A 72,089-nucleotide genomic window follows, 5' to 3' on the forward strand; every position below is an offset into this window, starting at 1 on the left:
GATTTATTTTCGCATTTAAAACTTAACTAGTAATGGCATGTATCATCTTGAATCAAAATTTCATCTTACATGTTGCCAAAAATTTGAATTCTCATAGTGTATAGATACGAAAGATTTTTGTTTTTCTTATTTTGCACTCAAAGCATGATTTAATTGTTACTTGGTACTTCGTTCTTGTTGATGTTGCATTGTGTTGCATTAATCTAGATGTTTTGCTTTAGAAATCACCCTAAGTTTTGACATGTAGGTTATTTATACCGAATTATTTGATTTCCATATACTTCCTTCTGTATCAGTTATGTATAAAGATCCACATGTTATTTGAAGATGTTAGGCATGGCCTTAAAAATTTAAAATTGGTGTTTTAAAGTCTTGATTCAATTGTGTAATAAGAGTTCGATTTTGTTGATATTGCTATGTATTACCCTAAATCAAGGACCTCACCATAAAATTTTGCCCAACATTTTTTTTATACCATGGTGTATAAGATTAAGTTTAAAATTTTGTAATTGAAATGTAGTTTCATTGTTTCGTAGTGTTGCAATGTTTGTTAATAATGTGTTATTTTGCTTACATATGGATCAATGCTTTGTTTACATTTTTGGGTCGTATAGTTTTGATGAGTAAAGACGTGTAGATAAACATGGTTGTGAGTGAGAGGATGTGAAATGGGTGTGAGTTGGCGAACTTATATGAGGGTAGTTGGGCAAATGCTAATAATTTATGATGAGTAGCGTTGTATTGAGAGTTATGAATGGGAAACACGTGTTTTATTGAGATTGAGGTAAATTTGATTAATTGATGGGGATTGGTGCCGAGTGGAGAGGTACATGTATAATATCATGGGTAGTAAGTCATGGGATAAATGAGGATACTATTGGTTGAAACCTTGAATAATGTGCTAGAAATTAAATTGGGTTTGGTTAAACAGTGGTATAAGTATTGTGAGTAGGGGAATAGTGAATGAAAATGAGTTGTTTATCAGTATATGTTAATAATGCAGAGTATAAAACTGAGAGATATGAGAATGTGACGTGGTTATTGGCTTTTGAGGAAGGAACCTTTCATGCTAAGGAATGATATTATACAACTAAAGAAGTATTAGTTCGGTGATCCAAAGTTATTGGTGTGTTTAGTGGATCAAAAAGAAAAGTTGGGGTGTGACTTGTGTATAATTTATGGTTGGAACTTAGAAGTACAAGAAAGTGACTTTAACTTGCGTAAGGTGTCTTGAATTGAGTAAGAGGATTGCATGAGGTAATTTGTGGATAATGAGTGACGTGTGATTTAGGTCGAACGTTTGTTGAGTGATTGAACTTATGGATAGTGAGAGAGGTTTGGGTTGCATATTGAGGAATATTGTTGTTGAACATGACTTAAAAATTTTGGTTGATAAATAAATGAGATTTGAATGGTGGAATAGTGAGAAACCAATTAAGGTGCCTAAGGATAGAATAAGGTGATAATTTGGGTTATTCATAGTTGTGGTAATATGTAGATTGATTCAAGGATTAAAGTCAATTGAAAGATAGTAACAAGAATCTATGAAAAAGGAATATAAGAGGGTATTAGATGGAATTCGAGGTGATCAATGAGATTTGAGGGTGCAATATGTCTAGTAAAAGTTGTAGCAAGAAATGAATGGCGAAACTATTTGAAAGTTAGTGTACACGTGTGATATGGTAATTGATGGTTATATTATTATACCGACGTCCGTTTTTCGGGGAGTATTATTTTTTGAAACAAAAGACGAGGTTGTTCACTGAGAGTTGGTTTTTCGGGGAATGTTATTTTGCGAGATAGAGTTGTAGATGTAGCACTACCAAATTGGTCCCCATGGTTATGAACCTTAGAGTACGATATGTGATGCATGTGGGCCAATTGTGTGGTTAGAGTATTTTGATTACTTGCGTTATATGGTATGACCGTTTAATTTGAGTAGGTGTGTATAAGTGTGAGAATGGGTATGTGAGACTTTTACCCTATGAGTGGTAGTATAGATGTGTTTGTAAAGTTGCCTCCCAATCGTCAGATAAAGTGTCTGTGGTATATGCCGTGATCTTGTTGTACTATCCATTTTAGGGGTGATATTGTTATTATTCCTCGAGATTAATGAGTGGTTAGGCCGTGTCCATGTAATAGTATGCCATGTTGCCATGTTGGTAGTATGCTCGGATAGTGCATCTTAATGGCGTAGTAATGATGGCTATAAGGCCAAGAGTTTGTGTTTAAATTTGGTTATTTGATGTTGTATTAGTTACCATCGGAGTCTATTAGTGTTGTATGATGAAATAGGGAAGTTTGGAACCTAGTGGAGAATAAAAACATTCTACCCAGGTGACACTCGACCGAGTGCACCGAGCACTCGACCGAGTGGTCGCCTACTCGGCCGAGTGGCCTCCTACACTCGACCGAGTGGCATGCCTTGACCCTTGTTTTGTTGATATTCGAACAAATATTGAGCGTGTACCCTTATTTCGCGGTTTATATTAGTTGACTTGTGTTTGAATGAGCATGTCGACCTTACATGGGTGGTATTTTGTGAATTGTTTACGTTTGATTATATGTAATGGTATTTTGCAAGTAAATGAAAATCGTTGATTCGATATGAGTGGATTGATGACAAAAATGATGTGATAATCCTGTTTGATGTGTGTGAATCGACGTGATTTTTATTTTGTTGTGTAAAAGTAAGATGAAAAATGCAAATTTGTGTCACATAATGGTCATTTGTATGATTATGATTATGGTCTTCGTTTGAGCGGAAGTTTTGATGATATATGGGAACGGACATGGAAACACATGTGTGATCATGTGGTGGATCTGACATGGTACATGCGTGGCATAGTGTGTGGAAATGAAAGTGTTTATCATGGTTGAGTCACATTACGAGTAATTTTGGCATTGTTTAATTGTTTCCTGGAGTCCAAATACTTGTGATTGATGTGCATACATGTGAAAGTGTAAAATTTGACGTGATATAGATATGTAATAATAATCGAGTTATACCCGTGATAGATACGTATACATATAACCAACATGAATTGGGAGTGGTTTATGGGATTATAGATTGGAACCGTTGGTTTGACCTGACACTTGACCTTTGGGAGGCTTGTAGATGGGGATTAGATCATTGAAATTATAACTACATGAGTTTTGATTACGGATTTGCTATGAGTAAGAGAGAGTGTTGAACCTAGAACATAGTCATTTGTGGAATTTAGTAATGAACGTATGAGAACACACTATGAGGTTTGATAGTTGAACTTCGGGACGAAGTTCTCCTTTAGGGGAAGTGAATGTAACAATTGGGAATTAAAAGCAAGAAAACGAGCGTAATATGCACATGAATATCATATGAGTAAAGAGAGGATATGCGATAAAGGAAAACATGTGAGCTTGTGTGAGCCTGGTGAGAGAGGTGAGAATAATATTGGCACAATGAGAGTGATCATGACAGTAAGAACCTCAAGAGAGTACTTGAGAATCAGTGATTAGACTTGAGGAGACTTAGGAAAGCAGAGTGTAGGGCGAACTTCGGGGACGAAGTTCATTTTAAGGAGGGAGGGGGAGACTGTAATACCCCGTATTTTATAATTATATATATTATATCATATTGTATTTATAAGAGTTATGAATGAGAAGTAATAATGAAATGATGATAATAATAATGATAATAATAATAGTAGTAATAGTAGTAGTAGTAATAGTAGTAGTAGTAATAGTAGTAGTACTAATAGTAATAGTAATAATAATAACAATAGTAATAATAATAATAGTAATAATAATAATAACAATAATAATAATAATAATGATAATACGATACATGTATACATATACGTATACTACCTTATAATCTACCATACCCTTATCCACCCTTATTCTAACACAATCTCAACACAATCTCCACCCACACCACTAATCCTTATCTCATTTTATTTTTCCTCCACAAAACTTTAGAGAGAAAGAAGAGAGAAAAGAGAGAAGGAGAGATTAGAGAAAATGGAGATTTTGTCCCTCCACCTCGAGATCGTAAAGTAAAACCGTCTTAAACTTGTTTATATACTCCCTCCAACTTTTATTATATGACGTTTAACCAAATTTCACACTTATTAAGAAAACCCTTTACTACTCATCATTATACCTTGGAAATAGTATTCTATAACTACATATTGATACTGGATAATACTCTTGCAAAAAAAATGAAATAGTATGCCTTGGAAATAGTATTCTATAATACTACATATTGATAATGGATACTCCGTAGTACTTTGCTTTGGAATTGAAAACGGCATCTGAAGAATTTGCTTTGGAATTGAAAATTGAAGAGGTAGATAAAGCAAATTAATTAGGAAGTACAAAACGTCATATAATAGAAAAATTTTATGAAAGGCTCAAACGTCATATAATAAAAGTTGGAGGGAGTATTATTTAATTTATACCATTGACCCGTCTTGACCCCGACTCACCTCTGACCGTCATTGACCACTCGCTTGACCACCGTTGATCACCAAAAATCGAGTTTGACGGACTTGTTATATGGTTATTTGTTGTTCTTGTGGGACCGTCTTAAGACGGATTTTTGACCCCTATTTCGTGGCCTAATTTAGAGGATCTTGGGTGGTCCTTGTCATGGGTTGAGAGGGGGTTTTAGTGGTGGTTATGGGTGGCGGAACAGGTGGCGTTTAGGTGGTAGAAAATGGGGTTGAAAAGGGCTATACGGGTTGGCTTGTGTTGTTGTGTCGGTTGTTATTGTTCTTGTTGTCGGCTGTTGTGGCGGTTGGCCATTATTGTTGGACTCGGGTTGAGAGTGGTGACAGGTGGGGGTCAAGCCCTGACCACAGTGGTGGTGGTGGCCCACGTTGGTGGCTGTTTTGGTGGCATTTTTGGAGTGTATGTCGGGTGTGTTTGTGTTGTTGTCGGGCTGTTTTGTCGCTGCTGTTTGTCGGGGTTGTGGCTGCTTTTTGGGGGCCGTGGGTGGTGTATGTGGTAGGTGATTGTGGTGATGTATAATGGTGGTGGTGGTGGTGGTGGTGGTGGTGACCGTGTTTGCGGGCTGGTTTGAGGGTATTTCGGAGGTGGTCCAAACACGGGTTCAACCGTGTAGTATGGGGGTTATGGGTAGTATGTTTAAGACGGGTTTTAATTATTGTATAATGGGCTGAGTTGGGATTTGAACCAAGTAATTGGCGGGTAGTTGAGTCGAGACTTGAATTTAATTATATTAAATTATATAATCGTAATTTAATTAAATTAGTTAGTAATTAGATTAATTAGTAATTATGTGTAATTGTATTTTATTTAGGTGACGGTCTTTGTGGAAGAATATTGTTTGGCTGGATTGCTTACGGAGTATGCTAAAGGTAGGTTAATTGATGTGACCATAATTGGCGCATATTTAGCCCCCGAATTACCATTGTTTCCATGCTTTTTAGTGCCTATTTGGGTCATTTCTTATCTTTAGTTCTTTGTTTTGCATATTCTTTGAGATTTTGATCCCTTGGTAGGAAAGGAGTAAGAATCTTGCATTTTCATGGCAAAACGAGGCTAAATTGATCGTATTCAATGACCAAGCATCAAGGAGAGACAAGACTAGAAGGCCTTTGTACATAGCATAGTAGAAGAGCATTGTTGAGAAAGGATCCTTGAGTCCCCAAGGAAATCCCCAAGGAATTCATGAAGAAAAGGGAAGAAAAGAAGAAGAATTGACGCTGCCAGACAATCCGAACGGATTGTACACAATCCGCCCGTCCGTCCAGCCCAATCCGAGCGTCCCTCAAAGGAATCCGCTCGGATTCCCCCTCGCCAATCCGAGCGTCTTGCCCAAGGATCCGCTCGGATTCCTCAGCCCAGATCCGGCCGTCCCGACTCCCATCCGCACGGATTTCGATGACAAAGACGTTTTCATTCTTCAAGCTACGATAAGAGAAGCCCTTCTCTCGGAAAATACCGGAGTCTCCTTGCTCAACTTAAAAGTGTAATTACTAGTTTAGCCCTTAGTTAACCCTAATGCATCCTCCCTAATTTTCACTATAAATACCCCATTAGTCTAATTAGAGGAGCATGTTCTTCTTATCAATAATTAGTGTAGTTAATATCAATCAAATCTCTCTTCAATATTGTAATCAAGTATTAATCAAGTTTTAATCCAAGTTTTAGTTCTTTAATCTCTCTCTTGTTCTTCCTTTATTTTGGGTAATTGAAGATTATTTGGGTTATTATTGGGAGATTGACAACCTCTCAATCTAGGATTCAAGTACTTCTATTATTCTTGCTTTATTATTGGAATCATTAGTAGGTATAATCTCTTAATCCCTTTTTAATTATTGTTAATTGCTTTCATTTATTCATCATGTTTCATTATGTTAGTATGATTGACAACCTTTCTAGCATGATCAACATGATAATGAGTGAGTAGTCTCTTAGCTAGGGTTTAATGGGTGATTAGGGGAAACCAACATGGGGAATGATTCATGCTTAAATCAATATGCTTTCATATCTTATTTGCTTGCTTGTTTTGATCTTAATACATACACATGTTATATTTGATGAAATGCTAAGCCTATGAATCCTTGCATTTACTATCATCTTCTATCCTTTCAACTTGACTTGTAAGACATAACCCAACTCGAGTCTTGTTAGACCATGCATGTGTTGAGTAGGAAAGATTAAGTCGACTTGTAGGTGTTGTACAATCTAATCGATTCGGCTCCGGACCCAAACTTTCCTAGGATTGTAAGATATAACCCAACTCAATCCATCACAACAATAATTGCTTGCTTATAATTTGAGAACATGTTTGTATGATCATATCCCATGATTCCCCTATGAACCCATGACACCCTAGTGCCTTTAATCAATTGTTTACACCCCTTATTTTATTCATCTTGCTAGTTTATTTTCATTGTTATTTTAGTTTAGTAACCTTCTACATCAACCCAATTTGTGACACCCCTTAGACACTACTAGTTACAATAGAATTCTCATTTCAATACCCGTCCCTTGGGATCCGACCTTTACTTGCCTCTTTACTAATTGTAGAGTTGTTTGTGAAGTATAAATTGTGTTTTGTATCGACCATTGACCAACGACCACATATGCTTAATTGTGAACACGAAATGGCCTCGATCAAAATGGCGCGCGTTGTCGGGGACGGTGTTTAATTGATTTAAGATTTCTTTTATTGTTATTAGTTGTGTCTTTTTCACCTTGGGGAAGTAAAACTCCTCAAGGTTTGTTCTAATTGTTTTCAAGTTGTTTGATATTTTGCATGTCTAGAAGGTTACAAAGAGATTTGTTACCTTTTGACCGTGAAATCGAAAGAACCTTGACGAATAATAGGAGACTTGTTAGGAGGAATTTGGGAGGTGTTGGTGAAGTTGTTCAACCCACTAGTGAGTTTGTCAATCCTTTCGCAATAGAAGGAGAAGAAAACCCATTAAACAATACCACACAAAATCCACCTACAATGCCTAAATTCTCGTCACACTCTATACCCACCGAGGAGGATTTACCAAATGGTACTCCTACACCACAACATCTTACCGGAAACTTTATTGCCAAGTCCGCCTTCATCCAACTAGTTGAGAGGAGCCAATTCGGGGGAATGCCTAGTGAGGACCCTCATTCTCATATGGAAACCTTTTGCGATTATTGTGAAGCTATCTCTCAAACGGGCGTGACTCAAGACCAAATAAGATGGGTCTTATTTCCTTTTTCGTTAATCGGCACCGCAAAGCAATGGTTGAAGGGCTTTGATAAGGCCACCCTTGGAATAGATTCTTGGAAGAAGTTAGCTCTAGCTTTCTACAAAAAATTCTACCCACCGGAAAAGACTAACATGCTAAGAGCTCAAATTACGGGTTTTAAGCAAAGGGATGAAGAATCTTTGTATGAAGCTTGGGAGCGGTTCAAAGGTATTTGTCGCTCATGTCCTCACCATGGACTTAGCGAATGGTTTTTAGTGCAACAATTTTGGAATGGTTTATATGAAGATTCAAGGAACATTCTCAATATGGGATCAAATGGAATGTTCACCGAAGTTGATGACAATCAAACATGGAACAAGATTGAGGAAATGGCGGTCCATAATTCACAATATAGTAGACCTCGCAAGGCTACTAGAGGAGGAAAGTATGAAGTGGACTCCGTTACTCAATTGGGTGCTCAACTTAGTGCTCACATTGACACAATCAACTTGAAGTTTGAACAAGCTATGGCTAGACTTGAGGAAAACTCAAAAACATCAAAGCATCATGTCAATGCCATGACGGCATCCTCATCAATCCCAAGTGGGATATGTGAGAATTGTGGAACCTTGGGTCATGACTCAAGTGAATGTAGGGGAACAACCGAACAAGTTAATGCTTTCCAAGCTTACAAAAGTGGTACCCCTTATTCAAAGTTTTACAATGAAAACACCAAGTTCCATCCAAATCTCTCATACAAAAGCCAAAATGTTCAAAACCCTCAAACAACATACACTCCACCACCCATGAGAAATCAAAATCAAAGACCCTTTTACAATCAAAACCAAGGTTACCAAAATCAAAATCCATACAATCACCAAAATGACCAAGGTTTTGATGTCCAAAAAGCGGTCCTCCAAATGCAAAAGAATCAACAAGAATTTTTCACTCAAATGCAAAAAGATAGCCAAGCAAAAGATACCACCATCAACAACATTCTAGCTCACACCAAGATGTTGGAAACACAATTGACCCAACTAGCATCTTCAAGCTCACAAAGACAAAAGGGGCAATTACCACCTCAAAGTAATCCCCCTAGACATGAAACGGTTAGTGCCATTCACTTGAGAAGTGGTACAAGATATGAAGCACCGAAGAAGCAAGTTGAGGATGAAGTTGTGAGAGCTAGTGAGAATGAAGTTGTGGTGCAAAGTCCCAAAGAAGGGGAATCATCAAAAGAAGAAAGTTCAAAGAAAAATGAAGACAAAGCCAAAGAAAAGGAGCCCATTGTGATTAGACTTCCTTTTCCAAGTCGTCAAGCCAAGCCCAAATTTGATGATCAACTTGGAAAGTTCATGGAAATTGTGAAGAACTTAGAAGTCTCAATTCCTTTCACGGAATTAATCAATCACGTTCCGGCCTATGCAAAGTACATGAAAGATATCCTCACAAAGAAGAAGTCGATCCGGAAACTTGAGACTATCGCCTTCACTAAGGTGAGTAGTGCAATACTTCAAGGGAGTTCACCTCCAAAGTTAAAGGATCCGGGAAGCTTCTCAATACCGTGTACCATTGGCGACACAACGATCAACAAAGCCTTATGTGATCTAGGGGCTAGTGTGAGTGTCATGCCGTACTCGGTGAGTAAAAGGTTGGGAATGGGAGAGCTTAAATGCACCAATATCACTCTTCAAATGGCCGATAGATCGACGAAGACACCATTAGGGATATGGGAAGATGTCCCCGTGCGAATTGGGAAGTTTTTCATCCCGGTAGACTTTGTCATTGTTGATATGGAGGAAGATTCCAACATTCTAATCATCTTAGGAAGACCTTTCCTACACACCGCGGGTGCGGTGATTGATGTGAAACATGGAGAGCTCACTCTAGAAGTGGGAGATGAAAGCATAACTTTTAATCTTGACAAAACCATGAGAGCTCCTCGTTTGCATGAGCCATGTTTCATGATTGATCATTATAGCCGGAAAGATGAAAGGAAGAAATCGGAACTCCAATGGAAGAAGAAAATTGAAGATGCTCCATTCAAAGAGCAAGTGAATTGTGACAAGGAGAGCTTGCAAAGCTCATCAAAATCAACCAAGGAAGAAGATGATGGCCTCATTGGCCAAGAGAAGAAATTGGGAGAGTTGTCTCCATCTAAGCAAGAGATTTTCAATGATCAACTCAATGAAGTTTGTGGTCTTTGGGACGACGAATTTGAAGGGATCTTTAATCCCTACATTGGGCATGCCATCGATCATGATCAACAACAAGGAGCACGGTCTATTGAGGACCTCTACCATAACAATGAACAAGCTTTTGATTACTTCTTCAAGGTGTTGAGCAACATCAACAACACCTTGAGCATGCCCCCTTGACATCTCATCAAGAATGAGAGTTTGGTGGAGTCCTCCCTAAACCACCACTTGTAAATATTTCTAACTCCCTAACTTACATTTCAATTTTTGTATTGCATTTTTGTCATTTTTGGATTTTTATTTACTTTGATCAAAATAATTGTCATGAAAAGAGAGAAGTGAGGGAGGGATTAACAATTTTAATTGATGTGTAGTGCTTTACCTTAGTGTGGGGATGGCAATTGCCTAGGCTATTCATGCCTTAGTAGTGCCCCCACAATGAAGAACACAAGATTTGAAAGAAAGAAAGAAAGAATGATAAGGGAATGCGTTTGTGCACGGATAGAACTGAATCCGTGTACACAAGGACAATCCGAGCGGATTCCCGAGAATCCGCCCGTCGAAGAAGATCCGAGCGTCACGAGAAGACGCCCGTCTTGGGCTGTCTTTGAAATTGCAAATTTCTTGATGTTAAAGAATCCGAGCGGATTTTCGGAAAGACGCCGTCTCGTCTCATAGAATCCGTCCGACTTTTGGAGAAGACGCCCGTCTTTGCAGCTGAGAAAAACAAAGAAAAATCTCTGGACTAGAATCCGTCCGTCCTGCACAAAATCCGCCCGTCCCATCACAGAAGAGTCCGAGCGGATTCCCCAGAATCCGCCCGTCTCTAGGCGGGATTTTGAAAATTTTGAAGCTGTAGAATCCGCACAGATTGCGCCCAATCCGCACGGATTGTCCCTGCGTCTTGAAAAATCTCGACTTCTTTATAACCCATCCCACCTTCATTCATTCATTCATAAACACTACCCACAACATCAAAACCCTCATCCTCTCCATCTCAAAAACAAAAACCCTCAACAAAACTCACCAAAAACAAATCAAACCATCCTTCAAACAACAAATCAATCACTCCATCTTCAACAACAATCAAAACCAAGCACAAAATCTTCACCCTTTGAGTCGATTTTTGTTCTCATAAAGGCAAAGCCTTTCACCTTCAAAATCGACCTGGGCATTCTACAAATTGAAGATTTTTGACTCTTTACTTGGTTAGTTCATCAAATGGCAAGAACAAAGGGAGCAACAAAGGCAACAAAGGCACCAAAAGCAAAGGCTCTCTCTCAAAGGCAAAAAGCTCTACAAGCAAAGAAAGCTTTGGCAATGGTGGTAGCAACACCAAGCTTGGAAGTGCAACAACAACAACAAACTTCTATGGGAGCATCACCTTCTACTCCGGTAATCGATCAACTCTTGCATTATCCGGAGGTAACTTTCATTTCCGATACCCATAGAAATACATTTGTCAAGTTTGCTATGAAACAAATTCAATCCACCAAATTCATATGTAAAGATGCTTTGGAGAAATTGGGTGTTCTTGAACAAACAAAAGCCTTTTTCAATGCCATGGGTTTGAAGAAATTGTTTGAAATGAAGGAAGTAACATACCCCTCCCTTGTCTTGGAATTCTTAAGTTCTTTAAAAGTGACAAAAGTTGAGAATAGGGAAAATATTGAGTTTCGTCTAGCTAACACTAGTAGACGCATTACCTTTCCGGAATTGGGTGAAATTTTGGGTCTTAGCGATGAAGAGAAATTTTATAAGCAATATGGGAAGTATGACCCCGAGCCTCTTTGGGAGGCAATCTCCGGGAAGAAATTTGAAGATTTTCATGCTTGTCGTGCTCTTTTGGTCCATCATCCGGGCATAAGAGTATGGCACAAAGTTGTGGGAAATACCATAATTGCTAGGAAAGACACCAATCATTTCACAGGACTCGATTTTATTCTCCTTGAATCAACTTTGAATATTGGAAGAATTCACACCAAGCCTTACAATTCTTTGAGGCTATTGGTTGATAGATGGCTCCATGTAGATAGTGGGAAGAAGGGTACAACCGTTATTGTTAATGGCGGCCTTGTCACGGTCCTAGCCAAGCACTTTGATCCTAATTTCAATAAGGATAGCAAGTACAAGGCAAAGGAAGGTGGCCATCTTATTGATATGTCCATCATGATTAACAAGTTCAAGTGGGTTGCTCACAATCCCCTTGACACTAAGTATGGGTGGCTTACTAGTGAGGCTCGATCATTCACTTTACCCGCGAAGATTTGTCGTCTTAGTGTCCACCGGACCAACTATTTACTTCCCCTATCCAAGGAAGCCGAGTACATCATTCAACAACAAAAGGGTGACCATGAAACCCCCTCCTCTTCCATTGTTATACCGCCTTACCCCTTTGTGTATGAAGAGTTCAAACCGCAAGGAGTTGAAATTGGAAAAGACTATGTCACTCTTCTTATGCAAGCCATGCACAAGCAAGCTTATGAAGATCGGAAGAATGCTTATTTGGCTCAATATCCTCCCCTCTTACATCTAGCTAGGCAAGGACTCCTTGATCCATCTTGTCCTTTGCCTAGTTGGGCGGATAAAGAAGCCTTGTTTCCGGGTGCATCTAGGGACGTGGTGGAAGACAATGAGGTTGTTGGAAATGGTGAAGAGATTGATGATAATATTGAGGAAGAAGCAAGTGGAGATGAAGAAAGGGATGGTGAAGATGGTGAAAATGATGATGAAGAAAGCAAAGAAGAAAGTGTCAAGGAAAGTGGCAATGTGACCACTTCTCATGAGGGAAGTGATGATGATGATAGCATGATGGAAGACTAGCCTTGGAGACTCCTACTCTCCCACGGTTTGTCTATATCTCTTTGTATTTTATTTCATTTTGATCATTGTTGGTTTAGTCCTAGCAACATCAAAGGACTCACACCTCGGTACCATTGAGGTGTTCTTTATTGTTCCCATTTTTGAAAATCCAAAATGACAATCTAGTTTCATGCATAGCATAGTGTGTGCATGAACTATACCCATGCTTTGACATTAGCAATAGTGTCTTATTTGGTTTGGGGAAGTTAATGCATACACAACGGGAGGTAATCTAAATTATCCTCTCCGTCATAACAAAACAGCATGCATCATGTAGTATAGCTTAGTGTAGAATTGCATTTAGTATAGAAATCATGCATCATTTTTGCATAATTTCCATCATTTTGGCCATTGAGGACAATGCCCATATTAGTGTGGGGATGGGAATTCTAACACTTAACTTTTATTCAAAAACCATAAAAATTGAAAAATTTCAAAAATCATAAAAATTTGAAAAATCGAAAAACCAAAAACAAGTTCATTTCCTTTGTATATATTATCTTGTATATATTGTGTTTGTTTATCCTTGTTCACTTTGATTGACTACGCCACATCCGAGACATGAGGATATTGAAGACCGCATGGGATGATCTTTCCAATCTCCTTTTTCCTCTTTATGTTAATGACTATGTGGCTTTATTTTGATTGATGCGGTACAACAATGTGAACTTAGGACTTGCATTTAGTTTATATGGCATATTAGTTGGTAGAATCACATGCATTAGGATGTATATTTGTTAGTTGCATCATGGCATGTAGTTTGCATGGTTAGAAAAATTTTGTGAAACCGTCTATTTGGGAAGCTTGACAAGTGTATATAGGCCCTAGTAGATGCTTTTTATTCTTAAGACTTTGCTTGTTAGAATGCTTGTAAAACACCCTAGGATGCGTCATGCTAGTATCCTTTGACCCATGGTTTAAGGCCTAGTCAAGAGTACCTTGTGGTGTGATAACTCCTTGGCTACCGTTTATTCCAAGGTGACCCTTGAAACCATGCATACTTCCATCATTCATCCATGTTCTACCATACATTTTTGTCATCAAAGGGAATGGGCACAAAACAAAAAGAAATTAATTTGAGTTCAAAGAAATGAAAAGTGAAAGAAAGTTTGCAAAAATGCATCAAATGAAAAGAGGAGCAAAAATAGAACTCCTAAGCTTCAAATACAAGGCACCCTCGTTACTAATTGGGGTGACTTTGAAAATATTCAAAAAAGAAATGCAAAAAGTTGTCAAGTATTGAAATGCCAAAAATCAAAAGAAATGGCAAGAAAGTGTTCTCAAATGTCAAATGCCAAATGAAATTGGGGGGAAAAACAAAAATGAAAGCAAACTCCCAAAATGAAACTCAAATATCTATCGATCCCTTTATCCATCGTATCCATTTTTATGCATGGTAGAGAGGGGACGACCCTTCTTCTTGTCTAGGTAAGAGGGGGAATTCCGCGATCCTCCAGTGTTTCTAACACCATAGGGAGTCTACTCTTGACAAAAGCATTTAACGATTGAGGACAAAGGTACCCTAGCTTGACACCTTTTGGAGGTGATTTATTGGTATCCTTCTAGGCTTAGTAGTTTGAACAAATTGCATCTATGAAGGATTGTGTACCCTTGAATTGCTTCCCTTATAGATAATTTCCGCCACTTAGATGAGGAAAGTGGCTATTCTTTTGTAGATGCATCCATTATTTGATTTTGTGTGCTTAATGTTTGGATGTGTCGCCATTTTGGCAAGACCCACCTTGCCTTGCAAGAAGGCATCCTACCTCATGGTTGTCTTGTTGTGAGTTGAAGGGGCGGAGTGAGACCCGCTAATTGTCTCATATCGGCTATTATTATTAGGTTAGGTTAGTTTTGGTCCTAGTCTTTGTCACCTCTTTACTCGGGACGAGCAAAGGTTCGGTTTGGGGATATTTGATGTGACCATAATTGGCGCATATTTAGCCCCCGAATTACCATTGTTTCCATGCTTTTTAGTGCCTATTTGGGTCATTTCTTATCTTTAGTTCTTTGTTTTGCATATTCTTTGAGATTTTGATCCCTTGGTAGGAAAGGAGTAAGAATCTTGCATTTTCATGGCAAAACGAGGCTAAATTGATCGTATTCAATGACCAAGCATCAAGGAGAGACAAGACTAGAAGGCCTTTGTACATAGCATAGTAGAAGAGCATTGTTGAGAAAGGATCCTTGAGTCCCCAAGGAAATCCCCAAGGAATTCATGAAGAAAAGGGAAGAAAAGAAGAAGAATTGACGCGCTGCGGACAATCCGAACGGATTGTACACAATCCGCCCGTCCGTCCAGCCCAATCCGAGCGTCCCTCAAAGGAATCCGCTCGGATTCCCCCTCGCCAATCCGAGCGTCTTGCCCAAGGATCCGCTCGGATTCCTCAGCCCAGATCCGGCCGTCCCGACTCCCATCCGCACGGATTTCAGTACAGCACGTTTTCATTCTTCAAGCTACGATAAGAGAAGCCCTTCTCTCAGAAAATACCGGAGTCTCCTTGCTCAACTTAAAAAGTGTAATTACTAGTTTAGCCCTTAGTTAACCCTAATGCATCCTCCCTAATTTTCACTATAAATACCCCATTAGTCTAATTAGAGGAGCATCTTCTTCTTATCAATAATTAGTGTAGTTAATATCAATCAAATCTCTCTTCAATATTGTAATCAAGTATTAATCAAGTTTTAATCCAAGTTTTAGTTCTTTAATCTCTCTCTTGTTCTTCCTTTATTTTGGGTAATTGAAGATTATTTGGGTTATTATTGGGAGATTGACAACCTCTTAATCTAGGATTCAAGTACTTCTATTATTCTTGCTTTATTATTGGAATCATTAGTAGGTATAATCTCTTAATCCCTTTTTAATTATTGTTAATTGCTTTCATTTATTCATCATGTTTCATTATGTTAGTATGATTGACAACCTTTCTAGCATGATCAACATGATAATGAGTGAGTAGTCTCTTAGCTAGGGTTTAATGGGTGATTAGGGGAAACCAACATGGGGAATGATTCATGCTTAAATCAATATGCTTTCATATCTTATTTGCTTGCTTGTTTTGATCTTAATACATGCACATGTTATATTTGATGAAATGCTAAGCCTATGAATCCTTGCATTTACTATCATCTTCTATCCTTTCAACTTGACTTGTAAGACATAACCCAACTCGAGTCTTGTTAGACCATGCATGTGTTGAGTAGGAAAGATTAAGTCGACTTGTAGGTGTTGTACAATCTAATCGATTCGGCTCCGGGACCCAAACTTTCCTAGGATTGTAAGATATAACCCAACTCAATCCATCACAACAATAATTGCTTGCTTATAATTTGAGAACATGTTTGTATGATCATATCCCATGATTCCCCTATGAACCCATGACACCCTAGTGCCTTTAATCAATTGTTTACACCCCTTATTTTATTCATCTTGCTAGTTTATTTTCATTGTTATTTTAGTTTAGTAACCTTCTACATCAACCCAATTTGTGACACCCCTTAGACACTACTAGTTACAATAGAATTCTCATTTCAATACCCGTCCCTTGGGATCCGACCTTTACTTGCCTCTTTACTAATTGTAGAGTTGTTTGTGAAGTATAAATTGTGTTTTGTATCGACCATTGACCAACGACCACATATGCTTAATTGTGAACACGAAATGGCCTCGATCATTAATCCTACTCAGTTTTAATATATTTGAATGGTCATGTGAGTCATATTTTAATGGTCATTGCATTATAACATGATATTGGTTAATTGCATTGAATGAGTCGGTAACTGAGATGTTATACGGTATCTTGCATTTATTGTATTGTCTTGTATGTCGGGGGACATGGTAGATTAATTGTTGTTATGGAGACGTAAGGCGGTTGGGAGACTGTCTTACGCTTAAGTCACCTCTTGGAGCTTCCCACTCTAAGAGGGATGTTCACATTAATAGCTTGACTTACCGAGGTACTCGTGTGGTTGAGACGCGACGTCTGGCAGGGGATCCGGTTGGCTTCTGGACCCGGTACGTCTGGGCGTGTCCCGGTACCTATTTGTGGTTGTTGGTATATCTAGGCGTGTCCTGGTACCAGTGTGGTTGTCGGTATGTCTGGGCGTGTCCCGGTACCGTGGTAGTTGTGGGTACGTCTGGGAGTGTCCCGGTACCAGTGTGGTGGTTGTTTGATAGCATCTCATTCATGTTATAGTCATGTTGCATACTCACACACTCTGAGATGTGTCACACTTTATTTATTGAAACTGACGTTTCTGTCTTTGTATTTGTCACCTATTTCTGGGGTGGCCTGTGTCGATCCATGATATTTCCGATCATATGGGGAGCAGGTTGAGTACAGATTTTGCTTGTTGATGTGATCGGGATTTGGGCCGCACCTTGGACTCGAAGTCGAGTAGCATAGCATAGATGACGTAGATGGTAGTCAACTTGTAATTTGTATAGTTAGCATTTATCATTTGTTTACGTTTATGGTTTGTAATCACTAAACTTATTTATTAATGATGTTTCTTAATTGTAATTCTGATTTCATTGCCTCGAAAAACCGAGACGGTAACATCTCCCAATTACCTTGGCCGAGTAAGAAGGGGGTGTTACATAAGCTCTCCATTTCATGTCAGAAACATAAAATTTAGTTATCATAGCTATCACTACGTCAAGAGGAAAGTAAGATGTGGTCGCCTAGGTTTTAACAAGTGTCTAATACGGTACATGGGCATTTGTCTAATACAGTGTTGTATAAGTGTCACTACTGCTAAAAATATTGAGACACGGGAACCCTATCCTAAAAAAAAAAGTTTTTGAATCAAACTAGAAATATCTGAGACGTAAGGCTTAAAATGTAAAAAGGCACAACACTTTATGGACACATTCCTTCCATTTACTTTACCATGCAAGATTATCTTTGAGCCTTTGCGTGGAAAAGTGATGGGGTAGAGAATGTAACATAAGGAACATATACTCATATCCTCGAGTGTCGAATTGGGCACATATATGGTCATAAAAGTAAGGAGTCGAAGTACATAAGTTGTATATGAAATTTAAAGTTTATATGAAATTTAAAGCAATTGCTACGTAACTATTATATCTAATATGGCCATGTAAAACAAATGATATCTCGTTTCGTTTTTAGTAGGATGAAGGTGTATACTAATCCAATTAGTTAGTTTCACAAGAAAATAAAATTTTTAAGGATCGGAAGAAGAGCAAAAAGAAGAGACATTTGAAATTGATCTTTGATTTTTTTACGTTTTTTATGCGGACTTTCTTCCTAAAATGGTAGCACCAGATGATTATTACATAGAAGATATTGATATCTAACCTGATTTTTTTCTATATCTCAATCTACTGAGACCCAATATAAAGTACTATAAGACTTAATCTAATGTATGGAAAAAAACACTAATCGCAAACAACCAATGAGAAACATTCCCCCTTCATTTCTCACAATAAACGAAATGACAACACCTAAAGAACGTATGGTTAAGGTTTATGGTTTTGAAATTTCTGCACCAGGAGGATCAAACGAAGGTAATTTCTCTATTATATTCGCCTTCGTAAACATATTCATTATATTTAAGTGCTTTTTCTTTGCTTTATTTACTACTGTTTAGTTTTTTTTGGTCTAAACCATCCGGTAATCCGAGCCACATTGGGCCGACTAATCCGGATTTCGGGGCGTGTCCAAGGATTACGGTATTTAAACCCCTCCCAATCGCAGTTGTGGGGGATCGATCCGCAGACCTCCCTATCAAGCGCAGCCCCATGCTACCACTGCGCCAACCAACGATTGGTATTTACTACTGTTTAGTAGTATCATACTAATGTTAACCTGCATGACTCACATCTTTAAGATTCAAAGCCAACTTCAATAATTTTTTGAACATAATATCTATTTTGAGATTTTGATTTTAGTTGATTTTATTTTTATTAAATAATTTGTGGTTATCTTAATTATCTTTTTGGTAAAAAAGGAGTCAAATTTTTTAGATCTGGTTGATAATTTAGATGTTTCATCCATGCTATTAAATTTCGATTTGCAATTTGATCTCACAATAATCAGTTGTCGCGACCACATCTCATTAGATGTGCTATAAGTGCAGTCGTCCATGGTAACGCACAAAAATGCATTTGTTGTAACCTTTAGAAACCTTGATAACACAATCGCGATGTGATGTCGCTGTCATGATATTAAATGTAGGCCACTACAAAGAACAACGACCGAGTCATGAGGTTTTGCAGGCAACCTTCGTTAGAGGCGTAACAATCGTATTTATGGGGCCGCGACCACAAGTATGTCTCAACCAAGATTAATACGATTGTCGCATTCAGTATCTAATCGGTTTCATTATTGAAATTAATTTTAAATCAAGTTTCATGTAGATCTACAAATATAAAGAGTTTCTTCAAACCTATCTCCCACATATTCAATCTTTATTATGTTTCATATCCATGGCAGTTAAGTCCATAGCCATGTCAGTTATGGTAGTCTAATCTTGAAAATGGGGCAAATGTCACAGTAGAAAGAATACAATAAAAAACAATTTCACGATGATCTCCAAAATCTTTACAAAACAATCGTGATTCAATGTCTAGAATTCATTTAATACCATTCTACCATCTTCATTAGAAAAATAATATTTGTAAAGAGGAAATTTCAAGTAATAATGACTTCTTTTAATAAGTCTTTGTAGCACCCCCATTTAAGTAGGAGTCTTTAAATAAACATTCCCAATTAAAAGAGATTGTTATCATCTCAGTTTCCTTAGGCAATGAATATCAAATGGAAACAAACCAAGTACTTTTAATAAACTGTTATTTTTATTACACTTGTCCGGATAAAATTACAAATCCTTCAAAGTCGCTGAATTTATAATAATATTGTATTGCGGCTAAATAATGATTGTTCATGTGATAAACTAGGCGAAACTCGACTAACTCCACTTTATCAACTTTGCATCCCACCCCAGCTCAGCTCACAACAATAGTAGTAAACGTCAAACCTGCTTATTAGCTGCTTCCAATTCAATCGTAAATCATTGAAGGGATCAACACAGGCTCCCCCGGGAATAGGTGATAATTTACACAAGACACAACACAGTCAACTACATGCTAAATATAAATTTACAAGCAATAACGAATTTACTGATATTACGAGAACGCAAGGGCTCACGGCCCTCTTCCATACACACGGTCAGATTCACGACCACACATGATACTACATCACGCTTCATCATGTCCACGACCAACTCCGAACACCACCATGCCTGGCCTACTTTACACATACATCAAGTCCACGGTGCTTCCGCATCCCCGTGCCTGGCCTGCCATTTTATCAGGTCCACAACCGCAGCTGTGCCTGACCTACTTATCAATACGCACATGCCAATTCTTTAGGACCACAACCGCAACTATACCTGGCCTACCAATGTCTCATAGCAAGGCTGCCCCGCATGCATCCAACTCAATAAGAAATAATTTACGCATAACTCATAATAATATCAAACAGAAATAACTTCCGCAACTCCACTTCACAAGATATCAGTATAAGACCGTTGTAGCATAGTATATTACTCAATAGCTTAGTATAAACATCGTTGTCACATATTTTGCTCATCAAAGGCTCAGTATGACTCAGTATAAGACTGCTGCAACAGCAACTACGGCAATATAACTCAGTATAACCATTGTCTCAACATAGTATTGATCATGTCATTACAGATAAATAAATATTTAACACAAGTAGAGTAAGAAAATCTTACCTCAGCAAAATACCGTCGCAACAAATGTTACAAGGTGATTAGAAGGGCTTTTCTACAGATAAATAAATATTATCATCACAACATATGTTATATTTTACTGGGTTTTCCTACGTGATACCCCTGTGTTTTTCGATTCTTATATGTAGTTCCCTCATTTTTTTTAAAATATCACTGATACCCCTAAACTTAGTAAATAGTTCGATTTTTTGTAGTTTGAGTATTTTAAGAACTATTTACTAAGTTTAAGGGTATCAGTGATATTTTAAAAAATGAGGGAACTACATAAGAATCGAAAAACACAGGGGTATCACGTAGAAAAACCTAGTAAAATATAACTTATGTTGTGATGATAATATCAAAAACAACAACAAAAAATCACTAGTTGAGGTTAGGATCCTTATATAAATATCGGAAAATTCACGTGGAACCTCTGAATTTTGTCATTTTGCATATGGTACCCAGTATTTTATATTTGTGTATATGTTGTCCTTTATGTTTGATTTTTATACACATGTCTTTTTTTATCGCTTTAAAAAAATTTAATTGAGCATAACCCATGGAACGGAATTCGACATCGTCCAATTTTTTTATCTACAAACATTTTTGTCATAATCTACAATTTGAGAAAAAAAATGTCGACTGGCGTTTTCTAGAGTTTTTTTTCTCACAAAAACCTAAAATCTCCCATAACTTCGATCTTAAATTTACGAATAACTATTTTTTATTTATCGAATTATAGAGCTCAAAGAGTTAATCAATTTTAAAAAAAACAATTGGTCAATTCTGATTTTTTGTCTACGATTTATGCTCAATTGAAAATTAATTTTAAGAATGGTAAAAAGAGCATGTCGTACTTGAAAATCAAAATTCAAGCTTACCATATCACAAACTTAAAAGATTGGATACCACGTACAAAATGAAAAAACTTAAGGGTTTACGTGAATTTCGTATAAATATTGGACAACACACATTTATTTCATTGTAACTTTCATACGTGTTGAAAGTTGTTCATACAAGGGGATAAGATAGAAATAGTTGTTTAGATCATACATAAGATTCAAATAGAAGCTAAGAAGCTTAATTAAAAGCACGTGCTTCCTCATGCGTGGTAGAATTTTATGACAAATACACCCTGTAAACTCTTTCATTCTCAATGCAGCAATATTAAATTTGTCATTTATTATACTAATATACTCCGTAGTAATATATCGATAAATTTTGCTCTATTTTAAGACTAAGAGGGAAATGTAAAAAAATACGCTTAGATTTTCCACTATGAAGCAGCAAATGTGATAATATATGCACATATAGGAATCATTAGTTGGTCTATGAATATATTTGGATTTCATAAACTTTATCATTTGCATAAATGAGAAGGACATGATATGAAGCCAAGCAAAGGAAGAATAAATTATCGAGTTGAAAGAAATTACATAAAAACCTATTTACTTGAAGAATCAAATTCTCATACACGATACTTTTCTTGGTGCGACAGACAGACGAAATGAAATGATAGCACCCTCTGGAATTCAAATTTGTCATTTCAACGAGGAAGAACTTGCGGGAATACAAGTGATAAAAAGAGGCCACGACTTCATTGAAGTCGATTGCGGATGCATAGACCAACGATGTGGAGACTTGGCCGGGAAACTCAAAATTTATACTGACGGCAAACTGGAGATAACGTGTTCCTGCAACCCTGGTTACAAATTAGGTATGTGCTACATATCCACCTCTATTTTACATCTTTTTACAAATATAAATCTAGTGTAGTGGTGGACGACGATGGGTCGAGTCATGATGGGTCGAGTCGAGATTGCTTTGATGTGTAAATTTAATTTGCAGTGAATGTACACCCAACGAAGTTCGAAAAGCACGCCAGAACAATAGGATTAGGAAGATGGAAGATTAATGTATGGGTTTGGGTTGAAGACGCGAAAATATCATTAGAGAAAACTAATCTGCTCAAGTACTATTTGGGTGTGCATCCGAAGCGCAGTAACGCTCGACGTGGTTTTGTCCACCAAGATAAGTTCATGACTTGCACTAAATGTGGCAAGGTGTGCCGGTTTGAACGCCGAAACCAACACCAATGTTGGGTTTACCATCACGCTTATTTAGCTCGAAATCAGTGGAGTTGCTTGCATTACCCTCGTAATAGGTATGTGTTGTTCTCTTCAACTACTCGTTCTGTGATATGCATACATCAAATGGAAAATCATGGTTGCGAAATTGACATATTTGTCACATTATATTTGGCTAGCTTAATATAAAAATGGAGTTTTTCCAATTAGGGAAATCGTCTTGTTTAGGAGGATTTGAAATTCACACATTTAATTTTACTAATCTTGTTTTGGTTGAAGATAATGTCACCATATGCATGATGTCTAAGTAAGAAGTTATTTCTAATTAAGGGAATTAAAATTTTACAAGATACTGTAATCAGTATGTTTTCATGTGAACTTACTATGTTGCTGTAAGAAATGACGTAACAACATGATATATACCTCAAACAATTTATATAAATATGGTAATACATAGTGTAATACCACTATAATAACACATATACTCAATTTCCTTTTACACTTTCACATGAATTAAAAACTTTCCATCTTCTTACATGGTCACTTGTTTCGGTTGCTCTTGTGTATGTCGTATTCCAAGGATTTCTAATACAAAACTAATGTGGATTAGGATGAACTGCAACATGGGGGATGAAAGGGAAGAAAAGAAAAATGCAAGGAAATGCCCTAGGAATAAGAATAATGGTGGGAGCTGCTTGGGTTGCACAAAATGTGTATGCTTTGGTTGCACTATGTGCCGCTTTGAAGACTGCCCTTGTCGTACTTGTGTCGACTACATCATGAATGCACCAGGTTCTTCATCTAAGAGGATCAAGTGAATTCGTTTTATGTGTCATACATGCTGAGAGCTGCCTTAAATAATCCAAATTTAAACTTTGTTTCTTTGATAATGCTCTTTCTAAACTTTTATGGAGTAATTATTTGAAATTTTATCTGTTAATAGTTATAAATTATAATATCTTGCGAGGATATTACTTAGAGGGTTAAAACATCTTATTGTTTTTCAATTGTTTTGTTTTTCCGATTAATTGATAGTTACAAGAACTTGAGTTAAATTTTTCGTGAGGTTAAGGTATTATCTACTTGGTCATGTTTAGATTGGTCAATGCCAAGTTACGATGTTCAATTATCCATGAATCATTATGGGTAGCATATGGATTTTGTCCAGCTATGTGCTTTAGGTAAGGAACCTAAAAGGCTAACAACAGTTTTTAGCGTGGTATTATTAGTTAGGAATTTAGGTTAACAAAAACAAAGATTATCATCACTTTATGGAAGTATAACTATGGTTAGATTTGCAGGGACTCCGTCGGCGAACCACATCTTTGTGGAATAGGCACATATATTCTTTTCTTTTCATGTTGAAGCTCTCCTATAAATTATTTTAGATGTTTTCTCTACACAGAAGTATGAGTTTCAACTCACACTGAGCATCTTAATCTCCGTTTTGAATAATTTGCATTCAATTTTTGGCAAAATATATATTATGCTTGCATTATTGCATATCACTACTACAAAAATCATTATAGACATCTGACATTTTCATCAATACGCATCAGATTTGCAACTGATGCACAGTTCACACATGTATATTCTTTTTGCTTATACATCAGACTTTAGTCTAATGTGTATTTGGACAATAGACATCAGTTGAATTTTATCTGATGTCTATTCTATATAAAGACATCAGACTTTTACTAAAAACCGATGTCTATTATCTAATTAGACATCAGTTTTTTTAAAAATCCGATGCATATACTTTTTATTTATTTTTTTAAAAAAAATTAAATACGTTAATTATCCGCCAAAACATGTCTTTCATCAATGAAAGCATGAACCAGTACATTAAGCAAAAACCAGCATCCAAAGTCATAGCCACCAAATACATCTTACATATTTGACTAGTGAGCAAAATATTTCATATATACAACCAAACCCATCATCCGACAAACTAATACATTATATTACTAAGCATTCAGAAAATAATCCGCCCATAAATCACGAACCTCGTCGATTTCGTCTTGTGAATATGATGTTGTATCTTGAAAAAGCTGCAAGTCAAGAAAATTGCTTTATCAAAGCACTAATACGCTACTAACAAATATGTCCTTGGTAATTCATCGTATAATGCACTAACGGTAACAATTTTCAGGCCAAGGGGACAGGTTTGGGGTGCGGTGATGATTTAAAATAACCTCAGTACAATTGCAAGGGTTGTAGCTCAATAAATTAGAACTTAGTAGGACATGAAAAATGTTAGGTGATGGCAAAAAATACTGTTGTACAATGAATTTCAAACAATGAATGAAAAACAAAAAAATTACCTCATCTAGAGAACACATCGAATTAGGACTAGTGACGATCTCTAACATGTATCACATAATGTAGTAACCGCATTCTGTTTTACCTGGTTGACGAGCATACTAAAACAACATGCCATAAGTATAAATGACACATTCATTTCCATCAAAATAGTGAACAAAGTCTACGCAACAATTGTAAGTGTGGATACCAACCATTCAAGTTATATAACATGAGAAATACTTACATCAAGTTTTATCCATTGCGGCACTTTACTAGACTTCCTTGATCCCCCTTCATAGCCATAAACTCTTATAGACCTATGACATAGGTGAATTGTGGGAAAAAAAGTTACTATACAACTACCTTCATGTTTTCAATGAATATTTTACAACAATCGTAATTAAGATGAGCTTACGTATTAAGTACGGTCTTAAATATTGGAATCTCTGAGTTTCCTATTGGATCACACCAATAAACTTGATTGTGCTCTATAATATCTATTATGGCAAGCATCCAATGATTACTGTAAAATTAAAACCCAACACTGAACATCAAATATTTGAAAACTATAATAGCGTATTAACAATGTAGTTCGACATAAAAAAGACAATTATACTTACTCGTGATAATACGGAGCCAAATAAATCTTTTTTTTCCCTGCTTTCAGCCAGTTAGAGATATATGTTGCTGCTTCATCTACACTTTGACCAACCATTGAAGAAATTTGCGGACAAATAAACCCATATCTGTCATTGTCACATATGCTATGCAAGCACCTATGATATACAAATTAATCTAAATTAGTATCTCAGAGAGCCTTGTTATTCTCATACTCATTATTTCACATTTCAATTCCACAAAAAAGCCTGAGTAGTCACTTACCCAATAAAAGCCTGAATGCATAATATACTTAGTCTTTTCATATTCAATAGTTGAGTCATGTCATCCTTGGAGAGGAAAACTGTTTGCTTATAACCCAACACTTTTTCGCTTAAAGTAAGTGAAGATGATTGACGATCGTCTATAATATCAACCACTTTGGACATCAACTTTCTAGAATCATATTTATTATTAAGAAGAGTTTTCATAGTACTGTTCGATCTCACCATTGACTCCTTTGTTTTGCTTTTGTCACTCTCTACTTTCTTCGACGTCCCGACATCAAACTTTGTTTGCTTTCGACTTGTATACTTCTTTGACCTTTCTCGTGATATCTCATGATTACTCTACATTGGGAACACAAATACGGTATATTTTTTTTTGGTGAAATGTAAGTATATATAAATCACGAAAAAACCGGTTCCAAATACAAGAGATTAGCCCACTCAAACTGAGTGGACTAGCCTCCAACTGATCACGGCCCAAAGCCTTACAATTACCCAAAGGACAACAAAAGGAAATAGAGAAATCTCAGACCAACAAAACAAATCCTCATGTCTTCATCTTCAACCTCAGACTTCCCCAATTCGATTTCACTTCCTACCTGTCAACAACTCCAGCCAGCGACGATCCCCGTCCCCAGCCTTGGTGAACTTCATTCCTCGCATTCTAGATTTGATTTCCTCAACTATATCACGAGCTACAGCTTTCGGGGTAAGTAATTTAAGTTCAAACTTACTTAAATTCCTTTGTCGCCAAATATGATACATGGTAGCATTGATAATAGCGTTGATCACATCCTGTTGCAGAGAGGATCCCCACATGTTCAATCTCCAAGTCAGTAGATCCCGAGAGGGGAGATGAACCCGAACCCAGGCGCTGATGATATCAAGTATAGCGGTGCTATATGCACATTGGAAGAAGAGATGTTCATTATTTTCGACTCCATTTTCACAAATGATACAGGTATCATCCTCACTGATCCCTAATTTATGCAGCTTCTCTTTCGTATTTAAGCTATTATGATGGTAAAGCCAGGAAAGCATGCTGTGTTTAGGTAACGACCAGTTAGTCCAGACCAAATTCATCCACTCTATTTTGTCTCCTTTAGTTCTGAGGAATTCATAGCCTTTCTTGATAGTGTATTCTCGACCTTTCTGATCCACCCATTCACCGTGATTATAGGCATCTGCTAGTAAAACCTTAACTTGGCAGATTTTTCTCCAATACCAACTAGAGTCATTGGAGGGAGAAAAATTGAATATGATGAAACTAACGAATGTTAATCAGCAAAAAATTGAACTACTGAGTTGGGGACCGAAAAACTCTTCTAAGTACAGGTGCATATACCAAGTTTTAAATAGATAAAACACAATAGAAGAGCATGTACCTCAGGATGTCCAAAAGTGATTAAATTTTTCGGCCATCGAACAAAAGATCCAATTGCATCACCAACAGTAAAAAATTCATTTGTTGGGACAGGTAATTCCGCATCCTCCTTACCCTCCAAGACAACTTCAATTGAAACTCTCACATCATTTTCTCCAAATGCTTGACCATGAGATCTAGAGGCCTGAGTTGGGGACCGAAAAACTCTTCCAAGCGCCACATTGTGCATCTCTATGTCAATCACAGCTAATTGACATTCAGCACCCTTGAAATAAAAATCCAAAAGTTAAACAATCAAGCCATAGTTATATGAAATTAACACCAAACAATGTCCATTATACATATATCCAAACATAATATACCTTCTCAGGTATCTCATCAAACGGATCAGGTTGATCATGTTCGTAACAACTAGCATTTCCACTTTTACAATTTGTCTCTACCTCAGCGTCGTTTACACGATCATTTTCAACAGAGAAACTGTTTCCATTTTTGTTACTTTTTTCAAAGGCAGCAGTTGTTCTTTGCTCTACAATAAATTCTATCTCTTTTTTCATATTTGCGGTTACTTTCTGGGTAATCATTTGGGTTAACATGTCCAAATACTCTTTGGATACCCCTTCATTCCGACGATATGTACATTTACCAAAATACTGCTTATGCCCCACTACTCCCCCAACACCTCGTACACGACCATAATGCTCATCAGTTCCAAGGGCTTTTGTCAATACATCAACCTTTCCACTAGGAAGAAATTCCCCTTTTGCCACTTGTTCATTCACCAAATTCTGTAAAATCAAAGAAACATAAAATAAGCAATTTCAAGCAATGAACAATGAAAGTTGTCTAAATAATATTCGTAAGCTCACAATTCTCTCAATAGCAGCATCGGTCTCGGAATTAAGACATTCTCTGTTTTTGTTTACTCTTCCTTCTATCCATAAATCACCTCGTCTAATTTTTGGAACTGATTTACCACTTTTCTTGGCTTCCAGAGACTTTTTTTCCAATTTTAACCTTACTTTCCGATATCCTCCACGAGACATTCTATGTGGGTATTTATTCTTTTTTTGCCTCTCTGCAGCTAGTTCACTGGAAGCCTGTAAAATAATATTAGTATAATTCGTCAACTCTGAATATAAAAGTACTCAAACTATTGGAATTCTGTCAAGAGATTAATACTAGAGCTGATACGGACTAAACAAATATGTCCATAGGCAACCCGTCAAGCCCGCTATTTAAATGGACGGATACAGACTAAATAAATACGGACTACTATGCTTTGCTAATGCATTTGAATTTGATGTTATAAATGACGGTCCATCAAAAGATTTATATGTTGTTGATGATGCAGGAGTTTTAAGCCGCCTTACTAAGTCTGATTTGCTGCGTTTTTTTGTCCGATTTGGAGTCCAGGAAGAATTTTCACATTAATCTTATTTATGTTCAGAAATTAACTATAAGATTTCATCACATAATGTTGCAAATTTTATTTCTTCCTGTAACGCCCCGTAATTTCGGACCGTTAATATATTTCGAAAATAATTTATTAATCAAATAAAATTTGATATTTAAGTATTTAAAGTAAAAATAATTCAAAGAAATATAATTTTATTATATTTTGAAGAAAAGTATTTATTTTGATAGTTTCGAGATGTTTAAAAATAGTTTAAACCGTGTAAAATCTTTTATTTCGAAATAAGAGCATATCGGGGGGAAAATGACAATTCTTTTGAACGTTGGGTAAACGAATTTGGAAATGGGTCCTATGAATACTCAATTTTCTTGTAATCTCGTGTTTAAAAACTTTGGTCTTGTCGGAATTTGCATTTGACTTACGGTTTTAATTATTATCGAAACGAGCCAAAACCGACTCGTAAAAAAATCCCGACTCAAACCCGACTCCCTCCTTTCCCCTCCCTTTCACGCGTCACTCCCCCTTCCCCTTCATTTTTCTGATTTTTCTTTGTTCTTCATCCTCTAACATTTCCCTTTTTCATCAAAACACCATTTTATACCAAATCAAGCTCAATTTCACCATAACTTTTGCGTTTCTTATCGGATTTTTGCATAATTTACATTTCCGGAATCCTCTCGTCGAGATCTACAACCTAGTATGTTTTAATTTCAGTTTTCTTGAAGTTTTTTTAAGACGAATTTTCGGTAATTTCGGTATTTATGTACTTATTATGGTGTTTTTATTGTTTAATTAGGTGAAGAATTGGAGGACGAGTTTGGGGACTCGTATATTGTCGAGGATAGCGGCTAGTGCTTGTTAGGGTTTGGGTTTAAGGTGCTAATTGCTCTTTTTCTAGCTTAAGGTAACATATTTCGAGTTACTCGACGAAAGATCGTCACATGTTTTGTTGTTTTTGGATGTTTTGTGATTTTTGGTTTGAGTAGAAATTTTCACATGTTAAAGTTTGATGCATGCATGCTTAATTTATGCCTTTTGTTAGTTTAAGTTAACAAAGTTGAATTGGGAACGATTAATTAGTGTTCAGACGATGTAATAATGAACAAAAATGGAAAAAAAGAGAGATGTAGGGGGGTGAAGAGTCTGGCAAGGCAGACAGCGGCAGGCCACGGCTGGCCCGGGGTGGCCCGTTGCTTGTTTCGCGGTTTTTCATGCTTTGTTCGTCATTTTAGGTTCATTAATGAGGTAATTAGAATAAGTAAAGTATGGGTAAACTTTTGAATTAAATCAAATTAGTAGTAAAAATTATGTTAAAGGTAAAAATTATATTTATTCTGGTAGTTGCACATGTTAGTATAGGTTAGAAAATGAAATTGTAAAGATTAGGCTCAGAATGATTTATATAGCGATAATTGTAATGTTTTGTTGATTGTGCCGAAAACTGAGCCTTAGTCCCTTTGACCGATGCGATGTCGATTAATTGAGTGATTGGTCACCGCAATTTAACCCGTACCTGTCGCAGGGCTGGGGTTGCGGGTAAAAATTCGGTTGAATGAATTAGATAATCGGCCTTTTTCTTGCTTTAGGCCATTTATTATATCTCTATTTCACATGTGTAGTTAGTTGAATTTATGTAGTTTCTTATATTGTAAAAACGGCCCTAGATTCCCCGAAGCCTTTAATATGGTTAATATTGTTAGAATTGGAAATTGGTATTGAGGATTCTGTTGGTTTATCTGCTGAATAGTCATTTATATAGCCTTTCACATGATAGAATGTTAGCATTTAGGTTGGTAAGTTGGACTTTTTGTCCTCTTATGGTTAAGTGAGTGTCTTACTTGTCTTGTGTGGTGTGGGTTAAAGTATTCAAGCTGGGACTAGCTGGGACTAGGTCCTAGGTGAGTATTTCGGCCTTCATCATAGATAGGTCTTTATAGTCTTTGACGAGTATATGTTCACCGCTTGATAGCCTTTGTGTTCTCACGACTAGTGGATTTATATCCAAGTTGGGGCATGACCTCGTTACTTATTTTGTTAGTAAGTGGTCAGCTTAAGTACTAGCCAACCCTTTGGTGGACTCCTTAGGGTACTCACTTTGTTTTAGAAAAATTGTGGGTCTTGGGTGCGGTGGTGTGTATCCGCATGTCTAGGTCTGCGCAGATTATAGGCTAGGGTTGTGTTGTGTCTTGGCCATGTTTTATTAATATTAACCGCTGAGCCAAGATACCGGTTCGATTACCTTCCCTACCTCGTGGTATAGACTCGAGTTACAAAGTGACTATTGACGGTACTAAGAACTTATGCCTGTCTTTGATATATTGCCCTTTCTTGTTTGATGATTCTATGAATCATAGAAGGTGAGATGCAAGCCGGCTATGGTTGATAGAGTTTGGATTACAATTTGTTATATGTTTCACATGATAGTTTAATTTGGTCAATTTAGTATTCATATGTCATAATACTTGGAAATTAGATTAATTGTCATATTGTTTACATGTTTTACTACATGTTACATTAATTATGACGATTCGTGGCTGGGAGGACTCGAAGTTACTCCCCACTGAATTGTGGCTTTCGTGTTTGTATAAAATGCGATTGACAGGTTGTTGATGCTTTGTTGGGGTCACAGACGAGCTAGTGAGCATAAGGAACCTTGGACCTAGTTTGGCTATTCTTATAGTAAACCTTTTAACTTTTGGTTTTGTATATAATTTGAAGGGACATATGTCTCCCTTTTCTATTTTGGGTTTGTATCTTTACATTTTCTTATCGTTAGCATTGGCATGTAAATTAGTTCGTTAACATTGCAGGTTTTGGCACCCGCCTCTTGGGAATGTTGGAAATGTTGTGATTGGTTTAGAAAATTTTTTTTGAAATTACAGGTTTTTATATAGTTGGACCAATTACAAACATATCCTACCAGTTTTTCCGTAGATTTTAGGTGTTTATTTATCGCGTTATTTAAGGGTGTTACACTTCCTGCGGTTACTTATTAATGTATCCTTAACGTCGATCATTTTGTTGCTTTAAAATATATTTTTATCGAATATCTGGTTTCCGAATCCTACTAATACTACTTTACTAATTTCTTATAACACTCCTTATCTCTTTCTAGTATTAGAGTTACTTAACAGCTCCCACCAAAAAGTAAGGATGAAGGGGTTGATAATTGTTGAGGAGCATTACTTCAGACTAGCATTCACTTGTACATTAGTGACCCAATGTTGTTTCTTTAGTTTTAATCATATTATAGAGCCTGGACAAGTATGAAATTTTCCCCTTACTTACAAGTATGAAATTAACAAAAACAGATACATAGGATAAAACCCAACAGAAGGCGAGAAGAGGAGATCACCGACATGGTAAGTAAATAATTACTCCGTACAAGTAAATTTTCCCCTTACTTTTCTCTGAAGGAAGTTAATTTTTTTGTTTTGTTTTACTTCTTACTGCAGTTTTAGTTTGCACGGTAACAAGATGTTGGGAGCATGATGCAAGATGATATATCAAAGTGCTTTAAAGCAGTGGGCCTGTACTATTAAAGCCATCAATGTTGCAGGTTCTTTTTTTACCTTTAATCACCTCTTGGCGACTGAAAGATGAAAGTGGCTACTGATTATCAGTCGCCAAAACGTGGCTACTGATTTTCGGTCGCCAATTTGGCGACTGAAATTACCTTTTAGAGATTGATTTCAGTCGCCAAACGATCAACTCTAATTAATACATATATTAACTGAATAACTCACTTGAAATTCTTTGGTCATACGCATTGCTTTAAATCTCTTCCATACTTCAGGTGTTATGTATTCATATTTTTTAAGTGGATCAACATCACGCGCACGCTTTCTTTTTTCAATGGCTTTTTGTACACATACAAAGAAGTCAGCTTCGACTTAAAGTTCGTCCATATCTTGTTTGCAATAGTGATAACTTGCGTCTTCTTCGAAAGTGGAACGTCAAAAATGGTCTGCAGAAAGTAGATTAAACATCACTTCAACCAAAACAAGGCAAAAGAGGACATATGGGAGCAAATAATAAAAGAAACAGAAGTAATAATAAAATAAACAGCGGAATTTCATTAATTTCTTACCAAAACATCATCCCAAATCTTTTGTTTCAAGTCAGCCCCAACATGCTTCCATGAGCGAATATCAATTGGCACTTTCGTACGTGCTAACACCCCAATGTAGCTCTTATATTTATCACCAATCTTTTCAATTGCCTCGCCAAGATCATCAAATTTAACTTCCAGCTTTATACCCGCATCACGTAAAGCTGTTAATTCCTTCATTAACACTACACCTTTGCCCTTTCGTTCTTTCGGAACATTCTCAGTATCCGAGTGGGGTGGAGATTGCTCCTGAGAGGACATAGCAACCTGCATAACATAAACAATATCCCTTCAGCATAATCATTCGACTATATAAATATAATTATATATAGAAGTGAGACAGTAGCATAATTTAGGAAAAAGTCCTATGTGATGCACACAGTAGCATAATCAGCATTATCATTTGACTACATAAGATTAAATTCACAAATTATAGCAACATATATAAAGAACATATATAAAGAAGTCTGATTATATAACATTCAACTCGCAAAATTACATGAAAGCATACACACTACAACTTCTGAGTTGATGCATAATTAAGAAAAACTTCTAATTATCCAAGTGTATTATATATTGGTCTTTGGATGTTCAACCCATAACCCTTCAGCATGATCATCTCGTAGATAGAAATCATCTACATCGTCAACGGCTAAAGGCAATCCACAAGAAAAAGGAGGCAACTCATCATCCACTTCGTCCATGCTTTCCTGACCCAAGAACTTCTTTTTACCATGAAGAACAATGGACCACTTTTCATCAGCCGGATCTTTAATATAAAATACTTGCTTTGCCTGATTAGCCATTATGAATGGCTCTGTTTGATATCCTTCACGTTTTAAATCTACCAATGTGAACCCCATCTCATCAATGTGAATGCCTCTACGATCAACCCACTTACAACGAAAAACAGGAATCCTGAACTGAACATAGTCTAGCTCCCAGATTTCATTAATGACTCCAAAATATGACATAGTATCATAAGCAGGGTTATTATCTTTAGCACTAGCAACACTCATCGACGTAGCCATCAAAGCCAATCCACTATTTTGGACAGTACTTCTATCGTCCTGAAATTTTGTATAAAAGGAATACCCATTGATGTCATACCCTTGATAAGATAAGACATGCATCATTGGTCCATGGGCTAACCACCTTACATTCTCAGAAACTTCTCCACGATTATTTTCCAACTGAACATCAACTTTATCCGTGAACCATTTGATAAACGAACGATTATGCTCCATTGTTATCCATCGCTCTCCTTTAGAAGGATTTAGTTCTCTAAGAAGTTTTTGATGGCCCTCTATAAATGGATGAACATCAACCATGTGTTGGAGGATATAAAGATGTGCTTGATCAAGTATTTCACGATTAATCATGATTACGTTTTTGCCAACTGTTCCTTTTCCATCTATTCTCCCTTCGTGTCGAGAAGTTGGAAGGCTGATAGATTCAACATTTGACATGTAATCATTAACAAAGTCTTGTGCCTCCTCTGCCACATACCCTTGAATCATACAACCTTTTGGTCGATTCATGTTTCTCACATAAGCTCCTAAGGGTTTCATATACCGCTCAAATGGATACATATTTCTTAGAAATACTGGTCCACAAATTTTAATTTCTCTTACCAAATGAACAACAAGATGCACCATTATGTCAAAAAAAGATGGAGGAAAAAACATCTCAAGCTGACACAAAGTAATAACAACCTCTCGTTGTAATGCATTCAAAGTATCAGAGTCAACCACTTTGCTATATATTGCATTGAAAAAATAGCAAAGTCTTATAATAGCTTGTCGAACATGTTTTGGCAAAACTCCACGAAGAGCTACCGGAAGTAATTGTTCCATTAGAGTATGGCAATCATGAGATTTCAAACCCACCAATTTTAACTCCTTCAGTGACACAAGATTTTTAATGTTGGATGAATATCCTTGTGGCACCTTCATACCATGCAGACACTCACAAACACTTTTTTTCTCCTGTCGCGATAATGTGAAACATGCTGGAGGTAGGTAAGTTCTTGAACCTCTGATTTGTGGTGCTAATTCAGGTCGAATTTTCTGTGACACTAGGTCTTCCCTAGCTTTGATACCATCCTTAGTTTTACCAGGAATATTAAGAAGTGTGCCAATCAAACTATCGCATACATTTTTCTCCACGTGCATGACATCTATACAATGTCTCACGGACAAGTGTTGCTAGTATGGTAAATCCCAGAAGATGGATTTCTTTTTGTACAAAGTATCCGGACTTGGCCGCTTGTATGGCTTCCCAAATGAATTTCTGATATATTTAACTTTTTCATAAACTTCTTTTCCAGTTAAAATCTTTGGAGCTTCTCTATGTTCTGGTTTTCCATTAAAAGGTTTACTTTTTCTTCTATACGGGTGAGACCGGCGGAGAAATCTTCGGCTAGTAAGATACACATTCTTTCCACCATGAACTAAACGATCTGAAATCGTATCCTCCTCACAAATTGGACATGCTTTAGCTCCTTTCACGGGATAACCAGATAAGTTGCCATAAGCCGGAAAATCATTGATGGTACAAAATATCATGGCATATAGTTGAAACGTCTCACCACGATAAGAATCATACACCTCAACCCCTTCATCCTACAGTAACTTCAAATCGTCAATCAAAGGTTCTAGGTAAACGTCTATATCATTGCCAGGTTGCTTAGGTCCCGAAATCAGCAGTGACAACATCATATATTTGCGCTTCATACACAACCAAGGTGGCAGATTATAAATCGTTAGCAAAACCGACCATGTGCTCCATTGGCTACTTAGACTACCAAATGGATTCATTCCAGCAGTACATAATCCAAGCCTTAGACTTCTAGCATCAGATCCAAATTTAGGAAACAAAAAATCAATTGTTTTCCATTGTGTGGAGTCAGCTGGATGACGAATTTTGTCATCTTGAACTCTGCCTTCAGCATGCCATACCAAGTTCTGAGCATCTTTAATATTTGAAAAAAGTCGCTTAAATCTTGGTATGATGGGAAGATACCACAACACTTTTGATAGGTTTATCGCGTACCTATGCAAAGATAAATTCCCTAGACACAAATAAATGTAGTAATAGGGGTCGAACACAAGGAAACGAGAATTACGTCGTGAATTGCTATGGGTGGATTTTTATCAAGGTCGATTACGATTTGGGTTTGGTTTGTTTGGTTTGATTATTAATGAAAATTGCGATGTAAATAATATGATAAAAGATAGTCTAAAGGGTTCGGGTCACTCATGCAAAGGTAAACATATGAACATGATAAACTTGATACTAATAATCTTGTCAATTACTTAGGCTTAAAGATACCCACCTTACGGCATTAGTATCAACCATAGACCGGGTCCTAGAGAAACTCTCGTCCATGACTAGGTCGTCCTACCACACATGCTTAGTCTAATTCAATTCCGTGCCTCTCGACTTTAGAACGAATAAACAAGTTTTAATCTACGACTACGGCCGATAATCAAAGATTAAGCATAACAAAGCAAGCATGTGATGGAAGCAATTGATCAATATTATTATGAACTTTATTTAATCATATTATATGTTTGATTTTGCATGGCTCCCCTAGCCTTTAGACTAGAGAATTTAGCTACTCATACTTAAGTGTAAAATGCAAACTAAATTATAAGAAATATTAAACATGGTTATATGAATTATACTAATTAGGTGATATAACATACAAAAAGAACAAAGCTAAGTAGATATGAAATATTTGACTATAATAACTATGTGATAACTAAAGTAATGATGAAAATTGTAAACTTGTAATAAGAAATACCTTATAAAGGAAGACTTGCATGGAAGAACAAACAACTAATAACCAAAAGATTGAATATCAAATGCTTGAGAATCTCTTGAAATACAAAGTGTTGAAAGATTAACTAAGGAATGCTTAAACAACTTAAACTTGAAATGAAAACTAATGAGAGAAAACTTATAATGCTTGAGGCTTAATGTAGTAAACTTGGACGTAAAATGGGATGCCCAAAACCTAGGAATACCTCTCCTATTTATAGGAGAGGAGGGGAAAAACGTAAGAGCCAACGAGCATGCAACCCCGATCGGGGTTGGGCGGCCCCGATCGGGGTCATGCAATCCTCGGTATTTTGCCTTAACTCTCCTCTTAATTGCTAAGGTATCCAATGTTGGTGATTAAATGTGCGATTAATCACCCGGTTAATGTTCTAAATTCCTAGCATCCTAAGCTCTATTGGCATCCAATGCTTGCAACCTTGATATGGACCTTCATTTTGGGCTTGATTTTGCATTTGGCTTCATTTGTAATTCCTTACTTCAATCCACTAATCTTCATGCAAAACCCAAGAAATCTTCACACACTTAGTCCAATATTTGGCCTTGTTTAGCTTAGTGAACTTGGTGTACAAAATCATAGGAAAAAGCCTCTAAATGCTTAGATTCCTACAAAACCATAACAAACACAACAATACACCTAGAACACAAAATTAGCTCAAAAATATACTAATTAAAGTATGATAATCAATAGAAACCGAGCTAAAATTAGGGGTAAAAGTATATATAAAATGAACATATCAACTTTACATGGAGTTCCTTTATTCTTTTCAGAATCTGTTTTCTTATATTTGTAGCGTGCAGCCCCACACTTTGGACATTGGTTTAGATCTTTGTAATCTTTTCGATACAAAATACAGTCATTCGGACATGCATGTATCTTCACATAGTTAAGTCCCATTGGACACAAAATTTTCTTAGCTTCATAAGTACTCTTCGGAAGTTCATTGCCATCAGGAAGTATTTCACTCAACAAGTGAAGCAAATCTGTGAAACTTTTATCACTCCAACCGTTTTTCGTCTTTAGGTTATACAATTTTAAAGTTGCAGATAAACGTGTGAATTTAGAACCAAGATAGACGGGTTTCAATGCATCACTTGCTAAGGTATCAAACACATGTGGGTCTTCTGTGCATTCTTTGAAATCATTAATCATATCATCTACTCGATCTTCGCAAACTACATCAAAATCTTCCCCCTGAAATTTCCCTCCATCATCCGCTGAATCCCTACAGTTATTAGGCAACACATCCTCTCCATGCCAAATCCACCTTGTGTAACCTTTATCAATTCCATTACATAAGAGGTGATTTCTTAAATCTCCAACATCAACAAGCACATTATTCCCACATTTAACACATGGGCAATAAATTTCATTAAGGTTGTCTGAATGATTAATAGCATGTTTGACAAACTGATCCACCCCTCTCATATATCTGGGGTCCAAGCGATCAATAATCATCCATTCACGATCCATTCAAAATCTCCGTTAATTACCTACTCACAAGATCACTATTCCGTTATAAAGACTACAATCTAATAATATTTCCACAAAGATTTAACTTAATACTTCAAGAGAACTAACCTAAAAATTAAAATTATAAGCCTATAGAACAGTCACAAGCATAATATGTCAAACAAGTTATTACACTATGGGTTGATAACAACTAAAAATAAATGCAAAACTCATACCATAAATAATTGTATATCATTTAAACAAAAAACGCACACCAAAAATACAATACTCCATAATAATTAACAAGTACAACCACCAAATTTAGAGGAAACTTAAGTCTTATACAAGAAAAATAAAAGAGAAATTAAATCAAAAACTAAAATGAAAGAGCATGCTCAATATCCAAACTAAAGTAAGTCTGGATTTCGGTTTTCATGTTCAAGTCAGCTTAACAAGAAAGTGTATGTAGCAATAGAGAAGAATGACACTAGATTCCATAAAAAACAACAGCATATATAATAAAAACTAGATGATAAGATAGTTTTGCCAATACGTATTCATGTTAGTTTAGTGTGAAACAAACTCATTTACATACAAAAACTCGCACATTTACCACTAACTCACAATCTGATATATCAACCCGCCATACATTCAAGTGTCGTGATATTTTTATGACGGGAGAAGTGAGAGTCTCATATAAGAATTTGGCATAATATGTATGAAAGCACATATATAATATGGTAAGAAAGATATCATGCATGAAGTTGTTACATAATTGAGCAAACTTGACAAAGAAAGCATATGTGACCGCCCTGACGGGTAGACCATGCTAAAACTGACCGTGAGCGAATGACCAGCCAAAAGTCAACCCGAAAACGTCTTTTGTTGAAATAAAAACCTTGATGGCGACAACAGAAAAATGACCCGAATCCAACCCGTAAAATACTTGTAACTCTCTACTTAATAACAATTGAGTAAACAAAATCCCATCAATCAAGAATCATCAAGCGAGAAATTTAGCTCATAAGTAGGAAGAGTGAAAAATCCTGAGCTTCTTACCCAAGTGTTGGAAAAATACAAGAAAGATGATCGCATGATTGTGGTAATTAGACACATGAATAACGACTAACTCAGTTGGTCGCTCGTCTGTGAGACCATTATACAGCGGACAATAACCTTATAGTAGCTTATGTACCTTAGTTAATGAAATTAATAAGCAATGTGCATAAACTATAATAAGACCATTGCACTGTACAATAGTCTTAATAAGTAGGCAAAAATTTATAGGACTTTAAGATGACCAAATGAAGAAATGATTCTAAAATCTACTCCTTGTATGTGATCAGGCTTGTAACGCAACGCTGGAGGTAGAGATTGTAAAACAATGACTGGTCTTCACTGTTGGAATAAGTGTCCTCCGACAATAATGCGATCATGACTGTCGATCATTATGATCACATGTATAAATCTCATTTTAAGGATACATGTGGGATGTAATATTTTATAGTCAACTGGTCCACACATATCGGTAATGATTGGCTTACTAGAGTTTGACATTACTGTCGTGCGACGGTGGTGATCAGTTGATCCCCTTAGGTCATACCTAAAGGGTAACACTCTTAATAGAACATTTAATTGATCGTGTGACGATACGGGTTGATTAAATTACTTAAAATTGACGGACAATTTTGGAAGTAATATTTACGTGTCTTATTATAATTTAATTAAATTAGACACGGTCTAAGTAATCGAATTGTTTCATTGCTTAGATGAAATTATTGTTTACAGAAACAATTGAATCTGAATGAATAATTTATTATAAATACAAGATGTTGTGATTTATAATTGGCAAACCGTTTTGGTACAAGTAATTATGAATTACTAAGTCGATTTTGTACATGACGTATTTTATTAATACGTTGATTTTTAATACGTTAAAAATACATGACAATTTTACATGACTTGTGACATGTGACAAATTGACAAATTGACAAAGATAAAATGGAACCCATTTTATCTTATATGGACCGATTTATATGGAGGGAGCATGATGTTTAAATTGTAATAAATAATTAAAGTGGAGAGCATAATGATGATGCTAGCTTGTAGCCATGCAAACCTAGTTTTCTTGATAAGAATTACTTGTTCATGCATTGGCTCACTTCACCTCTCCTCTCCTCTCTCCCCACCGGTTTTGCATGCCTCCATAGAGAGTTTCTCTCTCTAATTTTATTCATTACTTTGACACATTATTTATAGTGTGAGAAATTTAATTTCCTCTCTACATTTTAATGAGAAATTAGAGAGATAAAATACTTCAAAATTCATCTACTCTTGACCGAAATATTCAAGAGCACAAACAATAGTTTTGGGTCAAATTTTAGTAAGATTAATATTCTTCTAGTTCAAATAATATTAGTCTTTAAGAGGTTACCTTGGGTATTCATCTTTGGGAGAGATTCTACCTTTGAATCTTGTTCATCCATAAGGAAAGCTCAAGAACTAAGTAAGGTAGGTGACCTTACTAGTGCCCAAATATCCGAAACATGCAATGTAAGGAACCGATTTCTTCTCTTAACTATTGATGTTTGCATGCATAAGATCACCAGTTAATTTTATGATTAAATTAACATAAAACATATATGAATATTTTAAGTATATAGATCTACTTTTCCTTCAATCGGTATCAAGAGCCATGGTTGTTTGCATGCAAATCGGTTAAAAGTTTTTCCGAGTTATAAGAATAACATATAAAACTTGTATATTTTGTGCTTTTATGATATATCACGAAATTAATTTATGCATGTTAAAATTTCTGATCCTAAAATGTTTTTAGGATATTTTGGTTAATTTATGGATTTTTATTGTTCATATTACACAATAATGGCATTAAAATATGATTTTATGAGTAAAAATGTCATTTTCGGACTAAAATTAGCTAAACTTCGAATTTTCCAGTGATTTTTGGATATGTTGTCACATATATTATTTTGAGATGACCTGTAAATTTTCATAATTGTTGGACTTTTATGCTCGAAAAATGGATTTTTCATTATTAAATTCGGATTTAGGTGAAAAATAGGTTAATATGAGATAAATTTCGAATATGGTCATAGAAATATAGTATGTTGTCACATGAAATTTTACAAGATGTGTGTAAAATAATAGGCTATAGTGAAGTCTTTTTGCATGATTTATGGATTTTTGAAGAAAAATAGCATGAATAGTGACTTTATTAGTGAAATATTGATAAAACATACTCTATGACTAAGGAAAAACGTCCAATGTTGCATTTTATTATCTTTTTCAGATCTAAAATTGAAAAGTTGGTGAATATATTTTTTCTCATGTTTTTATGATTATTTTAGTTAAAACCGATAAACCGCAACATTGTTTTTCCGGATAAAATTCGAAATTTTTAACCTAAGTTTTTGAACATTATGAGTGTCATGGTATTTTTCCAGAATTTTCATGAGTTTGAATTTCAAATTTTGAATTTATTTGAAATTTTGTGATTTATTTGAAGTTTATAGCTTATTTTTGTAATTTTTGGTCCATTAATGAACAAATTTTAGAAATATGAGTTAATTATGGTCAAATAATTAGTGAAGAATAAATTTTGAGTCCTAAGAGGTTAGGGTAATTAACTTATGCATAAATATGAATTTATGTAATTTTTGTGATTTTAAAATGTTGAATCACGCAAATCCGTAAAAACCGAGTAATATACGATATTGGCTACTTAAAGGCGATTTAGCATAAAATTGGGCATGTTCTTACATATTATAATGCTGAATTTTATTTATGATTGTCATAATTTTATTTTATGTAATTTTGAATTATGTAATTTTTACTTAGTATGGCCTTAGTTTTAATTGGTATTTCCCGAAATGAATGGGAATATCGATTCGGTTGTAATTTATTGTGATCTCGTATCACCGTTTTGTAATTTAATAGATTTATTTTATTTAAGTTACAAATGTATAATAGGAAATTATGTCATTTGTTGTGTAATTTATTTATTTCGGAGTTTCTTGAAGACGGTGTCACTCAAGAAGGAAATACATAAAGACGGTGTTACCTCGAGATGCGTGCCACAACCGAAGTTCAAGGGACCAATGGAGTTGGTTTCCAAATATGTAATAGTTAAATAGTTTTTCTATTTTAGGAAGGCCATACTAGGATTTAATTTATGCTTTGCATTTTATTTATATGTCGCATGTATCGCTAAATCGCCATAACTAAAACATGCATTGTCATTTTAATCGAGTTTATCGACCGTGTCAATTACAATTATCGTAGTTCACCGCTTTAGTTCACTTAAAACGTGATAGATACTAAATTGACATGACCTCTCGCTAAAATAAACAATTGAGACTTAGCCTTACCAAAAATTAGAAACCCATGAAGTACCAGTTTCGCAAGGGAGTTGAGCCGGCTTTACCGTAAGACAAACCTTGTTACGTTGGTGAAGTGGGGTGATAAATGTCTATCCACCGAATTTATGTTAATGAAGGGTATTTCGGCACACCGTGCTCTGAGTTGATATGAGTTTGGATCACGGACACATTTATTCGAAATTTGGGTTGAACTCAACGAAAGTATTCACGACGTATTTCCGGATGTGTTTCGGGCTAGAGATAAAATATTAATGTAATTTTATCGACCAAGAGTTCTAAAAGTAGAATCGATTAAAGAGTTAATCCACCGAGTTATATTAATAAAGGGTATTTCGGCACACCGTGCCCCAAGTTAATATGAATTTGGATCTTGGAATCATTTATCATAGTTGGGTAGAGGTCACTATGTAAATACTTTACTTGTTATTTACAAGTATTATTATAACGATGAATGTTTTGTTTTCATTATTCCGTTATCATATTGTTCTATTTCTTTACCACAATTCATATACGATATCATTTCGATTTTTCAAAATCTCCATTAAAACATCGTAACTAAAGACAAATATGAATTTGCTTCTAAAACCTCAAATGAGCCATTGCTAAGGATCTCTTGTAAAGAGTATAGATATAAGTTATTCATTATCAAACAGGTTTTTGATTCTTGACTAACACATCTACTTACAATGGATTGTTATTCATATACTTAATTGAATTAAGTACCTTGAAGGGATAAATTGTTTTGGTAATTAGTTTTGTCATAATTCGTAATTGACCAAAATAACGCAACCACTTCAATGAAAGTTTTAAAGATAAAACGAACAAATGAAGAGTAATCTTCATGAATTCAATTTTGCTTCTCAAAGCAAAGACTCATTGAAATGAGTGGGAGCATTCTCTTAAACCGTTAAGATGAGGACGAGGTTCAAGAAGTAAGGATTATAATGGAATTGATACAAGGTAATGTTAAAAGTAAAGTCATTGAGAAATGACGATACTAAACCTATCAATCCCGACTTATAAAGTTTCCATTGTCTTAAATGTTGGACACAAGAAAGGAAACTACCCCAAATTATTGAAGAATCAACAAGTTAGTTGTGGGACATCTAATGGCACCTTCTTCTTTAAATATTTATTTGATTAAACATAATTTTTGCTAGAACCACTTCGTCAATATTAGAAACCAGTGGAGGTTTTCATCATTATGTTTGATACATAGGATGATTAGAATATGACGACTAGCAACAATGAAGTCGAGAGATAGAGTAATTGTGTACTCAATCTAGTTTTTGGATTTAAAGTGGTACTTAATTGTGACTATTAAGTGCATAAACTCTAAATAAGAATATAAACTTGTTAAGAGACAAAAGAGGTTTTCACTTTTGTGACCCTATACACCACGATTTGATGAATGGCTAGCCCATTATCAAAGTGATTATATTCTAAACCAAACTAGAATGATATATCATGTAGATGATGTAAGATTCAAATTGGTAACCCATGATTAAACCTTAAATTTTGGAATGATGAACGCAAAGAGTTATCGAGTACTCTTGAAACCATTAGATTGTTAATGGTATATGCATATCTTGTATTCAAAGCAAGATGTCTCGTGCCTTTTGGTTGAAAAGGAGATCGAAGTTGTAAATCATCGATCCAAAATAGGTTGATCATTTTCTTTTACCAACGATTTAAGTTGACGCTAATGTGTTCACTTAATAAGGTAAATAGAAAAATCTTTGAAGAAGTTTAAAGAGTTCAAGGAATCACGATTTAGTCGTGATGGGATTATCAAAGTGAAGACTTTGATATAAGCCAAAGGAAATGTGACATAGTATCACAAGTTAATCTCTCTTAGCACGCATTATGGAATAATGTGTGGTTGGATAAGAAATCAAACGCTATTCGATATGGTTTGGACTTAAATCAAGTTACTTTGAGTTACTTGATCCTTTTGGGGATTTTATCATTTTTGTCTAAATTATTTTTTCCACTAAAACGATTCATATGAGATATGAAATGGTAGGGTATCATGTTTTTAAGTTTTCACAAGAAACAAATGCTCATTTTTCCCTTTCACTTATCACGAGTACGACGGGTTTGCGGCTCGTGAAGCTGTCTTTCTAAAATACAAGTTTATTTCTAGAAGACAGAGTGGGAGAAATTATTCAAGAGCCACAAAGAATGTTATGTCGCAAGAAACTGGTCTTTCTTGGCTACATGAGACGTTTCGTGTAAAACATTGTTTCTTCAAAACCTAGGAGGTTAAAATTCATCACTTGTTGAAAATGATGAATTCATGCTACTTTTAAGAAAGTGAAGAGCTTATAACTTACAAAAGAAATCGTTTGATTCAAAGTTGATTACTACTAGAAAGTAATGAACATATGACTTACATAAGAGTGTTTAAGTCATAACTCAATACAAGGCTTAGAACCATGAAAATCCGAAATAAAAGGCTTGATTAGTGACAAAGGGTTTTGCACTAATAAAGAGAGATTTCAAAGCAAGATTGGTTGCAAAGGGTTTTGCACTGATTGAAATGCTTAAGTCTATTTGGATCTTCTTAGGCATTGTGTTTCATTATTATGAAATACATAGCGAGTGAATCTAAAACCCACTTCTTCAATTGGAAGGAATGTATTCAATACATGTCATGAGTTTTATAGATTCTTACAATCCTAAGATAATGTGAAACTTAAGAGAGGGTCTTAAGTAGGACATCAATGAGTTGGAATCAACATTTTGATCATGTGATAAAACATTTCTCGATAAGTCGAGAAGTTGTTTTTATACATGGAGTTTAGTGGGAGTTACGGAAATTTTTAATTAGTCTTATATGTGGATGACATATTGATCATTGCGAATGATTTAAGACTTATGGAGTATTAAAATACATCTTTAATATCTAGATTTATGTAGATAAATCCACATGATATTAGCGTCAATAAGAAGTCTTATGTTGATAAGATTCATGACTAGTTCAATTAAATTGAACATATTTGATTGATTCCATTTGCTTCCGCTGCCGGATTAATTAAATAAGTAATGATGTACAACACTTCATATAATTTGAGTATGATGAATTGTTTTCAAAATCGAATTTAAGTAATCTTTACCAAGTAAGCCATAAAGATTACCCTTAAGTGCTTGCAGAAGCATTAAGGCTATGATGCAAATTGTTTATGATGCAATTTTGTGTAAGGATGTTACACAAGTGACAATTGACAATTGAGATTGCGCATGGTTTCCGACAAAACCATAATCAAAACACATTAGGATGGTTAAGATACCATTGTGGCAATGTTAATTAAGAAGTAGATTTTCTAGAATCGTTCTAGGCAAAAAAGAACAATGAGAGATATTTATAACGGAAATTGAGTACACTTGCAATCATGAGATGTGCAAGAAGGATGAGTCCCGCACACTGTGAAAACAGTGGGAGCTATTCTTAGGCTAGAGGGCCTATGTCTTGATTGGATCTCGACACGTACTCAGAAAGTTTTGTAATGCAAATGTATACATTACAAAGGAAAACGAGTATGTAGTAAGGTTGAGTAAGGTACAAGAAATTGATAAAACCTACTAACCAAAGCCTTATCAAAGGCTAAACATGATGAGTCATGTCATTTCAATTGAATTGAAATGAACAACTACGTACAAGATCAAATTAGATTATAGAACATGAAATAGTAATCAGGCATTGACTATTCATATGTGATAATCGCATTTGTCGTTCGAGTTTTACTTTAAAACTCTTTTATTATACTTTGTTACATCCAAACGGGTTGTAGAGACAACGTTGAACCCCGTTAAAGTGAACCCGGATTAACATAGTATTAGCCCATAGTCGCTTGTATGAGGTGACGTCTCGAAGTGACTAGAGTGTGATGCGATTGATTGCAAGTTCAAGTGCCATAGAGTCATGTGAGATGACTAGTCGATCACATAGGCAGACTGTTAGGAACACTTTGTCGGGCCTTATGACCACTTATAGAGTTCTGGCAATTTATATAGCCTGGTCGTGGCGAGAGCTGCTATAGTATTCTAATGAGTCGATTCTTTTGACTAAAGACTGTTTCGCCTAAGATGGCACGGTTTGATTAACTTTGATTTGTGTTACTACGACCTTCGTAAATGGGGTCAAATGGGCATATTTTGGGTTATGATGGCTGTGTCTAGTCGAAGGGAATAAGTGCGATAGGAATTGTCCACCCCCTTGTCAGGGTTAAATAATATCTCAGGGCCACTCGAGGAGTAATGAACTGGAAATGCGTGGCCACGCTCGGAAGGTATCCATGGTGGGTAAATTCCGGTCAATCAGTTATTCTCCAGATCGAGGAAACCACTCTCGATATGATCACTTGCAAGTACGACCTGAAAGACACCCTGCATTGAGTGGGAGATAGTAATAGGACAAGAGAATTGGTGACGCACACTTGTCGAGGACAAGTGGGAGATTGTTGGAATAAGTGTCCTCCGACAATAATGCGATCACGACTGTCGATCATTATAATCACATGTTTAAATCTCATTTTAAGGATACATGTGGGATGTAATATTTTACAGTCAACTGGTCCACACATATCGGTAATGATTGGCTGACTAGAGTTTGACATTACTGTCGTGCGACGGTGGTGATCAGTTGATCCCCTTAGGTCATACCTAAAGGGTAACACTCTTAATAGAACATTTAATTGATCGTGTGACGATACGGGTTGATTAAATTACTTAAAATTGACGGACGATTTTGGAAGTAATATTTACGTGTCTTATTATAATTTAATTAAATTAGACACGGTCTAAGTAATCGAATTGTTTCATTGCTTAGATGAAATTATTGTTTACAGAAACAATTGAATCTGAATGAATAATTTATTATAAATACAAGATGTTGTGATTTATAATTGGCAAACCGTTTTGGTACAAGTAATTATGAATTACTAAGTCGATTTTGTACATGACGTATTTTATTAATACGTTGATTTTTAATACGTTAAAAATACATGACAATTTTACATGACTTGTGACATGTGACAAATTGACAAATTGACAAATTGACAAAGATAAAATGGAACCCATTTTATCTTATATGGACCGATTTATATGGAGGGAGCATGATGTTTAAATTGTAATAAATAATTAAAGTGGAGAGCATAATGATGATGCTAGCTTGTAGCCATGCAAACCTAGTTTTCTTGATAAGAATTACTTGTTCATGCATTGGCTCACTTCACCTCTCCTCTCCTCTCTCCCCACCGGTTTTGCATGCCTCCATAGAGAGTTTTTCTCTCTAATTTTATTCATTACTTTGACACATTATTTCTAGTGTGAGAAATTTAATTTCCTCTCTACATTTTAATGAGAAATTAGAGAGATAAAATACTCCAAAATTCATCTACTCTTGACCGAAATATTCAAGAGCACAAACAATAGTTTTGGGTCAAATTTTAGTAAGATTAATATTCTTCTAGTTCAAATAATATTAGTCTTTAAGAGGTTACCTTGGGTATTCATCTTTGGGAGAGATTCTACCTTTGAATCTTGTTCATCCATAAGGAAAGCTCAAGAACTAAGTAAGGTAGGTGACCTTACTAGTGCCCAAATATCCGAAACATGCAATGTAAGGAACCGATTTCTTCTCTTAACTATTGATGTTTGCATGCATAAGATCACCAATTAATTTTATGATTAAATTAACATAAAACATATATGAATATGTTAAGTATATAGATCTACTTTTCCTTCATTCACATGAGATGGCCGCACAATAGCACATCTTTTAGCACTTATCTTCCATTTAACTATCAGTCGGTAAGTTTAATAGGGTAACACCGTCTTACTAGCTAGCACGACTTATATTCTCTCCACTATCAATCAATAATTTCAATGGGTTTGAGTTACATATAAGACCGTCTCATTAGGGGTGATGTAAAATGTTTTAACACTTGTGTTTAACAAATACATGGGTTTTTAAGTTGTATTGGCCATTATGAATTAAAACATAAAAATGAACAATCGCTTACTCTTTATTTCTTTTAACCAATTATAGAAATGAGAAGAGACCTACAATAATGAACAGCAGCAGCAACAACACTTAAATAACAACAAGAAACCCCTAAATTAAGACAAACCCCTAAATTAACAATAGGAAAACTAAGTATTGAACTAAAAAATTGATTAACATTAGAGTTAACCCTAATTTTCCTCACTCAATTTGATACTAGATTTTAGTTGTATTTAGCAATCAATGGAGAGTTGCAGAACTAAGCAATGAACCCAAAAAAAAAAAATTGAATTGCACAACAGAAAAATTGAAATAAAAGATCAAAATCCAAACAGAAATAAAAAAAACCATAAATTAAGATGAATACGATTTAGAGGAGATGACAGGTACCGGATAAAGGAGCAGCCGAGTTAGAGCAGCAGTGATGATGACCGGTGACGATAGGAGCAGCGATGGAGTAAGAAGGAAATTGCGAAATTGGGTTTTTCGGTGGAGAAATGGGGTTTTGCGGTGGAGAAGATGGGGTTTTGAAAATAATGGAGTATAATTAAAATAAAATCTGTCGATGTGGAAAATATGGGCGCCAACTTACTCAGGACTTGCGCCAAGTATTTTTTTAGCTATGCATCGGTTTTTTATTAATCTGATGTATACATTATAAATTAAAAATAATATATAAGTTCATTTTAAATAGTCATGGGTTCTTGTAAAGTCTCATGTCTATATAAGCATATAGACATCAGTTTTTTCGAAATAACTGATGTATAAATTTATACATCGGATTTTTTAAAAAATCTAATGCATATTAAGTGATGTCTATTTGATATTTTGTAGTAGTGATAGATAGCATAGACCCATGCCTGACACCTGTTGCCTGTAGATTGTAGTTGAGTATGAGTAACATTCGTTCAGGCCACAGACTCCACAGTCTGCAAGTATGCTCTGGAAGATGGCAGTGTATGCTTTTTTAGAAGCAAACAACCACTCTGGAACAAGAGTCTGATCCGAATGTCTACTCTTGTACGCGGGTCGCTCAAGCTTTTGCCCAATGGTGCCACACTCAACAATTGTAACATCCTCATTTATTAAAGAGCCTTTAGCAAGACATTCCCAAGTAAATATAAGTGTTACCATCTCAGTTGTCTGAGGTAATAAATATAAAAGATAAAAAATTCAAAGTAATTTACAGAAATTGACATTATAATAAATAAACTTTAATGGTTTTATTACAATTTTCCAAACCAGCTGAATAATTAAATAAATACAAAGCAGCGGAAATACTAAATAGTATCTTATATAATCTAAGGTGGTAACTAGACTCCAGTGTTACATCACCCTCGCGTCCCAAGTACCCAACAACAACCAAATCAAACATGTTTTTTAATCTGTTTCCCATCCGATCGAAAATTATCAAATGGATCATAACAGGTTACCCAAGAAACAGGTAACAATTTTTGATATAGGACAGAAACAAGTCAACCAAAAGTCGAGTATAATAACTAAACAATACAAGATAATATATTTACCAACTCTTGCAGAAGAACAATATAAGAAAAACAATAATGACCAACAACAGTTAAGTCACGAGCGCCTAGGGCCATGGATATCTCACACATATCACGATCCATCTCAGGTCCACGGCCACCCGAAACACCTGTCGTGCCTGGCCTACCCATATCTTAGGTCCACGTCTCTTCTACACTCTGTGTCTGCCCTATCCAAATCAAGTCCACAACTACAACTGTGCCTGTCCTATCCAATAATCACAATAACCAAACCATCTGCAACAAAAGTATTCCTCCTCCAACAACAGCGACATAAAGACAGAATACAATTTTCAGCAATAACAAAAAAGATGAAATAACAATACTCTTGTAAGACAACTCATCCAATTGTAAGACAACTTCACAAATTATAAGACAACAACACAAACTCCTCCTCCAAATCCGTCTTACACGTGTAAAACAGCAACAATAACACAATAGTAATTCATCAATAATAAAACAATTAATCAAGATAGAGTAGTTAACCTACATTTTCGCAACTCTTCAATTAATCGAGCAATAAAACAATTAATAGTGCTTCTCCACAAATCCTTCACCTAATTAAGACAATAATTACATAAAATTATAAACTACACCAAATCAATCCCCAAAAAACCACCCGAACACCGCCCTCAATCTCACAGTCTCCACGTCAATCCCACGGTGGTCAATCAGGCCGGTCAACGCCGGTCAAAGGGGTCGGTCTATTGGAGTAGGTGTTATCCACAATAGTGCATTTAGTTACTAAATCTCATTAGAGGAATATGCTCGGGATATATCTTATTATACTCATCGGCTGATCAACGTATATCGGTAACGATCAGCCGACTAGGTTTAGACGTTACTGTCGTTTGACGGCATTGTTTAGCTGATCTCTTAAGGTCATACCTATAAGATGAAGCTCAAATGTAAAAACTAATTATTTGTATATGATACAGATAATTAATTCCTTGAATAATGTGACTAATGGTTAGGCAAGTGAGTTTTAATTAATGAACTAGGTTTGTGACACGTGAAATTCACGGATTTATCGGTTTTAGTTTTGTTATTTTTATTGTATTGTTTATATTTATCCGAGCAATTAGTTGATCCATTTAAAAAATGTAGTCTTAAATAACATAAAATTTAGTTAGTTAACGCCTTATTTCTTTGACAACTAAACTATATATTGTACTTTAGTTGTTTTGATTAATATACTAATAACATGTGGTTTTAAAAAAAAAACAAAAAAATACCTTCAAATCATCAATGAGTTCAGTAATTCATGGCACCCATGTAAAAAAATTAAATGGTTAAGGTTGTATTTTAATTAGATTGTATAGATTTTGTACTAAAATTCTTTGTGAAAGTTTGAACGTCCCTTTGTCATTTAGGATAAATAAAGTTAGTAAGTGGAGATGAAAGACCAAATTAATGCATAATGTTGAATTATTTTCTCTTTTTTTTCTCTTTTTTTGAGACTGATAAATCTTACAATGTAAGGAGCTTAAAACATTATATGATTATAGGGTTTTTTATCTTCTCAATATTTTAATTCTCATAAATTATATTTTTTTATAGTAACATAGTTATGAAGTTTAATAAATGCTAGTCTTAGTATATCATCTATATCAATTTGTCAAAAATCCTAAATTTAAAATTTTTGCATAAATGATAAAATGAGTTAAATATATAGTAGCCTACGACAAATTTCATTGCAATCTCATTATATGTTTTGTATATATACATTAAATAGAAAATATGACATGTACGCATAAATATTAGATAATAATTTACATTTAGCCATTATCTATGTCAATAGGATTTTTTTGTCTAACTTATTAATAAGATTTATATCCTCGCAACGCCAATTTCATTCTATGAGAGCTATTATTCAAAGGAAAAATGATGAATAAAAAAGCAACACCTACCTAAATAAAACATACTTTTGAAAGTTTCTGAAATCCTAAAAAAAATTATGAACCTAAAAACAATTAGTCATTCATATTCAATTCGTGTTGTCAATCTTGTAGTTAATTTATAATATAGTATTGAGTGGAATAGAGAGAGTATTTATTTATGCAATTCTAGTATTTTCTTCTTCATATAGTCTTCTTTCTCCAATGAAATATCCCTACAAAAAAAACAATGAGTGATTAATAACAAACAAAATGGTGGAAATTGATTTATCACTACTACAGATACAGGCTTTAACAACGGCTAAAAACCGTTGTTATATAAAATAGCGGACGTTGTTAAAGCGTCCGTTGTAAAAGGTTTTAACAACGGTTGGTTTTCTTAAGCAAACCGTTGTTAAAACTATTAACAACGGTTTTAAGTATCAAAACCCGTTGTTGAAAGTGTGACTCAATTTTGGTGGGAAAGTTATAACAACGGTTAATTTACAAGGAACCGTCGTTATAACTAAAGACAACGGGTTGTATCTACATAACCGTTGTTTGTTTTTACAAAATAAAAAAAATTAAATTAAATATTACTAGATGCATGCATAATTACGGGGCTCGTTATAATTCCGATGCATGCATTATTACTGTCATCCATGTACTGTGCATATGAATGGACAATATATGGAATGAGAAGGGTTTACATTAGATTTGAAGCAGGGAGATATAATGATTATGGCACAACTTCCTAAACATGCATATATTATATTAATTAAAAAACAACTCAAAGGACACATTACTTAGTATAAATACATACATTATCTCAACCACCATTCCATTATCTCACTATCTTCAAACCCTAACTATTAAAACAATCTCCAACCCCTAATTAATCTTTGAAACTAACAACTCCCAAGTTCATCAACAAAATGAACGATTACATCCTTAAAACTCTTACTATGACCGAGAACAACAACAGCTTCATCCGCCGGTTGCTCCACATCGAGGACAGTTTTAGGAGCTATCTTGTGGATGCTCAAGCCGCACTCAAGGACGCCAAAAGAAATGGCTTGCACAGAGCGCAAAGAATTGTTGCGGACTATATGACGATATAAAGAATATTTGAGCGAACGAAACCTCCAAATAGCTAAGGAGGAGAGGAGGGATATCATAGAAGAGAATAAGACTCTCTATGAAAATATAAGAATTGCATTTTTAGAAATGTAATTCTTTTTTTAATTTATGTATATATATAGAGATTGGATTTGGTGATTTTGGTTCTTATGGTGAGTTGTGAGTTGGGGGAATCTTAGTCACTAGATTATATTAGAGATGAGTGGCCAAGATCAAATCTTACATGTCATATAAAACCATTATCATTTACTTATTTTCTCTTTTTTCTAATGTTACTTTTTTTTTTACTTTAATTTTTTTTCTCTTTTTTTTTTTACCTCGTGTTATTATGCTTTTTTTTCCACTTTGATTTTTGTTTTCTCTTATGTTTTTCTTTAATTTACTCATTATGTTACCTTTTTTTCTTTTTCTTTTTGTACCGGATTTTTTTTTACTTGAAATTTTTTTTAACACGAGTTGTGAGTTTGTGCTTGGAAATCTCAACCACTAGATTATATTAGAGATGAACGGCCTAGATCTAATCATACCTGTCATATAAAATCACTGTCATTTACTTATTTTCTCTTTTTTCTAGTGCTATTAATTTTTTTTATCTTAATTTTTTTTATCTCTTTTTTTTTTTACCTCGTGTTATTATGCTTTTTTTTACAACTTTGATTTTTTTTTTTCTCTTATGTTTTTCTCTAATTTTCTCATTATGTTACCTTTTTTTTCTTTTTCTTTTTGTACCACATTTGTTTTTACTTGAATTTTTTTTACTCTTATTTTTTTAACTCGTGTTATTATGCTCTTATTGTGCTTTTTTTTTACTTAGATTTTTTTACGACTTTGATTTTTTTCTCTTTTTTTTGCCGCATGTTATTGTGTTGTTATTGTTATTCCACTGTTATTCTGCTGTTACTTTGATTCTTTTTACGACTTTGATTTTTTTCTCTTTTTTTTGCCGTATGTTATTGTGCTGTTATTGTTATTCCATCGTTATAACATTACTTTGATTTTTTTACGACTCGATTTTTTTCCTTTTTTACTACGTGTTATTGTCTTTGTTATTCTCGTTATTCCGATATTATTGTGATGTTATTAAATTATTACTTTGATTTTTTTACTACTTTGATTTTTTTCTCTTTTTTTACCGCATGTTATTGTCTTTATTATTAAGTGTTATTGTGATGTTATTAGGTGCCACTTTGATTTTTTTTTACGACTTTGATTTTTTTTTCTTTTTTTTTACCACATGTTATTGTGTTGTTATTCTACTGTTATTCTGCTACTATTGTGATGTTATTCCGATGTCGCTTTGAGTTTTTTTTACTACTTTGATTTTTTTACTACTTTAATTTTTTTACTCTTTTTTTACCGCATGTTATTGTGTTGTTATTCTGGTGTTATTGTGATGTTATTCCGGTGCCACTTTGATTTTTTTTTACAACTTTGATTTTTTTTTTTCCTTTTTTTTAACCACGTGTTATTGTGCTTTTATTCTACTGTTATTCTGCTGTTATTGTGATGTTATTTCAGTGTCACTTTGATTTTTTTTTTTTACTTTTCTTTTACCACGTGTTATTGTGATGTTATTTTTGTGTTATTGTTATTGCGATGTTTTTTCAATGTCACTTTGATTTTTTTACTACTTTGATTTTTTTACTCTTTTTTTTTACCACGTGTTAGTGTGATGTACCAAGATTATTGGAACCTTATTTTAGACTGGACCATGACCTGCCAAACCCATTTCCAAAAGCAAAAGACACTCAAATCTTCATATCTAGTATCCCTAAAATAGGAAATTGAGAAATAACTCATTCAATGGAACATTGGATTTGGGGGATAGCCTTAGCCAACAGTTGGTAGATTTTAAGAACAACCAAATTTTCACTGTGACACTTGGCTCTAAGTACACGAGTACATTAACGTGAGAGTCTTGATTTACCCCATCAAACTCAATACTCACTCTTGTCCATGAATACACTTTCTAAGATGTTTTGAGCAAAAGGTAAAAACATAATTTGTGAATAACATGTGATTGAAATGCAAGCTGGTGAAAAATTGTGGCATCACAAACCAAAATGACCATAAATAACATTAAAAAAAAATGGATTTCTTGCAGAGGATGTTTATTCGTGGACAATTTAAAAGGATATTAGAAAATTAATTTATGAACAGATGAATACTTTTTCTGTTGAAATTTAATGGAAGTTTGATAAATGGGTGGATGATATTGCAGATTGATAGGAAACCCGGTTTGCTCTACTCCACTCTCTAGTACAAATTACTGCCAGTTGCAGCAGCGAACAAGAAAACCTTACTCTACAAGCCTTGCTAAATCGAAAATAGTAGATTAAGCATAAATTATTCAAAATCAATCTATAAAAATCATAAAATATTATCAACAAATTGAAATAAACTCTTTCAATAAAAAAAATATTGAATCAAAAGTAAGAGATCTGAAAAAAATCGATCGAACATAGCAGAAATCGTAAGATTACAAATCAATTCGATCACCTAATTGTGCGCCTACCTACTCCTTTGAACGTTATGAACAGCCCATATTTCTTAGACAAACAGCCACCAACTCCTCGTCTCGAACTCGGAATCGAAACCAAGCCACCATGGCTGCCCTCCGTCACTTCATTAACCACCAATTAAACAGCTAAAACAACAGCCCCGTGGTGCCAATTCCATTGGTACTTGATAAGGAATTCTGAGCACACCAATTCCAATCAAAAGCTACATCCAAACTCCGCCCCGAAATCAATCACGAATATATATTGCCCGAAAAAGAAACACATAACATTTGCGAACAAATTAACATTTCATCAACAAAAAAATACGAAACTCATTAATCTTACAAGTTACGGCATTTTCCTTGTGCGAATTTAAAGTATAATCGTCTTTTCTAGATATTTTGGGGGTTTTCTTAGGTTTAGAGAGAGGTTAGGTAGATAAATCATAAGCTTATCTTTAATGGATTTGTTACGAGGTTACAAGTGACTTTTGTCTTTTGCGGAGAATAGTGGACTTTTATTTTATTTTGTGAATCAATCTCAACCGTTGATTTATCTTGATCCTATTTGAGATTTTCCAAACTCACAACTCACCGTAGTTAACCAAACTCACGAGATCCCGCCTCTCTCTCTCTCTCTCTCTCTCTCTATATATATATATATATATATATATATATATATATATATATATATATATATATATATATATATATATATATATATATATTAATGACATATTAATTAAGTTTATCATGCATTCCTCTCTATCATATTGCTTCTTCTTTGTTTTATTTTATTTAATTTGTTTTACGAGCTAATTAAGCGAATAATAACATAATAATGATCGATAAAAACTCATCATATATACATGCAAATGAAATAATTAAAAAAAGAAAACAATGACGATGAAAGACGATGAAACCAACAATGATGGCGTGATTTACGATAATTAGAGAAAGTAAGAGACGATGAAACCAACAAAGTGATGACGGCGAGATGATAAAGCGACGATGAGAAAGAGAGAAAGAGACGATGAGAAAGTGTGTTTGTGTTTGTGTTTGTCTGCTGTGTTTGTGTTTGTGTTAGGTTATGTATGTGTTTTGTGGTCATGGTGATCGTGTTTGTGTGGTTTATAGTATTGAAAGTATTGACAACGGTTGTTCAACAACAACCGTTGTTAACTAAGTTTTAACAACGGTTGTAAATCAACAACCGTTGTCAAATAAGTATTAACAACGGGTTTAAAAATACCCGTTGTGATTACTTTTCACTAACTTTGCGCCAATTTTGCGCCAAATTATTAACAACGGTTGTGCAAATTTAACCCGTTGTTAAAACGTATAACAACGGTTATATAACCATACCCGTTGTAATTAAGTTTAGTAAAAATCGCGCCATACATTCTACAACGTCTATTGTGATTTTCGTGCATAAACGTTGTTAAAGGGCGTTGTAGTTACCTGGATTTGTAGTAGTGTATGTAATATTAACCTTATCGTTATTAATTTAAATTTTCCCGTAAATAATGAAAAAAAAGAGGGCATTGAATCATAAAGATGTAAGTATATTTACCTTTGAATAGCACAACTCTACAAATCTTGATAGCCCCTAAATGGAACAAAACAACATATATGAGAAGGTTAAAAATGTGAAGAGTACTTCATAACCAATGAAACTTAAAAATAAATAAATAAATTATTAATTTAAAACCTTAATACACTTACCTTGATGCTGATAAAATGATAAGAAAGATTATTGACACATATTTACAATTCTTTTGGCGATGGGGGCAAAAAGATATTGGCTTATTTTGGCTCACAAATGTTGTCTTCCATCAAACATTTATAGTCAAATGAGGATGCGTTTTATGACTTTTGGCGTCTTTTTTTATTATTAACAAATTTAATATATACATAAATATGCAGAAAAGTTTTATGACTTTTGAGCATTCTTTTTCATTATTAGCAAATTTAATATAGACATAAATATAGAGTAAGGAGAAATGAAATGTAAAAGGTTTGCTTTAATTTTTTTTATTTTTCTTTTTTTTTTTTTACAAAATACACATTGCCTGAGAATTGTTTAGGGAGTTATCTTACGAAACTAAAAGATGGTAGATATTTTGCCTTGTTTTTTATTTATAAATTATATTTGTAGATTTATATATGTATCCAATTAATGAAATTGAGCAAGTTTATTGCAATAAGATTTAAGAGAGAATTGCACATATAAACAGTTTAAAATTAGAGTGATGTAAATTTTTATTTGTCATTTAACCTATTCTAGTTTGAAAAATTAAAAGGTCAATGTTTAATGTTAAGTATTTTATTATTTGTCCTTAATCTTTACAAATTCTTTATTATTTATAAACGGCGTAAAATTAGAATCATGTGATATTTATCTGTTGCTTAGAATATTCTAACATTATAATAGAAATTTAAAATTTAGTATGAATTTTATTTGATTTTTAATTGTTGTTTAATTTATCTAGAAATAAAAAATGCCAAATTTTAATATTTGTTATGCTATTTGCATTTAATGTTTTGTGACTCACAAATTTTGTCATCTATCAAAAATATATACAAAATTGAGGACATTTCTTATGACTTTTGAACATCCTTTTTCATTATTATCAAATTAATATAGGCATAAATATTGAGCAAAGTTCATGACTTTTGAGCATCATTTTTTTTCATTATTATGACATAAATATTATAATAAATATTTGTGTTGATTATGTTCTAAATTCTACATAAAGATAATTTTTTTTGTGAGACCGTTCTTTTGTATGACCGCAATATTTTCTCAATTTTTAAGTCACAAACACTTCAACTATTTTTAAGTTGATCCCAAAAATTTGTAAATATTACTTTTTAGGGTAATTTAGTTACTTGTAATGGTCTCATTCAAAATAAACAGTGTTATATTAGAAATAGTCAAAGTTTCGGTGTTCATGTGGTATTTTTTTTATCATAGAAAATTATTTATAATTGATATACACCTCCCTAAATAGGCTTTTACTTTTTTTTGGTGGGCCACTAACTCAATTATCATTCAATGTGTGTTTTTTTAGTAAGAATTATCCGTCAAGATGTCAATATTGTATTGTAATTTGTCACTAAGCAAATATTATATAATCAAATACAAAATATAAATTAATTGTAAAAATGGCTCATGAAATAAAATTTAATGTTTTATGTGGTCTTTTAAAATTTAAACTATATTGTATAGATTGATAATATGTGGATTATGATATTGCCATGTAACATTTAATTTGTCATGTCACATTTAATTTTGCCTTGTCACATTTGCCATGTCATATTTAATTTGCCATGTCACATTAGCCTTTTAATTATATTGTATAGATGTCAAGTATGTTTATTAATCGCTTATACAATAACCGACTAATAAATATAATATCTTATTTTAATATGATTAAATAAGATTAAATTTAGTAATTAAATGTTAATTGACTAAATTTGTACTCCCTCCAATCCAATCCAAACTACCCATTTGACTTTTTACGGTCTACGAGACTACACTTTGACCACGTTTTTCTCCGTTTCTATATTAGTTTTTTGTGTCGAAATTATAATTTTTCCAAACCCCTTTTTATAACAAACGTAAATATGTAAATTTTTTGTATAAATTTTAAAATTTGACATATTGACTTTAAAAAGTGAATGAGTAGTTTGGATTGGATTGGAGGTAGTATTATTTACTAATAGTGGATTAGTTTTAATACGAAAGCTACTTATATATTATGAAGCGAAGGTAATTAGCTAGTTAAACTTACAAAGGGTTATAAAATTAGTTAATTGGATCTTATACGACATGTTATAATGGTCAAATATCACTTAAAAGTTAAATATATATTTGTTAGTTAATTATGACATTTAAGTGTTAAATACTCATACTAATACTTAAGTATATCTATAAGTATTTGTGGGACAAATGTCAAAAATCAAAATAGACCCAAAAATTATACAAAAACCGATTGTCTTAGTAAGTAGACAAACTTATTGTCTTTTGACAATATTGTCAAATATCACATGCTTTAGTGATAACATTTGTCTAACTCTCCTTGCCTATAAATACTCAACTTATATGACATTTACTAGTTAGAAAAATTTGAAGCAAAAACTCTCCTTATTCTATCTAAAGTACCGGTTTATAATCGGAATTACTTTTTCACATACGAATTTTACTCTTTCACATATACCTTTTCATTAACTTTCCGTCTACTACCTTTTTACCCTAAAACCTGAGAAAATTAACTCCTAATTTCAACCTTTTCCTAAACTCTAATGTAATGATTAGATAATCATATGATTGTAATGATTACATAATTATACGATTGCATAATACACTGAAATCTGAATTATGGCTATGCGGCACTTCATATTCCGTATATGATTATGATTACATACTTTGTTTCTTCTTGAACATTTGGTCAATTATGTTATTTATATTTGAAGCTTTTGGTTCGACCACGTCAGAAATTACTACCTTAGATGTCTGTCCAGACGGTTATTTACTTATTGTGCACAAATTCAAGGGTATACAAAGTCACAGGTATGGAAATGGAAGGGGGTTTGATATGGACGGTGGTGCGAGGGACTTGGCTAGAGTCGACGTGGTTAGTGGTTGCTGGAGACGCAAAGAGTGTCAGGGGTGCAGAAAGGGATTGGGGGTTTGCGAGGGAGTATCGTGGTGGTGCCCTCTGCGGCCTGTCAGATTGGCGGTGGCGGCTGATGGGTAGGCTGGTGTGTGGAGTGTGAAGACTGGAGAGGGAAGGGATGTTAATTGATTGAGTGATGGGAGATGAAAAAAATGACTAGGCTGAAATCGTAAAAAGCGTATGTGAAAGAGTAAAGTTTGTATGTGAAAAAGCACGACCCGTTTATAATAGAAGGAGATTGAAAAAATTGTTTGTTCAACTTTTAAATTCAATTTTTCATCATCTTAAATCACACAAAACTCACATATAATAATAAACATCGATGACGTTTTAGTAACTATCGACGACGTTTTCATAACAAAAGACGACTCTACCCCTACTCTCTCACTAACTAACACAATTTCCTCTCTAATTCAAAAAACCCAAAAAATAAACCCACCACCAACAACACCCCACCCACCACGCCACCACCAGTGCCGTTAGCTAGCCGCCACCCTTCGACCACGACTCCCGCCACCACTGCCGCCAGCTAGACGCCACCACCGCCGCCAGCTAGACGCCACCACCACCATAAAGAGGTTCGTCACTTTTTTTTTTAAAATTAGCTTAGTTGTTGTTAATTAATTGTTTGTTTCCCTTTCCCATCTCTTATTGTTGTTGTTAATTGATTATATGACTTCTATTTGGCTATTTAATTGAATTAGTTGTAATTATTTTATGTTTTAGGGTGTATGCAACTTAATTGAATTAGGTTTAGTTGTTTCTTGTTAATATCTTTTTAATTAGTTTGTATGTTGTTGATTTCATTATCGTTTATAATTGGGGTGATGATGTTTGCAAAATAAGGTGGATTTTGTGTCGATTTTTTCTGTTGTAAGTGCGTTGTGTAGGTCGAAATTGAGGAAGGGGAAGAACACCATGGAAGAAAGTTAAAATTTAACAATCTCCATGGTCCAAACGTTGAGATTCAACATTTGATCCATGGTACACGTTAGTGAAACTCAATGTTTGGACCATGGTCGTCAAATGTTGAATTTCAACTTTCTTCCATGGTCAAACGTTGATAATCAATATTTGGCTATGGTCAAACGTTGAATCTCAATATTTGGTCTATGGTCGATTGTTGAATGTCATAATTTGGTCCATGGTTCGTTTAATTTTTTTTTTAAACCGTGGTTATTGCCTTTACTTGCCGAATTTTTAAATTTTTTAATTGTTCTAGTCGATGTGGCGTATTTTATAATTTTTTTTTTAATGTAGATGGAGATCGAAATGATAGAGGGAAGAACATTATGAAACCTCCACCCCCGCTACCTAAACGGTTCGACTACGCCCGTACTTTAAGTCGGAATGTCAAGTCTTCCAAGCGTCGTTTGCGCGTTTTGCAGGCCCACCCACCACCGCCGCCACTTAGAGAGCCGACTCGCATGGTTATGATGCCTACTCCCGGTCACGTCACTAGTGATTCGAAGGAGGCGAGGTCTTGGGAGTTAGTTGGTACTTACCGACATGTTGCAGAGGAGGAGGAGCCGTCAGATGAGGGGTCGGAGGATGAGGATTTTGATGAGTATCGGGTTGTAGAGAACCCGTCATCCCAGAGATTCTTGACTTAGAGGTTGTCCTGGGATCCTAGAGGCCGATATTCCAGTGCTAGAGAGACTTCCTTGAGCACGAAGAGGTCGAGGCCGAAGAGGGATACTTCTTGGGTCTTGAGAGGTCCCGTTGTTGATGGTCCTAGTAATAGTTTCATCTTACGGAGCTTCGGTGGACATTTAGCATTCAGAAGTTGGTCTGAGCCTAACCCGAAAGTGTTGAGATCGTGGCTCAAGTGCAATGAGAGGTCGAGTTGTGTGAGGGAGATCAGAAAGGATTCAGCTCCCCCTGGTTGTTGTCACTAGGGTTAATGGGAGCAAGCTTGTGATTTTGAGGTCCTGTTTTACCACCGGTCTAGATGATAAACTGCTTAGTGATTTTATAAAGAGGTGGCAACTGGACACTAAACTTTTCACATGCCTTTTGGAGAAATTAGTATCATGCTCCACGATGTAGAGCAGATTCTTGGGATACCGGTTAGTGGTGATAGGGTGTGTATTGAAGGTGTGGTTGGGGCCTAGGATTCAGATTTGAGGGTGAATATAGCTAGTTTTTATGGAGTTCTCCATGCTCGGGTGGTGCTACCGCGCTATAAGAACGGTGGTTTATTAACGACAGAGTTGAGTAAAATTATTAAGGAAGGGAATGAGCATGACTCGTATCGGGTGTACCTCTTGATTTTATTGGGACATACTTTGTTCTTGGATAAGAGTGGTGATAGGGTGAGCGCTCAAATGTTGCCCTTGCTTGATGATCTTGATCGAGTGGATTCGTACGCTTGGGGTGTCGGTTGTTTGGCTTACTTATACCGGCAACTAGGGATATCATCGCGCCGAGAGACTCTTGGTGTTAGTGGATGTCTATCGTTATACTCTCGGCTTGGATATACGAGTACATCCCTCAATGTCAACCCGACGTTGTAGTTTACCTTGAGGACAGACCTCTAGTCGGGGCTTGGTCCCGCGTACCTCGTTTAAGGGTGATCTTCAGCTCTTATAGAAGCATCGGCAGAGTTTTGACAGGCTTAGGGTGGAGCATGTCCGATGGTGTCCCTACAGGAACCGTCCCTAGAGCCTTTGTAGAGTGTCGCTTTACTCGGGTTTTATCAGATTTCTTGATATAGTAGAGTCGTACCAACCTGATCGGTGTATGCGTCTGTTTGAGTATCGTCATACAATCTCGTTTCCGATGTCGAATCAGTCTCTTAAGCAACGCCCGCGAAAGGCAATTACAGGCTTGAGTTCGGGGAAGAGCCCGATAGGACGTGGAGGATCAAAACTTCAAACAAAGCGGTGAAGCATCGGTCAATTCCAGCATATATGCCATTCAAAGTTGCCGACGGGTACATGAGGTGGTACTCGGAGATTTCTCACCCATTCTTCTATCCCCCCTCACACGAGGTCAAGTATCGTTCAGTTCCTCTTTAAGAGGAGCCTGAGATCGCCCTAGCTCTCAGTCGTCATTTTAGGACCGTCTACCAACAACCCATTGAGGAGATGCAGGGAGATTATCTAGAGAGATTGTTTTTGGGTTTGCGTTCGTAATACGATGATGAGGATGATGAGTAGTTTATTTAGTATCATCTTTTATTTATTTCAGTTGTATTATTATTTTTATTGTTTTTATTTGTATGAATATTTTATGGTTTTTATGTAATTGGTATCATATTTATTTTAGTAGTCAATTTATCGATCAATGACTGAGTGAAAAGACGATATTTAAAATACAACTTAATTAAAACGTAGTTAAGCGTTTACAACTTAATTAAAATACAACATAGTGAAACGAATACAACTTAATTAAAATACAACTTAATTTAACCTTAATTATCTTCTACTGATGAAGTTGAGGATTCCAGATCTTCTAAATCTTCATCGACCTCAATTTCTTCTGGTTGACTAGCAACATATTGATCATAAAAATTAACGATGTCGAAATTCTCGTTGCCGAGGTTGAACACTCTACCCGCACATAAATCGGAAAGTGTTGCGTAATCAAGCACAGTCAGTATGTGATCAAAATATTCTATGACATCACTTCGCAGCCTGCGAAACTCCCTCATCTTTGATTGTAATGTTGCTGCAGACACAACATCATCATTAACATCATCATTAACTGGAGGAGTGAGTACATTGTCCCAGTGCCCGGCAAAGATTTGACAAAGCCTGCCAAGTGGATCATTTTCAAGCAAGTACCATACAGTGACACTTGGGATGACTAATTCAAGACGGTCCACTAACTTTGGTAAATCCAAAATGACGGAGTCAATATTTTGTTGGTACACCCTGATTTGTTGAGCATTTGTAGCCATATTGGTATTGTTTCGGTTGTTGTAATTGGAATAGATTAGATTGAGAAAGCGGGATTTATAATAGTGAATAATGTGGGTTGTTATAATTGGAATGGATAGACCAAGGGATATTTATTAGAAGTCTGATAACGGTAACATTTTTGAAATTATAACGGTAACATTTTTGAAAATTATAACGGTAACATTTTTGAATTAGAACGGTTACATATTTGAAATTATAACGGTTAAATTTCTGAACTTCAAGTCGTTACAATTTTTAAAATGAACTTAAAATATAATAGAAACGGAAAATATTTAATCATCGATAAATGTCGTAATAAAGTTAAATGACAACTTAATTAAATACATAGTTAATGGAATAATGTGACAGTTTGAAGAAACAAGATAATTAACATAAAATAAATAAAATCTCATAAACTGCTGAGTGACAAGACTGTCGCAGTATCAACATTGGAGTCATTTCGCCTTCTACGATGTCTTCTCGGTGTCGATCCCATGTAAGCCTGCAAGTTTTCAATGTTCCTTTCATATAACATATCCAGATGCGCGACTATGATCTCGGTACGTAAACCAAGCAGGGTGAATTGGTGGCATAGGACGACTCTCAGGCGACCCTCTCGACTGCAATCGCATCCAATGATTATGGTAGAGCATAATCCACATAATACCAAACGGTTGTTGGTCTTCAATTAAGGTCTTTAGTGGCATGATAGTACTGCAACTCCCATGCCAAACTTTCGCTCTATTTTGCCCTCATGTATGACCAATAACACATATTGTCCAGTTGAAAAGCATTTCAAACACAAGCAAATGGTCACAACACATCCAATGGTGCACCCCACAACTAATCGGACAGAAGAACTGCGCCTGTGTAAGACCCTCCTGAAACCCAGTTAAACCGTTGGTCGATTATGGGTAAACTCTGAACAACTGTCTGTATATATCATCGCTTTGCATATCCCGGGCACGCCATTTCCGCATAACAAGGTAGTCTTCTTCTTGCCCTCCTTGGGCATGAGATATAACCTGAAATCCACAATGCCCATCATCTCCAACATCAACCCAACCGTCAAAGTGGCCCCAAAGTTCCTCTGGTACACCGTACCGTTTAGTCCATGATGATATAAGGCCAATGGTGTACTTTCTTTCCAACGAAGCACCAGTTGCTTCTGAAGGAAACTCACCAACTCTTTGTTGTGCATTTGTTGAACCGTCAGTGCTTGGTGTCCCGAACTTTCTTTGGCTATGCTTGAAATCCGACTTATTTATCATTGTAGATCCTTTGGAACGGCCTTTCAGATGCTCATCAATAAGGGGTGGCAAAATATCTTCGCCCTCCAGGTGCTGGAAATCATGCAACAAGTCGATGACTGCCTTCTGGTAAAACGGGTCAATGTTTCTCACACCATCAACTAGTTACTCAAACACATCATTATCATTTTTTGGCATTTGTTTAGGACTGTCGTACACCAATGTCTTTCAAAAGACATGAACATCCTCACGATGGACCCTCTTACCTCTTCTCTTCAAAGAAACCAAGTTGCATGTATAAGGTAATACATGACTCGTTCGTAGCACGTGCCCACATCGATCCCATGCAACAAGGAGAAAGTATGAGATGTTATCTCTTTGGCCTTAGTGGACACGATCCCATGCAATAAGTAGAAAGTATGAGATATTATCCTTGGTCTACTCCTTGAATCTTTGAGCTCTTTTCTAATTTTGGAATGTTGATCTTCGAGTATGGAGTGGATACGGGACCACATGGTATCAAGTGTGAGATGACTACTTTTCAACGAAGCCTTTAATAAAGAATGGGCTGACTCAACACGGGAAGTTGTCGTGTTACCAAGATGGAAGCACTCGTTTGTATAGCATAATACAAACTTTGCCGCGTGCTCACCCTAAGTGTTCCCGATATAAATGGCCAAAGGACACTAATTGCGACAGAAAACCGACCAACCTTGCTAAAACTCTTCCTCGGTAAGTGCATCGATCACTCTATTCCAACCCGATTCTTTATTTATGATGACATGGATCTAGTAACTCTCAGGCCGGTAGACACTTATTGCTTTTGCATAGATAGCTTTGTTCACGTGCCATCGACACAACAAATGATCAACCTCGAGATATACTGCTTTAATAGCGTTAATCATACCCGATTCCCGGTTAGTGACGAAAACAGAAGGGGACGCTCCGGTGCAATCTGGAATGTCACCTACTGGGGGATTAAGGGAATTAATCATGGGGTAGATCTTTACTTAATAAGTTCATATGATTGCTTGCTTGTTGTAGTTTCAACTTATGCACATGTTATGCTTGATGAAATGCTTGATTGACAACCTAGCATGAATCTCTTATCCATTCAACAAGACTTGTATAATATAAACCAACTCAAGGCTTGTTAGACCATGTATATAGTTGAATAGGAAGAAATTAAGTCGACTTGTAGATGTTATAAAGTCTTGACCGATTCGGCTCCAAGACCCAAACCTTCCAAGAAATTGTAAGACATAAACTAACTCGATTCCACTACAACAATAACGTGCTTGCATCTATGAAACTTGTTTATAGGATCTCACCATGATTCCCTTAAGTGTTGGAATAAATGTCCTCCGACAATAATGCGATCACAACTGTCGGTCATGATGATTACATGTTTAAATCTCATTTTAAGAATACACGTGGGATGTAATATTTTACAGTCAACTGGTCCACACATATCGGTAATGATTGGCTGACTAGAGTTTGACATTACTGTCGTGCGACGGTGGTGATCGATTGATCCCCTTAGGTCATACCTATAGGGAAATACTCTTAATTGATTATTTAATTAATCGTATGCCGATACGAGTTAATTAAATTGTTTAAAATTGACGGATGATTTTGTGAGTAAAGTTAACGTGTCTTATTGTAATTTGATTAAATGAGATACGGTCTAAGTAATCGAATTGTTTTATTACTTAGATAAAATTATTGTTTACGAAACAATTGAAATAGAATGAATAATTTATTATAAATACAAGTTGTTGTAGTTTATAATTGTATGACCCATTTTGGTACAAGTAATTAAGAATTACTAGTTAATTTTGTATGTGACATATTTTATTAATATGTTGATTTTTAATATGTTAAAAATACATTATAGTGTTACATGTCATGTAACATGTGACACATGACAAAATTGACAAATGACAAAATAAAATGGACCTTCCATTTTATGATGAATGTACCGAAATTTTGGGGATGGGTTAGGGTGTTATTGTGTTAAATATTTTTAGTGGAAAACACAATTATATCCTAGTCCCATAGCCATGCATGCCTAGTCTTTTTCTTGGGAAGAATAGAGGATCATGCATTGGCTATTCTCCCCTTCCCCAACCGGTTTATGCATAGAAAAGCCAAGGCCTTTTCTCTTATTATTCACTACTTCAACATCATTTTTCCTAGTGTTAGAAAAATGAGTTCTCTCTACTATTTGTGAAAATCTTAGAGAAATAAAACCACAAAAATTACTCCCTCTTGGACCGATTTATTCAAGAGCAAATACAAATTATTTTTGTGTCAAATTTTAAGAAAAGACTAATATTATTACTAGTTCATGATAGTATTGGTTATTAAGAGTTTTCCTTGGGTATATGCTTTTGGGAGGGATTCTATTTTGGGTCCTTTGTTCATCCATTATAAGGAAACTCAAGAACAAGTAAGAAGGAGATCTTACTTGTGCCCTTTAATCCGAAACATCATAGTAAGAAGTGACGATTTCTTCTCTACTCTTGTTTTAGTTTGCATGCATAAGATCTAACTTTTATTTTATGACTAAATAAATCTATTCATATATGAACATGTAAATTAATGAGATTAATATAAATCCAACAAGTGGTATCAGAGCCTTAGGTTGTTTGCATCCAACAAGTGGTACAAAACTAATTAATAGGGATTTATGAAGATAAACCTAAAAATAACTTAGCATGTTAAAATTTTCTGGTCCTAAGTGATTTTTAGGACATTTTGGTATATTTATGGATTTTATTGTTCATTTTATATAATATTGGCATTAAAATATGATTTTTATGATAAAAATGTCATTTTTGGACGAAAATTAGCTAAACTTCGAATTTTTTAGTGATTTTTGGATATGTTTTCACATATATTATCTACTAATGGCCTGTAAATTTTCATGATAAAATGAGTTGTTTTGCTCGAAATATGGATTTTTCAAGTTAAAATCGTATTTAAATGGGTAAATAGGTTAATATGAGTTATATTTTGAATCTGGTCATGGAAATTTAGTATGTTGTCACATGCAATTTTACAAGATGTATGTAAAGTATTTGACTATAATGAAGTCTTTATGCATGATTTATGAATTTTTGATGAAAAATCACATAATTAAATAGTGACTATAATTAGTAATAATGCTAAAACATACTTCATGACTAAAAGGAAAAATGTCACATGTTGCATTTTATCATATATTTTAGATCTAAAAGTGAAAAGTTGATGAATATATTTTTTCTCATATTTTTATGGTCATAATTGTTAATATCGATAAACCGCAACATTGTTTTTCTCGATAAATTTTCGAAATTTTTAACCTAAGTTTTGTACATTATGAGTGTCATGGTATTTTTCCAGAATGTTCATGAGTTTAAATTTCAAATTTTGAAATTATTTGAAATTTTTATGATTTTTTTTGGTAGAATGTGAGCTTTTCATTAATAATAAACACTATTACAATATTTATCAATACAATTAAAGGCTACAAAATCTGAAAATTATACTTGAATACTCAAACTAAGTAGCCATTCCTTATCCCTTTGAGGCAAAGTAGTCTGAATTTTATGAAGAATGCGCGCCTTCACTGTTGATTGAATCTCCTTAATCACTCTCCTTGGTGTAGCTAGTGTCAAGGAAAGCCTGCACTCATTTCTGTGTTTCCAAATACAGTACCAAGTAGCCATCAATGCCAGCCTAATAACTAGCTTCTACAGCTTTGTACAGTTCAGGTTAGAACCAGACAACCTCCTGCATAACCAGCGTTCAACCCCATCAATAATCTGTGAACTATAAACACAGCTGCCAAAAAGATGATCATGTGTCTCAACAGCTTGTTCACAAGTCACACAACTGTTACTGTCACAAATCTGCAACTGGAATAGCTTATCCCTCAACTGCAGACCTTGATGCTTAACCATCCAACCAACTAAAGAATGCTTAGGTATGTTCCAAGAAGCCCAAACACTATTATACCACTGGACTAGGGGGTGTGGACCGCAATGCAGTAGTAACGACCGAATTGAGTAGCCCCTAGCATCCGACGCGGTGACCACCCACAAAACCAGAGTTCAGAATATCCTTAACTTTATAGATATTCCTCCAGTTCCAATTGGAATCAGGAGGAGGTTGATAACTTTGCCAGTCTGCTCCTTTTAGATAGACATGATCAATCCATAGAACCCACAACCTGTTGATACGTGCCTAATATATAGTCTTTTTAGCCTATTTCAGCACGTATTTCTATGCATTTTCATACTGTTTTTATGGTATTTTGCCCCAAATTGGCTACTTTGGTTCGTTTTGTCCATTTTGTAGAAATGAACGCAAAAGTAGTGGAATCGTACTCTTTTTCGTCCTTTTTGCATGCATTTAGAGGAGACGGGATTGTTCCAGAGTGAGATACTGCATTTGGAAGCGTCATGGCACGGATTACGAGGCATTTAGGCGCGGACTTGAGCTGAAATGAAGTCAAAGTACTCGATCGAGCTGTTTTACCACTCGATCGAGTGGTTTCTACGTCCCAGAATGGTCGATCGAGCACTTTGTACTCGATCCTTAACTTGCAGAAAGATCATCTACTCGATCGAGTAACTTTCTGGTCGATCGAGTAGATTTGGTTGAGGTTTTGCTCGATCGAGTGGTTTTAATCCACTCGATCGAGTGGTTTCGCTGATCATGGGCTTTAAACAGCCCGTGTGTTATTTATTTTCGTTAAACTCTTTTACTTTGCTATTTAAACCTACATTAGTTAGGTTATTAGCATCAGTTTTACTTATTACTTAGCATCTATCAAAACTTTTACTGCGTACTTCATTCTTCTCTACTGTAACTTTATTTCGGGATTGCTTTCGCTTGGAATTTGTGTTCTTTACGCCGGATTCGCATCGATTGTAATTCTTTCTCTTCCTTTATTAATAATTACTCTTTTGTTTGCTTTAATCTCTTGTTCCGTTACATTTATTCCTGAGTAGTTAAACCCCTTTCATGTTGGGATTAGGGGATCTGCGGTAGAAATGTGACGATGTAGTAAATGAATTAGATGAATTAGTTGTGAGACCCTGTCACCATAGCAATTTAATTGTATTTATTCGACTTAGTTGAGTGCACGCTTCTATGTCATCCTTTAATCTGGCTAAAATTAATCCTAGATCGAAAGATTGGACTAAATAGGCCTGCTATGAACAGTAGACTACCCTAATGAGAATGAAAGTTAAGTTAGTGGTAATTTAGGATAGAAAGTGGACCGAAATGACCTTTCAACATCCGTCTCGCATATAATTCGTCTAAATCATTTACAGCTGAGTCGCTAGACTACCGTAGTGAACCGAAATCCCGACATGTCCCTTCTCTCTTGATAGTTTAAACTTATTTCTTGCTTTTACTCCTTTTATCTCTATTTCTCTTCCGTTAAACCTCGTAGTTTAGCAACCAATTCAACAACCCCCATTTGTTACCTTAAGATTAGAATTAGGCAACTGATAATTGCACCGCCTCCCTGTGGATTCGATACTCGACTGCCTCTACTACATTTTAGTTGAGACCGTTAGGATTTATTTTTGACAGGGTACACGATAGCCGTGTCAAATTTTGGCGCCGTTTCCGGGGAGGCAATTGTTTAAATTATTAGTTGTTTTATTTTTAGTCTTCCTTTTAGTTTAAGGGGCATCCGTTCCTTAAACTATTCTTATATTCTATTTGTAGTTTCTTCTTATGCGCAGGTCACAGAGTGGTGAACTACTACCGATCAATCCTGAGATTGAGAAGACTTTGCGTGAGTTGAGGCGATCATCTAGGATATTGCCGACAGAGGAAGAGCTGAGTACTCTGTCTAGTTACTACGAGAACGCTCTGTTTGAGGAAGATCCACCTTCATCTCCTAATTCTAATTCATCAGCTGAGACCGTCACTTCTCCGGACTTTCTAGAAATGGCCGAAGAAGCAACTATTGCCAATCACTCACGAGCCGAAGCAGTGCGAATCTCTATAAGGGATTTACATTACCGGGGAGGCAAGAAAATTCGAGCCGAAGCCGTCCTATATCAATTTGGTTGAGAGAAACCAATTCGGGAGCCGCAAATGAAGATGCGACCAAGCATATGGAGACTTTCATTGATTATTCTTTGTTCCATACCCCCACCAATCGGCGTGACCGGATCGGATAAAAGAAACCATGTTTATTTTCTCACTCCGCGATCTTTGCAAGGGAGTGGTCTAGGGATCTGGACCGAGCCGCTCATGGGATACCGATCGGAATTCCTGGCTTTAGCATTTTACAAGAAGTACTTCTCGCCTCGAAGACTAATGCCATTAGAGCTCGGATCACGAGCTTTAAACAAGGCCCCGATGAGAACTTTCATGAGGCATGGGTCCGTTTCAAGAAGTTGGTGCGAACCATTCCGCACCATGGTTTTGAAAAGTGGAGTTTATGCAATCAGTTCTATAACGGGTCGTATGACGATCGAGGGCTATCTTGGATCTTTGTAGCTAGTGGCCGATTTTTGAGAATATGGGAGAGACTAAGGGGTGGAAGATCATTGATGACTTAGCCACCCATAAAGTTGAGTATGGGAATTCCGGAGGGAATGAAAGGAGGAGTCTTGAATCTCCTTCGTAGCTGCATTAGAGGCTCTCACGGCGAGATTCGATAAGTATGAGTTGGGAGGAGCCTCGAAAGGAGGAATCTACCATGTGAATCTTTGTTTGAGACGGTCCTTTCGTCTGTAAGAGATGTGGAGGAGAGGGACATGTTTCAGACAATTGTGC

At 35.3% G+C, this 72,089-nt stretch overlaps 2 protein-coding genes, 1 long non-coding RNA gene and 1 other non-coding gene across 4 annotated transcripts; 1 reads left to right on the plus strand and 3 right to left on the minus strand.

Moving 5' to 3' along the window:
- Window positions 1-7,840: 7,840 nt before the first annotated feature.
- LOC141626058 (small nucleolar RNA R71) lies at window positions 7,841-7,947 on the minus strand. The gene has a single exon (XR_012535787.1). It is a non-coding gene; the product is annotated as a small nucleolar RNA R71 (small nucleolar RNA).
- A 16,455-nt stretch (window positions 7,948-24,402) lies between these two features.
- Window positions 24,403-32,401, minus strand: LOC141621935 (uncharacterized). The gene is made up of 9 exons (XM_074438053.1): window positions 32,332-32,401; window positions 28,038-28,268; window positions 27,531-27,956; window positions 27,170-27,433; window positions 25,783-26,126; window positions 25,521-25,676; window positions 25,316-25,423; window positions 24,921-25,217; window positions 24,403-24,647 (listed from the first exon to the last, which is right to left on the minus strand). Exons 1-8 carry the CDS (start codon window positions 32,353-32,355, stop codon window positions 25,121-25,123), a joined length of 1,650 nt encoding a protein of 549 aa, XP_074294154.1. The 5' UTR covers window positions 32,356-32,401; the 3' UTR covers window positions 24,403-24,647; window positions 24,921-25,120.
- LOC141621934 (uncharacterized) lies at window positions 29,134-31,347 on the plus strand. Its single transcript, XR_012532791.1, has 3 exons — window positions 29,134-29,282; window positions 29,382-29,489; window positions 31,188-31,347. It is a non-coding gene; the product is annotated as an uncharacterized LOC141621934 (long non-coding RNA).
- On the minus strand, window positions 32,385-48,972 carry LOC141620466 (uncharacterized). Its single transcript, XM_074437329.1, has 3 exons — window positions 48,790-48,972; window positions 32,676-32,963; window positions 32,385-32,552 (listed from the first exon to the last, which is right to left on the minus strand). The coding sequence occupies exons 2-3, from the start codon at window positions 32,955-32,957 to the stop codon at window positions 32,385-32,387; spliced, it is 450 nt and encodes a 149-aa protein (XP_074293430.1). The 5' UTR covers window positions 32,958-32,963; window positions 48,790-48,972.
- Window positions 48,973-72,089: the final 23,117 nt, after the last annotated feature.

Source organism: Silene latifolia, chromosome X, assembly GCF_048544455.1.
Source record: "Silene latifolia isolate original U9 population chromosome X, ASM4854445v1, whole genome shotgun sequence".
NCBI classification, from domain to species: Eukaryota; Viridiplantae; Streptophyta; class Magnoliopsida; order Caryophyllales; family Caryophyllaceae; genus Silene; species Silene latifolia.

What these genes read in the sequence shown, in the direction of transcription:
- LOC141621935 (XM_074438053.1), bottom strand. Translation starts at nt 32,355, where the DNA reads ATGCGTATGACCAAAGAATTTCAA. An exon ending in TCACTTTTGGACATCCTGAG is followed by an intron (nt 26,127 to 27,169) that starts GTACATGCTCTT and finishes TTCCCAATGTAG; the next exon opens with AGTAATCATGAGATATCACG. An exon ending in TTGGCTCCGTATTATCACGA is followed by an intron (nt 25,424 to 25,520) that starts GTAAGTATAATT and finishes TTAATTTTACAG; the next exon opens with TAATCATTGGATGCTTGCCA.
- LOC141620466 (XM_074437329.1), bottom strand. Translation starts at nt 32,957, where the DNA reads ATGTCCTCTCAGGAGCAATCTCCACCCCACTCGGATACTGAGAATGTT. An exon ending in AGATTTGGGATGATGTTTTG is followed by an intron (nt 32,553 to 32,675) that starts GTAAGAAATTAA and finishes TACTTTCTGCAG; the next exon opens with ACCATTTTTGACGTTCCACT.